General features: G+C 42.5%; 2 protein-coding genes across 2 annotated transcripts; one reads left to right on the top strand and one right to left on the bottom strand.

Annotated features, from left to right (window-relative positions):
• Positions 1 to 22,100: 22,100 nt before the first annotated feature.
• Positions 22,101 to 36,811, top strand: LOC139833844 (uncharacterized). The gene is made up of 5 exons (XM_071824199.1): positions 22,101 to 22,140; positions 34,628 to 34,852; positions 34,923 to 34,978; positions 36,466 to 36,634; positions 36,705 to 36,811. Exons 1-5 carry the CDS (start codon positions 22,101 to 22,103, stop codon positions 36,809 to 36,811), a joined length of 597 nt encoding a protein of 198 aa, XP_071680300.1.
• Positions 36,812 to 38,621: 1,810 nt separating this feature from the next.
• Positions 38,622 to 41,332, bottom strand: LOC127315574 (uncharacterized). Its single transcript, XM_071824198.1, has 5 exons — positions 41,308 to 41,332; positions 40,580 to 40,804; positions 40,455 to 40,510; positions 38,799 to 38,967; positions 38,622 to 38,728 (listed from the first exon to the last, which is right to left on the bottom strand). Exons 1-5 carry the CDS (start codon positions 41,330 to 41,332, stop codon positions 38,622 to 38,624), a joined length of 582 nt encoding a protein of 193 aa, XP_071680299.1.
• Between the last annotated feature and the right edge of the window lie 19,616 nt (positions 41,333 to 60,948).

Below are 60,948 nucleotides of genomic sequence, written 5' to 3'. Positions count from 1 at the left end.
ATTCATTTTATATGCATAGAAGAGCTAAACAACATCTCTTTCTTCCTCCACTTGATCTACTTGCTGTAGCACTTTTGTTTTGCAAAGTTCTTTAGTTAATTAGAGATTTCAAAATCTTTTTCTGCCCAGTAATAATAAATTTAACACCCAGAAATGTGCATTTTTCAAAGTTTTCAAAAATTCACAAAAATTATACCATTGGTCCTATTTTTCGACGAGGCACCTGGGAACACCTGGGGATGACCAGTGGGGCACCCCAGGGTGGCACCCCACAGGCCGGCGCGGCCAGCAAGGGGGGCGCGCCACCCTGGCGTGTGGGCCCCTCCTTGCCCCACTACATCATCTCTTCCTCCCACTTTCTTCTCTCTCCCGAAAAAACTCGCACCAGGTTCCTCTCACTCGCGTTTTTGCTCAAGAGCTCCAGATTTCTTGATCTCTTTGCTCGGCCCAGATTTCTGTCTGAAATTTGGCACATTTGCTCTCCGGTATGTGACTCCTCCGATTATCCAAGTAGAATTTTGTTTGGTTGAGTATATCTTGAATATTTTGCTGCTGTAGGTAACATGTTTAGTGAGCTTGCATGCTTGTTCTAAGTGGTAGAAACTAGTTTTGATGCATGATTAGTACTCTAGCAAGTTTCTATGGTAGTTTCCCTCAATTATATGTCACCAAATCAAATTTTATATTGTTTGTTGAAAAATTTCAGAAAATGGAAGGGAGTAGGCACCAACTCAACCAACAAGAATTGGAGGTGCAACAGGTCATGAGAGTTCACCGCAAAGAACGAGTATACCCCGCTTACTACCCGTGCGTGGATTTTATGAGAAGTGCAGGAATCTTGCAAGATGTTCAAAGTCTAATCTCTCGTGCATGGTTGGATGATTTTGTTGTTGGTGAACCATGCCAATATGCAAAATTGACTATGTCTGTAGTGCAGGATTTTGAATTCATTTGGTCGCGATTTAATCCCATGGTTCGGTACAAAATTTATAATAAAACTGTCAACCTGCCATTTAATGATTTTTGTGCAGCAATTAGAGTGCCGCAATGGGGATCATGCGAGAAGATAAGGGGATCGCCGCAAGAGTTCTTGGACCTCTTCAAGATGATTTGTCATGGAAGAAGCTTCTCAGAGGATGGTGGTAAAATCAGTAGCATTCAACTCCCAGCTATTCGCTACTTTGCTTATTTCATCACCAAGTGCGTTCTAGCTAGAAAGAATGGAAGTAAATTATCTATCCAGGATTTAGCTTTTCTAGCTGCTGCATTGCAAGGTAATAAGACCTATAATTTGGGTGCTTTGATAGCTTCTAGACTTGCCACTAACCGTGAGAAGGGCGGAATTTGTGGAGGTCTCATCGCCTCTCGTTTATTAGCTATGCATGGTGTAGAACCTCACCATCTTGATATTCAGCTTTCCGTAGAAAAACTTGATATAGTCTCCATGATTAAACATGAATTTGTTTCTGATTCGTCTAACTTGAGTAACCTGTTTTACAAGATAACATTTTATAAGAAAACTTGGAGAACAACTAAGAAAACTGAAAAACTAGTAGGATTGCCTGCACCTGTTCTGTTTAACTTTGATTCCAGGAAGAATTGGTCAGTCACAGAAGGTGAACTGAATGCATACTTGGAGGGAGATGACCATCAGGCAAGAGGCGGCACAGAGGAGGCCGAGGAACACCTAGACTCGTCATCCGATGCAGCGAGCTCTTCGCATCAACATTACGGTCATACGGAGCCTCCACGCTATTCCTCTGCACAAGGACTTTATTATGATCACGCCATGTACGACTCGCCGGCATGGAACCCTGACCCTCGCTGGGGTTGATCTCCACTTAGGCCAAAAGCCTAAGCTTGGGGGGAGGTATACCGGCATCACTCATTCTTTGCATATTATGGTTGCTGGATACTTGTACACACTTGTTTAGTTTCTTTAAGTGGTTTTCTAATAAGAGGGAGATGATATTTGGGGAAGTGCTGCCAGAAAACAGATTCTGGGCTGTTACTAAAAAAGTTCGTGTGCACAGCCAGAACGTTATTTTGAGTTGCAAATTTTTGTTCAGGTTCCCCAGGTTGTTATCTAACTTTCATTAGTTGAACACTTTTCGAACTGAGCAATGGAAGATTTTTGTAAAAATCGATTTATGTACTGCTGTCAGGTTTTGGCAGATTTCTGCCATCCTGCTTTTCTGTGTTTCTTCTAGTTTTCATTCTCTTGTTTTTGCTTTGTTTCTTTCCTAAAACACAAAAAGACCAAAAATATTTCTGTTGTTTCTCTTCGCCATTTGTTTATCTTGGTTTCTTATTCCCATTTTGCTTTATTTGCTATCGTTGGTTTGCTATAAGGAAATCCAAAAAGATTTTGCTTTGTTTGCTTGTTTCCTTTTGTTCTTATTTCCAAATTCGAAAACACCAAAAATATTTGCTGTTCTTCTTTGGTTTTGTAAAGTTCATTATGAGTTCAATGGTCTTGGGTGGCTGGAGCGTGGTTTTCATTCCATATTATTCAAGCTACACAAGTGAAAAAGCAATAATGACGATCTACGACAATCTGATTGTGGTGAGAGGCTGGTATGAACTCTATTTGTTTTCATTTTTTTACATATACTCATCCATGTGAGCATGCTTAGTTGGTTCATGTGAGGTATATGTCATTTAAGAAAGTTTAGTAGTTCATGTTCTCTCATGATTAGTTCCAATTTATTAATATGAGTAGCATGTCATAAATATTTGCTTGCATTGTTTTATTCATAGATAGGTATGATATTGTGGTATCCTCCTCTGAATAATTCATTTGAATCAACTTGGCACATGCTCACGCATGCATATGACTGAACAAAAGTCAATTAACCCTCGATGATTTACTTCACCTCAGAGTTCTTGTATCACTTTTATGCCTCCATTAATTTATTTTGCCGCAAGCATGATTATGACAGTTACTGCTCTCTTGATTGTCGCTTCCCAGTCTATTGCTAGCCTTCACTTGTACTGAGCGGGAACGCTGCTCGTGCTTCCAAACCCCTGAAAACCAAGTTATTCCAGAGTGTCCACCATAAATACCTATGCATGGCATTTCAAACCATTCCAAGTAAATTCTCGTGTGCTACCCTTAAAACCTTCAAAATGCTTCTCAATTTATGTTTATGTTTTATAGCTCATGAGGAAGTATGTGGTGTTTATCTTTCAATCTTGTCATTTACTCCGGACGGACTTTCACAATGGACTAGTGGCACATCCGCTTATCCAATAATTTTGCAAAAAGAGCTGGCAACGGGGTTCCCAGCCCCAATTAATTAACTTTCATAAATTTACAAATAGACACTCCTTGATGGTATGTGATTGTTGGTCGGCACCCGAGGATTAGGTTAGCCATGGCTTGAGAAAGCAAAGGTGGGGAGGAGTGTCATCTAAATAAAACTAAAATAAAAAGGCACTCCTTCATGGTATGAGATTGTTGGCAGGCACCCGAGGATTCGGTTAGCCATGGTTTGTGAAAGCAAGGTTGGAAGGAGTGCCACCCAAAAATAAATTTCATGGGAGCCGCTCTTGAAAGTCTGGTTGATGAGGTAGTTAGAGTACCCATTACCATTCGTTGACAACAACAAACACCTCTCAAAATAATTTTACTCCTGTTTTACAAATGAAAAGCTCTAGCACATGTTAATCCCTGCTTCCCTCTGCGAAGGGTCAATCTTTTACTTTTATGTTGAGTCTCCATCCTTTCTTTGAGTACTTTCTTGAGAGCACAGCTGTCATTCTTAGTATAATATGCTTGTCCCAAAATGTGATTAATTGTGGTATAACTTTGATGCTTTTATCTTTGATAATATTTACTTCCAGTCTTCTCATGAACCTCAAAGGTGCCCAAGCATTTATGTTTTGATGTACAATTATGGGCAAGCGAGATACCACTTTATCATATCATTCTATGAACATTGCAATCCTGCTGATAGACATGATTCATGATGCTCATTATTAGTTTGTTGGTACCTTTTCCATGATTGACATAGCTATTAGATGATTTTATTTGCATATATCTTATTATGAACTGCTTAAGTACTTGCCATATCATGAGAATATTTACATCATATGAACAAAGGTGTTCGTGAAAGTTCTTTTATCGTACTCAGTTGTCAACTGAATTGCTTGAGGACAAGCAATAAGCTAAGCTTGGGGGGAGTTGATACGTCCAAAACGTATCTACTTTCCCGAACACTTTTGGTATTGTTTTGCCTGTAATTTGTGTATTTTGGATGCAACTAACACGGACTAACGCTGTTTTCAGCAGAACTGCTCTGGTGTCTCGTTTTTGTGCAGAAATCTAACTTTTAGGAAAATCCTCGGAATTTATGCGGAAGGTCCTATTTTCCCAGAATATTGGCGGAGCCAGAAGGGCAAGCCAGGTGGGGTCCCGAGGGCCCCACACGTTAGGCCGGCGCGGCCCAGGAGGGGGGCGCGCGGCCCTAGTGTGTGGCGGCCTCGGCTGGCCCCCGACGCCCTCCTTTGGACTACTTAACGCCTTCGGCCTAAAAACGCACGGGAGTTAGTCGGAATTGCCAGAAACCATCCAGTACGCCGCCACCGTCGCGAAACTCCGTCTCGGAACCAGAAACTCCGTTCTGGCACTCCACCGGGACGGGGAATTGGAGGAGATCATCGCCATCATCACCACCGACGCCTCTCCATCGACCAGCCATGTTTCCCCCATCCATGTGTGAGTAATTCCCCCGCCGTAGGACGAAGGGGATGGTAGGGATTGGATGAGATTGGTCATGTAATTGTCATAAGATTGTTAGGGCATGGTGCCTAGTATCCGTAGATGTTACTTTTATGATATTGTTGCAACTTGTTATGCTTAATGCTTGTCACTAGGGCCCGAGTGCCATGATCTCAGATCTGAACATGTTATTGATTCATGAAGATATTCGTTGTTTATGATCTTACCTGCAAGTTGTATACACATGTTGCTGTCCGGAACCCGAGGCCCCAAAGTGACAGAAATTGGGACAACCGGAGGGGAAGGCGGTGATGTGAGGATCACATGTGTTCACGGAGTATTAATGCTTTGCTCCGGTACTCTATTAAAAGGAGTACCTTAATATCCAGTAGATTCCCTAGAGGCCCGGCTGCCACCGGCTGGTAGGACAAAAGATGTTGTGCAAGTTTCTCATTGCGAGCACGTACGACTATATATGGAACACATGCCTATTGATTGATTAGTACTTGGATACCGTTTTATTATTATCTGCAAATGCCCTGCTTTGATTGTTACATGAGTTTCTCTCATCCATGCAACGCCCGTTCATCCATCCCTGTGCCTACAGTATTTTAATCCTGTTGTTTACTATAATCACTACTGCTGTCTTTGTTACTCTGCTGCTGTTATTTCACTACTGCTACTGCTATAAAACTGTTACTACTGATAAACTCTTGCGAGCAAGTCTGTTTCCAGGTGTAGCTGAATTGACAACTCCGCTGTTAAGGCTTTCAAGTATTCTTTGTCTCCCCTTGTGTCGAATCAATAAATTGGATTTTACTTCCCTCGAAGACTGTTGCGATCCCCTATACTTGTGGGTCATCACACAACAACTGGCATGACCGTTGTTCTCCTAACAACATGCGTGAAGGGCTAGATAGGCCGCCTCCATTTGTGTTTTTCATCGGTAGGAGATGATTATCATGTCCATCTGCGACTAGAGCCCGAGCGCCACCCAGCAAAACGAATGCTCGGATTGTTCCATCCCTAATGGAAGTCTCCAAATTTAATATCGATGGAACAATTCCAAAGAAGGTCACAACAGTTGTCATCGGTGTCGTTTGAGTGAAACTAGTGAGTGACCACATGGTAGTTAAAAATGGGGCACTTAACTATACCAAAAATATATACATTTTTATTTATTTAAACTTATGTTTCTAACATTTCATATCTCAATACTATTATTTCGCAAGCATTTGTAGAGTTAATAAGAATAGCTCTGCAATAATGATGAGTGATCATATATATAAAATAATTTTTAAAGCAACTTTTAAATGCAAAAATGTTTTAGTCCATATGTAGTTATTAGAAATGCCCATGTCAGGTTTTCATCTATTTTAGAGTGTTTTTGGTTTTAAGAAAAAATATTATAGTAAACCTTATCTGTTATTAACTGAAAAACCCAGCTAACGTAAGAACATAAAAAATGGGAAGGCAAACATCCAAAAAAAATTGAACTAAAAATGGACAAAATGCAAAAGTAAGCGAAAATAAAGACACCGTAAAATAATAAAATGATGAAAAGAGAGATTCACCAACCCTGAACTGGCAAACTCGGTTACACACTTACAGTATACTAGAAAAATTGGCCTTACCCTGGTCAGCTCCACTACCATTTCACAAAGGACAAGACGAGAAGCGAACGCGGCCGCCCTAATAGATAAATAAGAAGGAAAAAATAAGAAGAAAAAGAGAGAGTGCCCCTATTTTCCACTCGTGCCCACTGGTCATCAGAAATTCCCAAACACAACTAGCGCAGCTACACACAGCTTTTGCATCCGCAGCCTTGCTAGTCTCGCCATGTCTCCCACTCACACCGGCCATGTGTGTCCCTATGCCGCCCCTCCCAATCTGCGGCAGCACTCCCATCCTCCACCTCCTCCTTCCTCGTTTATGTTAAAGACCTTCTCTCTCCTCTCTTCTCCCTTCCCCATGCCCGTTTTCTCTCACACTAACCAGTGCCATGTCACTAAAGATTGTTTCCACCTCCGACCAAAATCCGCCCACCATCCTGTGAATGACTGCTCCGATTGCCCATTCCCAGCCATATCCTCTAGAGGTTCAATCCCTCTTCTCGTTTCCCTCCTCTGTGTATGTTTGTTCCCATTTTATATGTTTGCTTTCGTGGGTACTTCTGGTAGTATAACCATAGGAATTTAGATACTTTTCCCACAAGTTCATTGAAGAAAATAACATGTGGAGACGGAGACATGTCAAATCGAGTGCTACGAGGGTCAAATCACCCAAATATATATTAAGCTTTCAACTTAAAACAGGCATAACCTGCCAACACTGGTACTTCTCCCACAAGTCTTATGAAGAAGAAAAGACATAGGCTAATCGTGTACCTGCTCAATACTGTCAAAGCTCAGTGAATGCTAATAAATTTTATGATCAGAAGATCTGGCTAAAGCTTGTTTTCTCCAGTGATCGATGGGCTACACACTATGAAGGAAAAACACCTAAATTACTAGAGGAAAAACGTACTTGTTTCATACAGATCAAACGGTAGCGCACCAACTTCATTTGAAGGATGGAAGAGCCTTAACTGGTCGCAAATCACCACTAGAGCAGAGAAAGATAATGTTAGAGGAAGGAATGTTGTGATGCAAGTGAAGAAAACAACTCCCATAGAATGGAGCTTTATGAAGCAAAACCCATCTAGTGATGCTCGAGCTTTTCTAGCAAAAGTTCCTTGTTCGAATTGTGGAGGTGAGGATACGGCCATTTGTCCTAATGACTTCAATTTCGGTGGGTTCTATAGTGACTTATCCGTTTGCACAGCAGTCATGTTCCCTCCCAACCCCTACCCTGTCAATGGCATGTCATCCTCTCTCATTTCTGTTTTGCATCAGTATGTGATGATGATCCTTTCCATCTGCGACCAGAGCCTGACCGCCAGCCTGCAAAACGACTGCATGAGTTACTCATTCCAGCCCTTGTGGGAGTGTCCAAACTTAACATCGATGGAACAGTTCCAAAGAAGGTCCAACAAATGTCATCAGTATTCTTCTTAGCACAACTAGTGAGAGACCACTTGAATGGGACTTAAAAAAATGGAGCGCTTAAGTATACCAAATAAATACATATATTTATTTAAACTTATGTTTGTAACATTTCACATCTCAAGACAGTTATGTCGCCATCTTTCGTAATCATTTGTAGAGTTAATAAGAATAGCTCTACAATAATGACGAGTGATCATATATAGAAACTAACATTTAAAGCAACTCATAACTACAAAAATGTCTCAGTCCATTTGTAGTTATTTGATACGCCCATGTCAAGTTTCCATCAATTTTAGAGTGTTAGTGGCTTCAAGAAAAATATTATTGTTTTCCCTTTAATGTAAAGATAAATTTCAAATATCAATACAAAAACATCTATCGATGAAAAGAAAAATATAGAACACTTTTTGCACAAAAAGTAAGATCAAAATAATATCCTTTATTAATTGAAAAACACATTTTACCTAAGAACAAAAAAATTAATTCAAAGACAAATATAAAAATAACTAAAACGCAACTCGGAAAAGCAAAATAAAATGAAATTAAATATATAATAAAATAATAAAATGATGAAAAGATGAAAAGATAAATCCACCAACCCTGAATGGGCCGACGCAGTTACACACTTGAACTAGATCTAAAAATTTGGCCCTACCGGCTGGCTCCACTACCATTTTACGAAGGACAAACAGAGGAGAGAATGCTGCCACCCTAATTAATAAATAAGAAGGGAAAATGGAAAAAAGAACTAGAGAGTGCCCCTAATTTCAATTCGTGCTTGCTAGTCACTGCGAATTCTAAGACACAACGAGCGCAACTACACAGAGCTTTTGCATCTGGAACCTCATTCTTCTCGCCGCATCTCCCTCTCACGCTGACCATCTGTTCCTACGACACTCCGCTGCCAGAACTCTCCGGTTGCTGCTCCCCCATCCGCGGTGGCGCTCTCGTCCTCCTACTGTCTCTCCCTTCCTCGATGATGGTAAAGACTTTATCCTCCCTTCTTCCTTCGGATCTGTCCATTTTTCTCACACTAAACAACCCCATGTCACTAACAATCCTTTCCACCTCGACCAAAATCCGTCCGCCATCCCGCGAATGACTTCTCCGATCGCCCAGTCCCATCCAGATCCTCCTCTAGTTAGAGCCTGATAATCCTCTGTAACATCCCAAATTTTCAAATCAATGAAAGAGAAGAAGTTCAATACCCAAATTTTGGAACCAACAAAAACTTTTATTTGCTTATAGTACCATGCATAGGATTTGTGCATTTTGTGTGAGAGTGCCCTGATGATTACTTGTGTGCTTAAGCACTACAATCTAAAACCCTCTTTTGATCAAGAGAAGATCATCAAGCAAAGTCAATAAAAATAAAAGGAATCAAATAGAAAATTCACAAAACCCCCACATATGGTTTATGCCATTTTTGCAAATCTTTAACCTAGACCATTTTGGCTTGCACCATTAGTTGAATTATGTTACTAAACACTTATTAGCACTTTTGGAATCAAAGAAACTCAAATCAAATCAAATTTGAGATCAAATAGTGCTCACATGCACTAATGGTCAAATCTGCCAATTCTAGTCTGATCACTACTTTGAGCCCCTGTAGTTTGAGATTTTCAAACCAAACAATTCCAATTCTTTGCACCTCATCCAATTACACATCAAGGTGAACAAATTTGGTAAAGACCACCACTGCAAATTCATCTTGGATCAAAAACTATGCTCAAGCAAATTTGGGACTTTTTAACAATTTCAACATCACTCCCACTTTGAAAATTTGCAATTCTTTTTATTTAAAATTCCACCACCACCAATGTGTGAGGTGGATCATCTGAAGCAAGTCCAATCCATCCCTCTCACAATTTTCAAATTTTGTTGCACCATTCAAATTTGACAAAAACTTGGGATTTCAAATCCAATTCGAATCAAAAACACTATTCTAAATAGTGTTTGGCCCAAACCCTCTCACCACTTGTCTCTACCCTATCCCCTGGTTCCCTCTCCACCTCAGCTATGCATAGCAACCCTAGGAGGAGAGCTGGCCATGGCCAAACTCTAGCCATGCCGGCCATACCGTGCTCCCCCTCTCTCCTCTCTTCCCCAGCTCTGGCCCCCTTGCCAAATGGCACCACCTCACCCCACTGCACCTGCCTACCCTAGCCCTGGTCGAGGAAAAACCCTGCAAGCCCCAGACACGAGCGCGCCCATGGCGCCCAGACCATGCCGAGGACGTCGTGTGCACGCCCACGGACACGCCATGGCCACGCGCCGCATCGACGCTCTGCACCACCTCTGGCCCCCCTCTCTATTCCTTGAGCATCGCTGTGACACCGCGACGCCGCCAGACACTCGCACGACACCGACCCGCGCCCGCCGTTGCCGGAGAAGTCGACCGAAGCCCGCCGTCGCCGCGCAGCACCCGCGACCACCAGACCAAATTGGGCACCGCCTAACCTATCTGTCGCCACCCAGAGGACCGCCAGGATGCGCTGCACAGGACACTGCCCACGCCTAGCTCGCTAGCTCGCCGGAGAACCCGCGCCGTGGTCGACATTGTCGCCGCGCCTCAGCACTCTCCCTCGCCTATAAAAGGAGGCCTCCACCCGACGAATTCTTCACACCATCGCCTTCACCTCACCTCCCTTGACCTCCTCCGCTACTCCTCTGCCTCGATTAGTCGCCGTAGCCACCCAATTGCAACCTCACTGCCGTGCGCCGCCGCGGAAGCTCGCCGACGATTCCGGCCACCATTGGAGACGTCGCCGGTACCAGGGAGTTCGCCGTCGTCCACCACTTCGTCGAGCACACTGCCCACCCTCGCTGGAGCCACGGTGAGCCCTCCGACCCTCTAGCTCCGCCGCGCCAGGGAGCTTCTCTCGCCGGTGACGACGACGAACCCGAGCCGTTGGATCTTGATCTAATCCAACGCCTCTCAGCCCCCGTACCGCTTCGCCTTTTAAATAGAGACTGACGGGTGGCCCCCACCTCGTCAGGCAGCCCATGCGTGGTGGGCTGGATTGCGCCGTTTAAATCGATTGGGCCCATTTAGTTTTCCCGCGTGGCCCAAATTGTTTGAATTTCGAATTTCTGTTTAAATCAAATTCAATGCTGGCCCTGTTTTCAAAATTGAATAGAATTAGTTTGGCTCAACCAAATTTGGTGAATTTTATATCTTTGGAAAGCTAGTAAAACGATCTACACAACTACACTAGTCTCACCTAGAGATTCTTTGTAGATTAAATCTGACAAAAAGAATAAATCAGGGACTTTTGCAACTTCAAACAAATATTAAAAATCAACCAAAAATGCTTTTGAGTTGATTTCAACTCTCATAGCTCACATTTCACTTGCACTAATTGTTTCTGAAAAAATATGGCAGGGTTACTTTGAGTGATCATGGCCTAGTTTAAATAAAGGACTGTATGGCTATTTTAGTCAAATGATATTGTCCAAAACTATTATGTATATTGTATGAGAGGCTTGCTCTCATTTAAATCTTGTCCCATGTACTTTCATATGAAGTTGTGACCCTGGTCTAATTACTCTCACATGGAATTACTTGGTGATATTAAATAATAAGTGGTATTGATAAATGGTATGAGGTATTCTACCTCATTTAAATTATTTTCCCCAAATGATGATGATGAATGGTTGACTTGGGTCAACATGGATTCATGCCTGATTTTTGGAGAAGCTTAAATCTTAATAAGATTCAATGAGAGGAAATTATTTCCTCCAAGAACTAAATAGAAACTCTAATCTACATAGTGTAATGAGAGGAAATTATTTTTCTTTTAAAAAGAAAACAAAGCCAACTCACATACTAGTAAGTGTGGAATGCTAGGATAGTTGTGTGAACCCATTGTGTGCTTAGTATAGCTCTTGAACCTTGTTTGGTGATTGTTACCTCGTATCCATTTTTAGACGCTAGTACGGAGGAGTACCAGGGGGAGGAGGTCTACTACCAGGAGGAGGAAGACCACTTTGACCAGTACGCCAACCAAGGCAAGCTAATATTCTTGCAAGTGCAAAGCTCTCTTGAGCAAGGCACCACCCCCCTTTATTATTTTGTTCAAGGATCCTATCCCAAGTTTATACCTTGCCAATATTTAATTTGTTTATTTAAAGCTTGCTTTTATAGTTAACTTTGCTCTAAGTATAGAGTAGAGCAAGAGTATCAAACTTAGCCTAAGAAGCTTATGAGTTAAGTAACACCCCTCATGACTAGTTGCTAGTGCTAACAAATAAAATTTGACTACTCTAGATGGGAACTTGTGAATTTGAAAACCTTGGAATGATGAAGTCATTCTATTGAAAGATTTTTGAAGGTGAATGTGACTGGTGAATGATATGGTGGACATTGATAAAACTGATGGTTGGTTTGAATGCAATACCTTTCCAATATTTGAGTACCCCCACAATACCTGATTATGGGTAGGGCTTAACTGGAAATTTATGCATCTTAGTATGAGTTCCCTCTAAACAAGCGTCATAGGGGTTATGCCGAGGCTGCCTCCGTTAAAAGTGAAATGATGTGAAATGACGTGAAATGAGGTGAATGTCCGGCCCAAGCCCTGTGCAGTTCCCAGGCTGATGGTTTGTCTTCACTGGGAGGCCAAGCTCATGGGGAGAGGTGCCTATACTAGGATATGTAAGTGAAAGGTTATGGTTGATAATCCGCGTACTGAGTTACGATTATTCAGGGTTATCCCTGACGGATGTAATCAAATGTTGTGGCACAAGTGTGCAACCTCTGCAGAGTGTAAATCTATTCGAATAGCCGCGTCCACGGTTATGGACGGTTGGAAAGGCCATACTGTTCCGTCATCAGATTAATTTTCAAAAAGGTGACATGTGAAGGGTGACTTGTGACTTGAACTTGAAAGATGAATGGTGACTTTGACTTGAATTACAACAGAGTTGTGGGAATGACACTAATGTTCCCACTTGAGTTAGTTAGCAGTTGAAGAGTCTTTTACTAAATGTTTATGAACTGAAATTGGCTTTATGCAAATAAACCTAGAGCTTAGCACCCCTTGAATAAAATTGATAAGTACTTACATTAGTATTAGTTTGCGAGTACTTTAAAAGTACTCACGGCTGTGTCCCTGGCTATTCAAATGACCAGACTACGAAGAGGAGTAGCAGTATCAAGATGATGGACAGCAGGACGTCTACGACAACTAGGACTACTCCTAACGTCAAGCGTTGGCCTGTGGACTAGATAGTCCGCTACTACTTCGCTTCCGCTATTTGTGATGTTCGTTGATCAATAGATCAACTATTGTTGTAATATTGGATCATGTGATCTACTTTTGTAAGACGATTATGGGTTGTAATGAATGATGACTTATGATATTCAACTGTTATGTCTCGCAACAACAATCTTCCTGGGATTGCGATGTATGGCATAATAGGCATCTGGACTTAACAATCCGGGTGTTGACAAGTTGGTATCAGAGCCATTGTTTGACCTTAGGAGACCCTAGTTAGAGTGGACGTCTGAAAAACTTAGTTTCAAAACCAAGGAAGTGAATATTTATGAAAAACTTATTCACACTCTTACCTTTGAGATCCTTTTCAAAAGAGAAACTCGGGCTATACTTTTCTTGAAATTATACATAAAATTTGACACACTAGCACTTCTCTAACTTACTCATCCAATTCTCTTTCAGATGGCATTGCCCCACAACACAAGTTTTACCGGTTGGGGAATGGTGGGAGCATGATCTTCGAAAAGGACTTAGACGCTTTGTCTGAGTATCTCGGATGCTCGCACCTGGAGTTCCTTGGAACTCAAATGGACGACCAGCCCGGAAGGGAACTGGAGTGGGTTATCACTGCAGATCTAAGAGGCAAGAGGGAACCTCCTATTTCTATGAGGATCCATTTCTCTGTCATGGAAAGCAACTGGCTAGATGGACTAGCTAGAGCCATGCAGGAAGCACTTGCCCGTCCGTGTGGGCAGCATGTGACTGAGCTTTATGGGACTCGCTTTGCTCACTTGGCAAGGCATGACTCCATCGGAGGACCCAGGGCACTGTCACCCCACCCGGAGCTGAAGAATCACGTGGAGCACCTGAACATTATGCTGCATGAGACCCAGAAGGAGCTGGACAACTGTCGCGTTTACGCCAACCAGACTCACGCCCACCTAGCGCAACAGACCGATACCATCAGGATCCTTGCCCATGAGCGCAAGACACTCCGCCAGCAGCGTGCCAATAAGGACGCTACCATTGCGCGCCTTCGCGCAAAGATAGTATCCTTGGAGGCAACTGTCAAGGCCCAAGAGGACCAGCTGATGGAGCTAGCAGAAGAAGGTGAAGACATTCAAGGAGGAGCAGCCTTCCTGAGAGATGATGAGGATTGCGAGGAAGATGAGAACATTGAGATGGAAGACTAGGAGTTTCTGGAAGCCGGAGAGGATGACTACATCCCGATAGATGTGGATGATGAGTAGTAGTTTCACTTGATCACTTGAGTAGGTGTGAGTTTGTATCAGGATCCCCTTGTATCGTAGAGCGAATGAATGGTTCTTAAAACCAACGGTGTGTTAGCTTTGTAATGTGTGATGTTTGGTATGAATGAAAAAGTGTTGTTGGTTGTACCCCCTCAACACTACTCAAGTTTTGAAACTTTTTGAACTTTAAACCAAACAAACCATAGAAATTTCCCTCTTATCTTATCATCTACCTCAATGATCAGATGGCCCCACCAACCCGCAGCGCCAACCAAGACGCAATGATGCAAATGATCCAGATGATGATGGCAGACCGCGAAGCCGAGAGAGCTGAACGACAAGCCAACATTGCCGCACTGCAGCAGATAGCTCAGAACAATCAAGGCCATGGAAACCATGATCACCCAGGATCGAAGCTGAAGAATTTTCAGAATACCAACCCTCCAATGTTTAGCAAGACAGAAGAGCCCCTAGATGTTGATGACTGGCTCCAGACAATGGAGAACAACCTTGAAGTTGCGGGAGTCGAAGCTGCAGAGAAAGTACTGTTCGCCACCCACTACCTGTTAGGACCTGCAAGAGCCTGGTGGACAAGCGCCCGCGAAATGAATGCCGGACAAATGATGACCTGGGAAGACTTCAAGCTGAAGTTTAGCAAGTATCACGTGCCCCAAGGACTGATTAAGAAGATGAGAGACGAGTTCCGCAAACTCAAGCAAGGAAGGATGTCGGTGGTGGAATACCGCGACAGGTTTCTTACTCTGTCAAGGTACGCCCCCGATGAGACCGACACCAATGAGAAGAGGAAGGAAAGATTTCTGAACGGACGGCACGACGAGATGCAGACTGTACTGGTCAACATTCCCTTTGCCGACCTTGAAGCCCTGGTGGACTCAGCCCTCCAGATGGAAGGAAAATTGCACCAAGCCAACGAGAACCGCAAGCGCCGTATGATGCCCCAGAATGGACCCAACAGTGCCCAGAAGTACTGCAATAATTCATCTGGAGGATTTGCCCCAAGATACAACAAGCCCCCTGCTCAGACCTACCGTCCAAACTACCCCACCAACAACCATGGAGGACCCCCGAAGCCCGGAGGCAACCACAACAACAACAACAGCAACCACAACAACAACAACAACCCCAATGGCAACAATAACAACCCCAATACTGCCCCCAGGACTAGAAGCAACGTTGTTCCCGTCAACCCCAAGGACAAGTCAACCATAACTTGTTATGAATGTGGAATTGTGGGACACTACTCCAATGAGTGCCCCAAAAGGTTAGCCAAGATTGCCGCCAACACCACTGCACCTGCCCAGCAACAACGCCGCTTTGCAGCAAAAAGGAACCCGAACAACCGCAACGGCCGTCTCTTCCACATGAATGCCACTGAAGCCCAGGAAGCACCCCAGACCATGCAGAGTATGTTTTCCTGTTAATCCAATTGCCCAATCTCTCTTAGGAACCTAACTTCTCTTAAAATCTTAGGACGAGATTTGTTTAAGGGGGAAGGGTTTGTAACATACCAAATTTTCAAATCAATGAAAGAGAAGAAGTTCAATACCCAAATTTTGGAACCAACAAAAACTTTTATTTGCATATAGTACCATGCATAGGATTTGTGCATTTTGTGTGAGAGTGCCCTGATGATTACTTGTGTGCTTAAGCACTACAATCTAAAACCCTCTTTTGATCAAGAGAAGATCATCAAGCAAAGTCAATAAAAATAAAAGGAATCAAATAGAAAATTCACAAAACCCCCACATATGGTTTATGCCATTTTTGCAAATCTTTAACCTAGACCATTTTGGCTTGCACCATTAGTTGAATTATGTTACTAAACACTTATTAGCACTTTTGGAATCAAAGAAACTCAAATCAAATCAAATTTGAGATCAAATAGTGCTCACATGCACTAATGGTCAAATCTGCCAATTCTAGTCTAATCACTACTTTGAGCCCCTGTAGTTTGAGATTTTCAAAACAAACAATTCCAATTCTTTGCACCTCATCCAAGTACACATCAAGGTGAACAACTTTGGTAAAGACCACCACTGCAAATTCATCTTGGATCAAAAACTATGCTCAAGCAAAGTTGGGACTTTTTAACAATTTCAACATCACTCCCACTTTGAAAATTTGCAATTCTTTTTATTTTAAAATACCACCACCACCAATGTGTGAGGTGGATCATCTGAAGCAAGTCCAATCCATCCCTCTCACAATTTTCAAATTTTTTTGCACCATTCAAATTTGACAAAAACTTGGGATTTCAAATCCAATTCAAATAAAAAACACTATTCTAAATAGTGTTTGGCCCAAACCCTCTCACCACTTGTCTCTACCCTGTCCCCTGGTTCCCTCTCCACCTCAGCTATGCATAGCAACCCTAGGAGGAGAGCTGGCCATGGCCAAACTCTAGCCACGCCGGCCATACCGTGCTCCCCCTCTCTCCTCTCTTCCCCAGCTCTGGCCCCTGCCAAATGGCACCACCTCACCCCACTGCACCTGCCTACCCTAGCCCTGGTCGAGGAAAAACCCTGCAAGCCCCAGACACAAGCGCGCCCATGGCGCCCAGACCATGCCGAGGACGTCGTGTGCACGCCCACGGACACGCCACGGCCACGCGCCGCCTCGACGCTCTGCACCACCTCTGGCCCCCCTCTCTATTCCTTGAGCATCGCCGTGACACCGCGACGCCGCCAGACACTCGCACGACACCGACCCGCGCCCGCCGTTGCCGGAGAAGGCGACCGAAGCCGGCCGTCGCCGCGCAGCACCCGCGACCACCAGACCAAATTGGGCACCGCCTAGCCTATCTGTCGCCACCCAGAGGACCGCCAGGATGCGCTTCACAGGACACTGCCCACGCCTAGCTCGCTAGCTCGCCGGAGAACCCGCGTCGTGGTTGACATTGCCGCCGCGCCTCAACACTCTCCCTCGCCTATAAAAGGAGGCCTCCACCCGACGAATTCTTCACACCATCGCCTTCACCTCACCTCCCTTGACCTCCTCCGCTACTCCTCTGCCTCGATTAGTCGCCGTAGCCACCCAATTGCAACCTCACTGTCGTGCACCGCCGCGGAAGCTCGTCGACGATTCCGGCCACCATTGGAGACGCCGCCGGTACCAGGGAGTTCGCTGTCGTCCACCACTTCGTCGAGCACACTGCCCACCCTCGCTGGAGCCACGGTGAGCCCTCCGACCCCCTAGCTCCGCCGCGCCAGGGAGCTTCTCTCGCCGGCGACGACGACGAACCCGAGCCATTGGATCTTGATCTAATCCAACGCCTCTCAGCCCCCGTACCGCTTCGCCTGTTAAGTAGAGACTGACGGTTGGCCCCCACCTCGTCAGGCAGCCCATGCGTGGTGGGCTGGATTGCGCCGTTTAAATCGATTGGGCCCGTTTAGTTTTCCCGCGTGGCCCAAATTGTTTGAATTTCGAATTTCTGTTTAAATCAAATTCAATACTGGCCCTGTTTTCAAAATTGAATAGAATTAGTTTGGCTCAACCAAATTTGGTGAATTTTATATCTTTGGAAAGCTAGTAAAACGATCTACACAACTACACTGGTCTCACCTTGAGATTCCTTGTAGATTAAATCTGACAAAAAGAATAAGGTAGGGACTTTTGCAACTTCAAACAAATATTAAAAATCAACCAAAAATGCTTTTGAGTTGATTTCAACTCTCATAGCTCACATTTCACTTGCACTAATTGTTTCTGCAAAAATATGGCATGGTTACTTTGAGTGATCATGGCCTAGTTTAAATAAAGGACTGTATGGCTATTTTAGTCAAATGATATTGTCCAAAACTATTGTGTAAATTGTATGAGAGGCTTGCTCTCATTTAAATCTTGTCCCAAGTACTTTCATATGAAGTTGTGACCTTGGTCTAATTACTCTCACATGGAATTACTTGGTGATATTAAATAATAAGTGGTATTGATAAATGGTATGAGGTATTCTACCTCATTTAAATTATTTTCCCCAAATGATGATGATGAATGGTTGACTTGGGTCAACATGGATTCATGCCTGATTTTTGGAGAAGCTTAAATCTTAATAAGATTCAATGAGAGGAAATTATTTCCTCCAAGAACTAAATAGAAACTCTAATCTACATAGTGTAATGAGAGGAAATTATTTTTCTCTTAAAAAGAAAACAAAGACAACTCACATACTAGTAAGTGTGGAATGCTAGGATAGTTGTGTGAACCCATTGTGTGCTTAGTATAGCTCTTGAACCTTGTTTGGTGATTGTTACCTGGTATCCGTTTTTAGACGCTAGTACGGAGGAGTACCAGGAGGAGGAGGTCTACTACCAGGAGGAGGAAGACCACTTTAACCAGTACACCAACCAAGGCAAGCTAATATTCTTGCAAGTGCAAAGCTCTCTTGAGCAAGGCACCACCCCCCTTTATTATTTTGTTCAAGGATCCTATCCCATGTTTATACCTTGCCAATACTTACTTTGTTTATTTAAAGTTTGCTTTTATAGTTAACTTTGGTCTAAGTATAGAGTAGATCGAGCAAGAGTATCAAACTTAGCCTAAGAAGCTTATGAGTTAAGTAGCACCCCTCATGACTAGTTGCTAGTGCTAACAAATAAAATTTGACTACTCTAGATGGGAACTTGTGAATTTGAAAACATTGGAATGATGAAGTCATTCTATTGAAAGATTTTTAAAGGTGAATGTGACTGGTGAATGATATGGTGGACTTTGATAAAACTGATGGTTGGTTTGAATGCGATACCTTTCCAATATTTGAGTACCCCTACAATACCTGATTATGGGTAGGGCTTAACTGGAAATTTATGCATCTTAGTATGGGTTCCCTCTAAACAAGCGTCAAGGGGTTATGCCGAGGTTGCCTCCGTTAAAAGTGAAATGATGTGAAATTACGTGAAATGAGGTGAATGTTCGGCCCAAGCCCTGTGCAGTTCCCAGGCTGACGGTTTGTCTTCACTGGGAGGCCAAGCTCATGGGGAGAGGTGCCTATACTAGGATATGTAAGTGACAGGTTATGGTTGATGATCCGCGTACTGAGTTACGATTATTCAGGGTTATCCCTGACGGATGTAATCAAATGTTGTGGCACAAGTGTGCAACCTCTGCAGAGTGTAAATCTATTTGAATAGCCGCGTCCATGGTTATGGACGGTTGGAAAGGCCATACTGTTCCGTCATCAGATTAATTTTCAAAAAGGTGACATGTGAAGGGTGACTTGTGACTTGAACTTGAAAGATGAATGGTGACTTTGACTTGAATTACAACAGAGTTGTGGGAATGACACTAATGTTCCCACTTGAGTTAGTTAGCAGTTGAAGAGTCTTTTACTAAATGTTTATGAACTGAAATTGGCTTTATGCAAATAAACATAGAGCTTAGCACCCCTTGAATAAAATTGATAAGTACTTACATTAGTATTAGTTTGCGAGTACTTTAAAAGTACTCACGGCTGTGTCCCTGGCTATTCAAATGGCCAGACTACGAAGAGGAGCAGCAGTATCAAGATGATGGACAGCAGGACGTCTACGACAACTAGGACTACTCCTGACGTCAAGCATTGGCCTGTGGACTAGATAGTCCGCCACTACTTCGCTTCCGCTATTTGTGATGTTCGTTGATCAATAGATCAACTATTGTTGTAATATTGGATCATGTGATCTACTTTTGTAAGACGATTATGGGTTGTAATGAATGATGACTTATGATATTCAACTGTTATGTCTCGCAACAACAATCTTCCTGGGATTGCGATGTATGGCATAATAGGCATCTGGACTTAAAAATCAGGGTGTTGACATCCTCTGTTTCACGAAATCACCGTAGTACAATTCGATAAGTATTTGAGTGTCGAACCCACAAGGAGCTGAAGGTAAATTATATGTTCTCTAAGGCCCTATATCCAACTTATGTGCCATTCATGCAAAGCAATGTACTAGAGTGTGTAAAGTTCTTTTTACTACTAACTAGAAAATTGTAAAGCGCTGAAAGTAAATGAAGGAAGTAAACTATTTCAAGTAAAAACTATAAAGGTAAAAGGAAGCAAAGTAAAAATAAGTAACTTAAGGGAGCAATTGTTTAGGAAATTTGTTATTCATTTTTTGGTTGTCACAATTATCAAAGCACATGGATAGTATTTTTATTGTTTCCTATAGACATGAGTCATAGATAGGTGGAGCCATAAACATGAGCAAATACACACCTAGTGATTCACCCCAAAGCCGTATCTGACGAGGGATCACCTCTCCAATGCCTACTGGTTGTAGACTTGGGTTTCGGGAAAGAGCAAAGATGGAGATTCCGGGAGCAGATTGGTCACACGATATACCTAGCTTCGGGTCCCCTCGGTGGAGGATCCCTACGTGCTGCTAGCTATCTAGTATATGATCATAAGTATCTTTACAGGGCGCCGCCGTAGGCGGAACTATGTTATCTTTCTTGTCTATATTGATCTCCCTCCTATATGGGTGTCCTGGCTGGCTATATATGCACCCAACTTAGGGTTTTACAAGATTCCTAGTCGACTGCTTCTTCGGGTTATATTCTTGGCCCTTCTTCAGATTGGGCGGAGCCAGGTATGGTAATAATGGGTACTGCTGGCAGTGCAGTTGTTGTGGGAGTTGGCAATCTCTGTGGTGTAGCTTTTCTTCAGTTCCCCGGCAAGGACGTCAGAAAATCTTGATGGTGCTCCGGTGATGGCGCCAGACAATCTTGTTGGCAGTTGTTGTGGAAACGGTTGGGAAACCCCAAGAGGAAGGTGTGATGAGAACAGCAGCAAGTTTTCACTCAGTACAAACCAATGTTTAATCGACCAGTAGGAGAAAAGCATGAATTATGAAGGTGTTGCTAGCTGACTAGTGGCAGGGCGCACTACCGGCGTCAGCAACAACGTGGAACCTGCACACAACACAACCAAAGTAATTAGCCCCAACTTGTTGTGAGGTTGTCAATCTCACCGGTTTGCTGAACACAAAGGATTAGACATATCGAGTGGAACGAGATGCTTGCAGAAAGTAAACAGAACAGGTTTGCAGTAGATGAATTTATCAGTGTAAAGGAAACAGGATCGGGGTCCACAGTTTACTAGAGGTGTCTCTCCATAAAGATAAATAACATGTTGGGTGAACAAATTACGGGCTGGGCAATTGATAGAATATCGACCATACATGACAACATCATTACTACGAGCTTTGATTGGGCATTAGAACATAATACATAGACCGTAATTCAACTGCGTCTATGACTAATAATCCACCTTCCGGTTATCGTCCGAACCCCTTTCAGTATTAAGTTGCAAGCAACAGATTATCGCATTAAGCAATATGTGTAAAGTAAACAATAGAATTATCCTTGGATAAAATATTGTTGTTTTCTCCCTAGTAGCAACAACACATCTACAATCTTAGAAGTTATTGTCACTCTCCCAGAAAACTAGAGGCATGAGCCTACTATCGAGCATAAATACCCCCTCTTGGATTCACAAGTGTCCACTTGGCCAGAGTTTCTACTAGCAACAGAGAGAATGCAAGATCACAAATAACATATGACATGAATAGATTATCAATCTCAACATAGTATACAATATTCATCAGATCCCAGCAAACACAACATGTAGGATTACATAAAGATGATCTTGATCATGTAGGGTAGCTCACAAGATCTATACATGAGGCACAAAGTGGAGCAGACAACCATCTAGCTACTGCTATGGATCCATAGTCTAGGGATGAACTACTCACGCATCACTTCGGAGGTAGGCATGGCGATGTAGATGCCTCCGGTGATGATTTCCCCCTCCGGCAGGGTGCCGAGAAGAGCTTTAGAACCCCCCGAGATGGATTCTGCGATGGCGGCCGCGATGGAACTTTTCGTCGATGAAGGCTCAGGTATCCAGGGTTTTCCCGAGAAGATGTATAAATAGGCGGAGGATTTAGATCGGCGGGGTGCCTGGGGGGCCCACGCCTCCCCTTGGTGTGGGCCTAGGCCAAGCCGCGCCAAGGGCCGCCCTGTGGCGCCTCTTCGACCCCCCTCTAGACTTCGTCTTCGTTTCGGTAAAATATTGACTTTGGTTTTTGTTTCGTCCAATTCCGAGAATATTTATTGTACAACTTTTATAAAATGCAAAAACAGCAGAAAACAGGGAACTGTCACTGTGGCATCTTGTTAATAGGTTAGTGCCGGAAATCATGTAAAAGTGTAACAAAGTGTAACGAAGTGTAAGCAAATCATATATGAATTGGTGTAAAACAAGCATGGAGCATCAAAAATTATAGATACGTTTGAGATGTATCAAGCATCCCCAAGCTTAAATCCTGCTCGTCCTCGAGTTGGTAAGTGATAACAAAGTAATTTTTGAGGTGACATGAAGCCAACACAATCTTGATCAAGCATGTAAAGCATTGTGAGCTGGGATCTAAGTACTCTAACATAGGCATGATAGATATAATTCAATAGAACTTAGCAACTATGGTATAACATGAAGAGTAACTCAAACAAATGATCATGAATAATAGTGCATTGAAAGCAATTGTGTGTTTATGAGCATAGAGTAAACATAACAAAGTGGTACTCAACATGTCCTTTATGGAATAGCAAAACATAAATGCTAGGACACCTTCAAAGTTCAGAGGGTGACTAGATACAAGTAATTTAAGAACAAGCAATAGCACAATCATGAATCAATCAATAACAATTTTCGGACTATGCACATTGCACTAAGAATGACAACTATGCTCTCTTAATTGGTGCATAAAGTAGAAGATGAAGACTCAACATAAAAGTAAAATAAAGACTCTTTGCAGAGTAAGCAATATAAACAAGTTTTATACACCTTTCAAAAAGTATGATACTTATTAGCTTTGAACTCTCATTTCCCCTATCATAAGCATCTTGAATGGTTAAGATTAATGTGAGTCAAAAATGAGCTATATGCTTGCAAATCACAAGTTGAAAATCTCATGCCCCTTGAATGTGAGTACCTAAACCTCATGCTACTCAACGTAGTCCCAAATAAGTTCTTGTCATTGTAAGTATACATGTATCATTGAGAACCGCCAACAGGGTACCTCTTGCCCGATGATATGGAGGTACTCTTGTAGGAGCAATCCCATGCCAAAATTACAAGACAAACAGATAGTGAGCATCTCAGATTTTTTTATATTTACTATGGGTATAGCTTTTTTATTACAAATGCTTCATAGAATGCTCACTATAGCTTAGCTGTAAATTTCCACCATGAATGATGCATGGCTTAGATTAGCGGCCCAGACGTTTCTCTAACTCATATACAAACTCCATGGACTTATAAGTTTCCATTTTTATTTCACACCGCTAGGCATCCATAAAAAAAGAACATGAACTCAACTAGATATAAGTGCAATGTCGAAAGTGTTCCACATGAAAGCATGGTTCTACTAACTCCCAACTCGTAATTTGTAAACATAAAAACTTCATAAGATAGGAACAATGATCAAATTTATTAAGTACAAGAAAAATGTGCCATCAAGTTCGTGAGAGCTTTACTGACTAATTTTCTCATGCCAAAATTTAATTTGAAGATAAATAAAAGAATGATGATATACTTGGAATAGCAATAATGCTACTAGGTAGATATGGTGGAAACAATTGGCAAACTTTTTTCATGGTAGTTGGATGCACGAGTAGAGATCATACTCAACACAGGCGAAGGCTAGCAAAAGGCTGAGAGCGACCAACTAAGAGAGCAATAATGACCATAATCATGCACAGCGACAAAACATTATCAATCAAAGCATAAATTGATATTACAAGTCAAAAACTAAATGATCATAGAGGCTTTAGTTGACTGGTTATAGTCATAACAAGGTGTAAGCATGCGCCATGTCAACCCAATAAATCATCAAACGAGAATACCACAATATTATGCTTTGTATGATGGAAACAACACATGATTCTTTCAATGACACATTATGCGCTCTCAGCCATTTGAAACAAGTCATGCTACAACAACAAATACTAAGCATATGAAAAGAATAACATACAACATGACGTGCCAAAGTCTATGTCACAGTCTAGACAAGCTTCCTTTTGCATCACTATGGTCATGAAATATTTAGTCGTATCCAATACCAATCAACATATTTGAAATAACTCTCAGAGATGAAATACATTATGGACCAGAGAGATAATCATACACAAATAAATAATACTAACGAGCTCTGATCAAAATTCAAGTGAAAGAACAAGAGCTAGACGCAGTACCCGAAAACTAGAATACTCGCAAAACAATAACAGCGAAAACTAGAGCGTTCTATGCAATTAAAAAGGAGCAGGTCTTTCTCCAAAACAAATGTGCCGGGATCCAACATATGCTACAGCAAACAAAAAAAACAAAACAAAACAAAAAAAAGATGCTCCAAGAACAACACATCACGTATGAAGCAATAAAAATATAGCGCATAGAGAGATGACATGTTGCTTTGTTGATGAAGAGGGGATGCCTTGGGCATCCCCAAGCTTTAACGCTTGTACCTCTTGAATATGTATTGGGGTGCATGGGCATCCCCAAGCTTGAGCTTTTTTCCATTCTTCATCTCATGACATCATTCTTCTTTTCCTACACTTGAAAACTTTCTTCATATAAAACTTCACACAATTCTCTATTAGCAACATTAGTACAATCAAAATAAACAAATTCACTTGGGTTCAGTACTAACATATATCAAACATCTATTAAAGTATTAGCTACTGTAGCAACATTTTAAAAAGCTCTTTGATCAAAAGAACTCAAAAAGAAAGAGATTTAAGAGGCAAATGCAAATAGTGCAGAAATCTATCAAAACAAAATAGCAGGTAAAAATTGATTTTTTAGAAAATCCTCTATTGCTTATCTCAGAAATTGGTCCACTAACGAAAGTTAGATAACAATCTAGGGCATATGCATAAACAATGACAGCTCAAAATTCCGCTCTGGCTATTTTTACGAATTTTTATGGTAACATCACAGAATCTGTTTTCAGGACAACTACTTTCCCAAATCTTATTTTCTTCCTATTAGAGGTTATTCTTGGCACAAAAACGAAATAAAAATGATAAGGAGAGATTAATACTGGGATAATAACTTCCAAGAATTTTAAAAAATAAAAATTACAGAAAATAAACATGAGTTATCTCCCAAGAGTGCTTTTCTTTAACGCCTTTCAGCTAGGCGCAGAAAAAGTGCGAGCATCAAGTATTATCAAGTGAAGAAGGATCAACATCATAATTTGTTCTAATAATGGAGTCATAAGATGACTTCTTTCTCTTTCTAGAGAAGTGTTCCATACCTTTCTTGAGTGGAATTGAGATTTAATAATCCCATCTCTCATGTCAATAGAAGCACCAACAGTTCTAAGAAACGGTCTTCCCGAAATAATTGGACAAGAAGCATTGCATTCAATATCCAAAACAACAAAATCAATGGGGAAAAGGTTATTGTTAACCATAATAAGAATATTATCAACTTTCGCCAAAGGTTTCTTTGTAGCAATATCAACAAGATGAACATCAAAATAACATTTTTCCAACGATGGAAATTCAAGCATATCATAGATTTTTCTAGGCATAACAGAAATACTTGCACCAAGATCACATGAAGCATTGCAATCAAAAACATCTATTTTCATCTTAATGATGGGCTCTAATCCATCTTCTAACTTTTTAGGAATAGAGGCTTCGCGTTTTAATTTCTCCTCTCTAATTTGCATAAGAGCATTTGTAATGTGCTTTGTAAAAGCCATATTTATAGCACTAGCATTAGAACTTCTAGCAAGATTTTGTAAGAACTTAATTATTTAAGAGATATTTAAATCATCAAAATCATACTCATTTTTTTCCAAGGTAAAAGGAATCTTGTCTCCCATACTTCGAAAAATTACAGCACACCTATCAGGAGCAGTTTCAGTGGTTCTAGGCAATTTTGTAGAAGGAGCAGGGGCTTTTCCTACGCCAATTACTTTACCATTAATAGTAGGAGAGTGGCTAGCATTTGAAACTTCATTATTTCTGGTGGTGATGATGGTACAAACTTTAGTCAAATTATTATTTCTAGCAATTTCATCTTCTCTTTCCCACCTAGCATGCAATTTCGCCAACATCCTAACATTTTCATAAATTCTAACTTGAATGGCATTCAAAGTTTTAATTTATTTAACATCATGAGGCAACACTTTTAATTTAAGAAAATTAACATCATGAGCAAGGCTATCAAATTTAGAAGCAAGAATATCAATTTTGCCAAGCTTTTCCTCAACAGTTTTATTGAAAGCAGTTTGTTTACTAATAAAATCCTTAAGCATGACTTCAAGATCAGAGGGTGCACTTTTATTATTTCTGTAGGAATTACCATAAGAATTTCCATAAGCATTACCATTATTAGAAGGATATGGCCTATAATTGTTGCTACCAAAATTATTCGTATAAGCATTTTTGTTGAAATTGTTATTTTTAATGAAATTCACATCAACATGCTCTTCTTGAGCAACCAAAGAAGCTAATGGAATATTATTAGGATCAACAAGTGCTTTACCATTAACAAGCATCGACATAATAGTATCAATTTTATCACTCAAAGAGGAGGATTCTTCGACAGAATTTACCTTCTTACCTTGTGGAGCTCTCTCGGTGTGCCATTCAGAATAATTTATCATCAGATCATAAAGGGAATTTAGTTGCGGTCCCTAAAGTAATGGACATAAAGGTACCTCTAGCAGCTGAATCCAGGAGATTTCTTGAAGAAAAAATTATTCATGCATAAAAAGTTTTGATGATCATCCAAGTAGTCAGTCCATGAGTGGGACAATTCTTTACCAAAGATTTCATTCTATCCCAAGCCTGAGCAACATGTTCATTATCAAATTTTCTAAATTTCATTACGTCGCTTCTCAAAGATATAATCTTAGCAGGAGGATAATATTTTCCAATAAAAACATCTTTGCATTTAACCCAAGAATCAATACTATTTCTAGGCAAAGATAGCAACCAATGTTTAGCTCTACCTCTCAAAGAGAAAGGAAACAATTTCATTTTTATAAATTCAACATCTATATCCTTATATGTTTGCATCTCACAAAGTTCAACAAAATTGTTAAGGTGAGAAGCGGCATCTTCAGTGCTAACACCAGAAAATAGCTCTTTCATAACAAGATTTAATAAAGTAGGTTTAATTTCATAGAAGGCTGCTTTGGGAGCAGGTGGAGCAATAGGTGTACAAATAAAATCATTGTTGTTGGTGCTAGAAAAGTCACACAACTTAGTATTTTCAGCGGAACTCATTTTAGCAAAATTAAAACTAAGCAACATAAATAACAGCAATAATAGTAACTAATTTTAATTTGTTTTTGATATAATAAAGCAAACAAAACAATGTAAAGTAAACTAAGCAAATTATAACAAAGTAAAGATATTGGAGATGAGAGACTCCCGTTGCAGAAATCCTTTTTCTCCCCGGCAACGGCGCTAGAAAATCTTTGCTGGCAGTGCAGTTGTCGTGGGAGTTGGCAATCTCTTTGGTGTGCTTTTCTTCGGTTCCCGGGCAACGGCGCCAGAAAATCTTGATGGTGCTCCGGTGATGGAGCCAGACAATCTTGTTTGCAGTTGTTGTGGAAGCGGTTGGGAAACCCCGAGAGGAAGGTGTGATGAGCACAGCTTCAAGTTTTCCCTCAGTATGAAACCAAGGTTTAATCGACGAGTAGGAGAAAGGCGTGACTTCTGAAGGTGTTGCTAGCTGACTAGTGGCAGAGCGCACTACCGACGTCAGCAACAACGTGGAACCTGCATACAACACAACCAAAGTACTTTGCCCCAACTTGCAGTGAGGTTGTGAATCTCACCGGTTTGCTGAACACAAATGATTAGACTTATCGAGTGGAACGAGATGTTTGCAGAAAGTAAACAGAACATGATTGCAGTAGATGAATTTATCAGTGTAAAAGAAACATGTCCTGGGTCCACAGTTTACTAGAGGTGTATCTCCATAAAGATAAATGGCATGTTGGGTGAACAAATTGCAGCTGAGCAATTGACAGAATATCGACCATACATGATAAGATGATTACTATGAGATTTGATTGGGCATTACAACATAATACATAGACCGTAATCCAACTGCGTCTATGACTAATAATCCACCTTTCGGTTATCGTCCGAACCCCTTTCAGCATTAAGTTGCAAGCAACAGATTATCGCATTACTCAATGTATGTAAAGTAAATAATAGAATTACCCTTGGATAAAACATTGTTGTTTTCTCCCTAGTAGCAACATCACATCTACAATCTTAGAAGTTATTGTCACTCTTCCAGAAAGCTAGAGGCATGAACCTACTATCGAGCATAAATACCCCCTCTTGGAGTCACAAGTGTCCACTTGGCCAAAGTTTTTACTAGCAATGGAGAGCATGCAAGATCACAAATAATATATGACATGAATATGTAATCATCTCAACATAGTACACAATATTCATCGGATCCCAGCAAACACAACATGTAGGATTGCATAAAGATGATCTTGATCATGTAGGGCAGCTCACAAGATCTATACATGAGGCACAAAGTGGAGAAGACAACAATCTAGCTACTGCTATGGACCCATAGTCCAGGGATGAACTACTCATGCATCACTTTGGAGGCGGGCATGGCGATGTAGATGCCTCCGGCGATGATTTCCCCCTCCGGCAGGGTGCCGGAAAGAGCTTCAGAACCCCCCGAGATGGGTTCTGCGATGGCGGCCGCGATGGAACTTTTCGTGGATGGTGGCTCGGGTATCCAGGGTTTCCCGAGAAGATGTATAAATAGGCGGAGGATTTAGGTCAGTAGGGTGCCTGGGGGGCCCACACCTCTCCTTGGTGCGGGTCCAGGCTAGGCCGCGCCAAGGGTGGGTCTGGCCGCCCTGTGGCGCCTCTTCGACCACCCTTTGTACTTCGTCTTCGTTTCGGTAAAATATTGACTTCGGCTTTTGTTTTCGTCCAATTCCGAGAATATTTCCCGTACAACTTTTCTGAGATACAAAAACAGCAGAAAACAGGGAACTGGCACTGTGGCATCTTTTTAATAGGTTAGTGCCGGAAATCATGTGAAAGTGCAACGAAGTGTAAGCAAATCATATATGAATTGGTTGTAAAACAAGCATGGAGCATCAAAAATTATAGATACGTTTGAGACGTATCAGGTACCCGAAAGGTATGCCCATGATTGTAGCCCCCGAGTGTCTACGGAAGTCGAAGACTTGCGTAGAGACTCCAATAATAATCATCTCCGAAGTCAAAGAAATACAGGGTGAGGCCATTGGTCCGGAAATACATCAGGTCAATGTCGTAGATCATGTGCAGCGTAGACGTTGTCGACGATTTTCGAAGTTATTTTTCTATCAGGTGCGTGACCAGTGCTCCCGATCTTTACTATTATATTGAAGTTGGGGATGATGTGCACTTTTACATCAAACATTGGAGAAATCAGCACCCTCAGATTACAATTAGAAAGACCCCTCAAACGCTAAACCAACGTGCACCGTTCGATGGAGTTACCTTTCCTCGCTCGTTCGCAACAAATCAAATCAAATCAGCAGTCCTTGCCTTGTTATTGTCATTCCTTTCTCCCCAGGATCTAATTAATTAGGATCAGCGTGATTCCGGGGAGCCCATCCCCGTTTCGATCTTTCTCCTTTCCACTCGCCTTGGCTCCCATCTCATCCGGCACCCTGACGGTCGTGTCCGGCGCAGCAGCGACGACCATGGGCACTCCAAAACGGTGCGGTGGGTGCTGGGCTCCTGCAGGGGTGGTGCGCCACGCACACGCAGGCATCCGGAAAACGCGGCTGCGCCTCAATTCGTGTATTGCAGGGTTTGGGGCATCTCGGCCGCCGGTGACGCGACATCGTACACAAGGTCATGAACAAGCGAGGTCGCAGTTGTCCGAGGTTGGCGGCAGGCGGAGGCCGATATGCAGTGCATCGCTTCTTACATCTGCTCACTTCCGTCCTATCTATCTCTCCGATTTTTTGTCAATATAAGATGCAGGTTCATGACCAGCGTTCAGGACGGGAGAACTCCATGCATCCCGACTCGTATTAGGTGACCACCAATTTGATTTTTGTGGGCGGTTCATCAGACTTCCAATTAGTCTGAGTCTTTGCTTGTAACTGACTGTATATGTTCATATACGTTTGCTATTTTGTTCTAAATTGCCAAGATAGTAAGATATCGGATACGATTAACTGATTATTATATATAAGATGACATGATACTGTTTTTCTCGGGAAGAGATTTGCATAGTATATGTCTTCCTATGTTTTTTTACATGCTTGCAGCAACATTAATTTTTTGGAATTAGATTCAGCAGTTGTCGCTTGCTTTGCAGGAGTTGTCGTAGCTCTGTGATTTAATAATCTCGTGTGCAATTGTTTTAGAGAAAGCAGGGGAGAGATGGTTGAGAATATAAATCGGAATCATCGAATGGATCAAATAATCTGAAGCATTGGTGAAGTTATAATTTCTCCTAAACCTTACATTTATTTATCTTTCTACGCAGCATGCCTCAGTTTTTTTTAGTTCATCTCAAAGAAAGCAAAACGGGCGCCTCCATCATATTACTCATAGCATGCGTCGCACATCGTAAGGAGATGCCGAGTTTTTGTGCTATTTGTTTTGTTTCTTTGATGGGGTTTGAGCTGTAAGCATCCCTGAATCACCAGGAAAGTTATAGTGAAAATCAGGAAGAGTTGAGCTGACTGAATTAGTTGCTCTATTGAATAGAAAAAAAAAGTTAACATTATATTTTTACCTTTTTAGGTTGATTGCTTTTTATTTTGTTATTATTCGCAAAATTACATTGTGTTCTCTTGCATTATGCATGTCATATATTTATTCTAAATTAAGACACTTCACCTGCATCTAGGAAATATCTTTCTTTGGACTGGAAATTTGTAAATCATCTTGATACGGAGGGTTGTTTTGGCTGTAGAAAAAGATGGCTCTTTGCAAAATATGTTCGTGTGACAACGTTATATTTCTAAACATCTAAAAGCCATGGTTGCTGGTGTAGGAAACCTGCAGCAAGTCACTGATGCCCTACATTCTGAAGCTTTTACATTGCTTGATGGAATCAACACAACAATTCAAATGAGATGCTTACTCTTTCGTCAGAGATAACAAATTTCAGATGTCTGAGGATTTTTACTCTTCTTTGTGTTTCTTTTCCATTTGGGGCTGTGATTCAGTTGTGCACCTTTAGTGGCGCATAGTGCTAATTGTTGTTGTCCAGAGATGTTATATAATGAAATATGATGTGTTCCTTACCCCCAAAAAAAAAACGGAAGATTCACTAAGCACGTTGTGGCTGGCATTCAATTTTAGCTACAGTAAGGGATTCATCTTAATTAGAAGATTTATTTATCATTTGCACAAGGACGTGTTTTTAGTGAGTTGAAAGATAACCAACTCTTGTGTTTTTTTGAAGAATTTGGAAACTGTTTTCGAAACAATGAAAAATATTCCGTTTATATCATGTCAAACACGTGAATAGCAACAGTTGGAGAAAAAACAATTTTCCTTTACTAATAAGATGTATGCAAGATATCATGGCTAATTGATGGAGAAATAATTTATCCAAAGAGAATAAAGTCTTCCGAATCATTAGATCACAGTAATAGAAAGGAATCAAGAGGTCAACTAAGGAGACCCAAAGAGCGGTAAATTTTTCTTCGGATGGTCCGTAGAAAGTTTAGATTTGATTGACTATGTCTTAACTTATTTGTGTAATGCCTGTAACTAGGTGATCTAGCTACAGGTTTGCATAATACATGTGCAAGTTTGTTGTTTCTTAGCCGTAATAATCCCCTACCATATCTCATAGATTTAGCATTTTCCCGATATCAAAGTTCTCTCTGATTATTGCAGAAATTCATGGTGACACTCTTGCTATGATAGTGGTGTCCTTGAAATAGCAAAGAAAACCCCAAGGTAGTAGACTTTACCGTATTGATTCTCATTGGAAGTATTGGAGATCTCATAGATGGACATGTTGTAGAAATCATTACATCTTTTCTTCCCCTGATTGAAAAACAATATGTCACCCTATGTGTGTGTGCACACATTTTACCTCTTTGTTCGCCCTCAGGTCCGCAGCAGCCATGGACCGATTGGTTACCTCAATTTCAGGGTTCTTGCTTGTTTTTATGCTGGGAAGCTATAAAACCTTTGTGATGTACAATTGCATGATTTAATTAAGCGATCACCATCTTCAGGGTGTTAGATATGATTTTACATGATTATTTTGTGTAGATCAAGAGAGAGATAATTCATAATGAAGCTCGCAAGTCATCCTAATGTGTGGTTAGGATAGACGAGGTACTGTATCTACTTCTTTCTGGTTGATGTTGGAATTACTAATATTTCCTATTTGGTGTCTTTCTAAGTACCAGTTGAATCACCGAAGAGCATTCTGTTATGTGTTTTTGTGCAGGTTTTGGCTAGCCGAAGAAGATAGTTATAATATGGAATTCATCATGGCGATGAAATATTTGGTAAGCTTATGGCGAAATATTTGAAAAGTTATTGTGTTCCCATATGTAGGACACAATGTATAGTTGTTTGGGACTATTGTTATTATTGTTCTTGATGACGAAGTCAATATCAAGTTTTCTCTAATGCACATACCCAAATACATGGTGTACAATCCAAGCTAGGAACAGGTATGCATACATGTACCTCATATACATTTGAAAGTTGTATTCAAGTATGAAATCTCTATTTTTCAGTATTTTTTGCAATCTTTTGTAAATCTTTATTTATCCTTTAGGCGTCAAAGTTGGAAATTAACTTTGCTTATCAAACTTCAGAATATGTTGACCTTTCTGCACCTTACTTTGAATTTTAGAGGTTCATATTCATGTGCTTATTTTCTAAAAGGAAAAGCATTCACTCGGTTGCATGAGTAAGTATTTATCTCTTAATTTCGGCTAATATATGTTGGTTCTAAAGGTGATGCCATCTTTTAGATTTAACGGAAGGTTTCGTCTACAATGATCTTGAGTTTCATTATCAAGGTACCATTTTTATTGTCTAATTTAAAATATGTCGCTTGTTAGGTATTATTATTATTATTATTATTATTATTATTATTATTATTATTATTATTATTGTTATAGTTACTTAGTCGAGATCAGATTAAGTATACATTACATGGTTAGTACTCTCATAGCTGGTCTTTTCGGACTTTTCGACAGGAAATCCTGACCAAACAAAATAGATGATGCTCTTACCATGCTTTTGCGTAGACTGTCTAGAAACTTCAACACATGTTACTAGCAGATTCCATGTCATGTAGAAGAGATAGCATCATTTTAATTGGTATTTGGTAATGAACACAATGAGTTCAACAATAGGAGGGCAGTAATAGTCCACATCATCTCAAATGTTTCCATTAAACTTTAGGTAAGCCTTCCTATTAGTCCTTGTTCATTTTGGTAAAGCTGCACAATTGTTGGATCTACTGTCTTTGGCCATGTAGGTGCTATGAATATTAGATGATGTCGGTTCTTTTTCTCTCGATGTAAGGCCATGTATTATGTATGCGCTTAATTTTGTTTTCTTTCTCTCTAATATGGTATGGGATCTGAAATATTAACAAGTTGTAAAACAAAAGGAGACCAAGCAACAACACAAGCAATCTGCTTCATTTAGTTCGTGAAGCCTATATCTATTCCTGACGCGGATGTGGCAACTTTGGAGGCACCATTGTTGCGGAGGTAGGGTTGCTTCAAGTTTAGACGGACAATTAGGAGTGAGCCAAAGTGCAATTGACCGACACTCAAGCCCTCTAGGGGATTTTGGGAAATGAAGCCCTCTAGGGGATTTTGGGGTACACGGGGGATCCCCAGTTTTCAGATCTGATATCCAGAAAATCCCAAATATGAATGGAAAATCTAAATGTACAGAGATGCATACACATATTAGCTCTCTTCCTACTATATGTTGTGTAAGGGAAGTTAGTTTGAGCAAGCAAGCATAATATCAAACTCATCCATATACTTAGTCATGAACCATCTTTCTATTATTAAAGAGGGACCGAAGTCATTTGCTTCTGCAATTAAATGTTTCCAAGTTACTATATGACTAAGTGATGAAAATTTTATATTAAGCAATTGCTGTCACAAGTACTTTCTGAAACTGAGAAAAGGACAATCTATCAAAGATATACAGATTATGATTTCTATTCAAAAATCATAATCTGTATATCAAAGATATACACCATTTAAGGAACTTTTAGAGTGAATTACACTTCACCATGTATTTGTAAGGATTGACATGTTGCATTAGATTTTTAATTTTTTAGTATCCAATATTCCATTTTGTGTTGGACAGTGTCAGCAGAGCCGGTGCAAAAGCGTGGACCTGGACGTCCACGCAAATATCCCAAAGTGCTGGCCTCTGGACACCCACAGGAACATCCCGTAGCTGAAGAAGTGCTGCTGCATCCCGTAGCTGGAGAAGAGCTGCAGAAGCCCAAAGCTGAAGCAGTGCTGAAGAGGCCGCGTGGACGTCCGCCAAAGGTGCGCGACGCCGAAGCTAGTGTAGTACAGATGTCAGGTATGGGTTTCATGTTTAAACATCACCTGCAATATAAAGGAAGACTGCTTCTTACTCATTTTTTTTATAGCCAGCACTGCTATGGTAGTTTCACCTCTGGGACAACACAAAGTAAAGGAGACCGAGGTAATTATCAATACTACGCATCAGCTCATCGTTTGTTGTTTTAATAACTAGCACAGTGGCCCGCGCATATTGCGCAGTTGAGTCTTTCTCATGTTTTGAGTTATATAAGGCGGGTATGCAATTTTTTATTGATGTTTCTTTTTAATTTCCCATATTTATCACATCTTCTTTTGTTTTTGATGCATATGTAAATACGGATTCCACAAACTACCCTTTAATTGTGCTCCGTCAAAGCAGGTTTAAGTATGCCCATTAATTTCACAAATAAAGGTCTCGTTTATGTGAAACAAAATTATGGTAATGTATTTAAATTCAGAATAAATTTCAAATGGCACATTAATCATATATAATTGGGCAAATACCTTGTCATTTTTAAATCTGGGAACATGTTGGTGTCGTATAGTCTAGGACAGAGAAAGTTGTAGTTTCTATGTTTCCAATGTATTTAAGTACATGTAGCATGATAACCCGCTCTTCCATTTCCCATTATTTCGTAATATTTTGTACATAGGCAAAACAAACCTTGCAATTTAAGGTTATGTCAGTAGTTGTCTTCTCTTTACTTGCATGGCCGTTGTTGACAGCAAAACAATAATCTCCCATAAGCTAATGATTTGAAGATCGGATGAACATTGCTGATGTGATTATTTTTGTATCAAGATGCAAGGCACCATCTATCAAATCATCATGTGCGGAGAGACAGACTCATGTAAATATCTTGACCACAGAAGCCTGTCCCTTGGAACATTAGGATATAAATAATGTGTTAGTTTTCCCCACTTCGCATAAACCTTAAAGTACCGTTATACATGATTAGAGAGTGTACCAATAAATATATGGTCATGAGGATCCAAACGAAGATATCAGCAATTTATTGCTCTAGAACAGCAGAGTTAGCATCTCTAAAGCAAGTACTCACCTATCCGATAGAGTAATTCTTATTACATTGTCCTGTAAAAGGGAATGAACGCCAAGATTTATAATTAAGTATAAAACATATCAGTGGTATCCCAGTGATTTGTAGTGCAGACATCGGGATAAAGATGAGAATTAATGTGAATTGAGATAGTTCAGAATATAGTGAAATCTGCTTTGTATCATATCCTAGTGGGTAATCTGAGAGCCCTGTAAAAAAATACAGAGATTCCTTCTTTCAACGTAACAAAAATCCATGCTGCCCATGGATTGGAGTTCTCTTTTTGACTGGACAATACAAAAAAACGTTGGAGTTCTCTTTTTGACTGGACAATACAAAGAAACGATATGGTAGGTAGGACTATCCTTTCATTTGTTTGGTGCAATACCCATTCAAAAAAGTATAAATAATATGCAGAACATGCGTACCTGATTTCAGAGGATTTCCCAAGCTTCTTCTAACATTCATACTCGCATGCTCATGCATATAATAGATATAATAGATGGCGTTATTTTGTTGCACCATTTTTTGTTTATTAATTTAGTTTGTGCTGGCCTCTGGACACCCACAGGAACATCCCGTAGCTGAAGAAGTGCTGCTGCATCCCGTAGCTGGAGAAGAGCTGCAGAAGCGTCCACGTGGACGTCCGCCGAAGCCCAAAGCTGAAGCAGTGCTGAAGAGGCCGCGTGGACGTCCGCCAAAGGTGCGCGACGCCGAAGCTAGTGTAGTACAGATGTCAGGTATGGGTTTCATGTTTAAACATCACCTGCAATATAAAGGAAGACTGCTTCTTACTCATTTTTTTTATAGCCAGCACTGCTATGGTAGTTTCACCTCTGGGACAACACAAAGTAAAGGAGACCGAGGTAATTATCAATACTACGCATCAGCTCATCGTTTGTTGTTTTAATAACTAGCACAGTGGCCCGCGCATATTGAACTGTGCTAGTTATTAAAACAACAAACGATGAGCTGATGCGTAGTATTGATAATTACCTCGGTCTCCTTTACTTTGTGTTGTCCCAGAGGTGAAACTACCATAGCAGTGCTGGCTATAAAAAAAATGAGTAAGAAGCAGTCTTCCTTTATATTGCAGGTGATGTTTAAACATGAAACCCATACTTGACATCTGTACTACACTAGCTTCGGCGTCGCGCACCTTTGGCGGACGTCCACGCGGCCTTTTCAGCACTGCTTCAGCTTTGGGCTTCGGCGGACGTCCACGTGGACGCTTCTGCAGCTCTTCTCCAGCTACGGGATGCAGCAGCACTTCTTCAGCTACGGGATGTTCCTGTGGGTGTCCAGAGGCCAGCACAAACTAAATTAATAAACAAAAAATGGTGCAACAAAATAACGCCATCTATTATATCTATTATATGCATGAGCATGCGAGTATGAATGTTAGAAGAAGCTTGGGAAATCCTCTGAAATCAGGTACGCATGTTCTGCATATTATTTATACTTTTTTGAATGGGTATTGCACCAAACAAATGAAAGGATAGTCCTACCTACCATATCGTTTCTTTGTATTGTCCAGTCAAAAAGAGAACTCCAACGTTTCTTTGTATTGTCCAGTCAAAAAGAGAACTCCAATCCATGGGCAGCATGGATTTTTGTTACGTTGAAAGAAGGAATCTCTGTATTTTTTTACAGGGCTCTCAGATTACCCACTAGGATATGATACAAAGCAGATTTCACTATATTCTGAACTATCTCAATTCACATTAATTCTCATCTTTATCCCGATGTCTGCACTACAAATCACTGGGATACCACTGATATGTTTTATACTTAATTATAAATCTTGGCGTTCATTCCCTTTTACAGGACAATGTAATAAGAATTACTCTATCGGATAGGTGAGTACTTGCTTTAGAGATGCTAACTCTGCTGTTCTAGAGCAATAAATTGCTGATATCTTCGTTTGGATCCTCATGACCATATATTTATTGGTACACTCTCTAATCATGTATAACGGTACTTTAAGGTTTATGCGAAGTGGGGAAAACTAACACATTATTTATATCCTAATGTTCCAAGGGACAGGCTTCTGTGGTCAAGATATTTACATGAGTCTGTCTCTCCGCACATGATGATTTGATAGATGGTGCCTTGCATCTTGATACAAAAATAATCACATCAGCAATGTTCATCCGATCTTCAAATCATTAGCTTATGGGAGATTATTGTTTTGCTGTCAACAACGGCCATGCAAGTAAAGAGAAGACAACTACTGACATAACCTTAAATTGCAAGGTTTGTTTTGCCTATGTACAAAATATTACGAAATAATGGGAAATGGAAGAGCGGGTTATCATGCTACATGTACTTAAATACATTGGAAACATAGAAACTACAACTTTCTCTGTCCTAGACTATACGACACCAACATGTTCCCAGATTTAAAAATGACAAGGTATTTGCCCAATTATATATGATTAATGTGCCATTTGAAATTTATTCTGAATTTAAATACATTACCATAATTTTGTTTCACATAAACGAGACCTTTATTTGTGAAATTAATGGGCATACTTAAACCTGCTTTGACGGAGCACAATTAAAGGGTAGTTTGTGGAATCCGTATTTACATATGCATCAAAAACAAAAGAAGATGTGATAAATATGGGAAATTAAAAAGAAACATCAATAAAAAATTGCATACCCGCCTTATATAACTCAAAACATGAGAAAGACTCAACTGCGCAATATGCGCGGGCCACTGTGCTAGTTATTAAAACAACAAACGATGAGCTGATGCGTAGTATTGATAATTACCTCGGTCTCCTTTACTTTGTGTTGTCCCAGAGGTGAAACTACCATAGCAGTGCTGGCTATAAAAAAAATGAGTAAGAAGCTGTCTTCCTTTATATTGCAGGTGATGTTTAAACATGAAACCCATACCTGACATCTGTACTACACTAGCTTCGGCGTCGCGCACCTTTGGCGGACGTCCACGCGGCCTCTTCAGCACTGCTTCAGCTTTGGGCTTCGGCGGACGTCCACGTGGACGCTTCTGCAGCTCTTCTCCAGCTACGGGATGCAGCAGCACTTCTTCAGCTACGGGATGTTCCTGTGGGTGTCCAGAGGCCAGCACAAACTAAATTAATAAACAAAAAATGGTGCAACAAAATAACGCCATCTATTATATCTATTATATGCATGAGCATGCGAGTATGAATGTTAGAAGAAGCTTGGGAAATCCTCTGAAATCAGGTACGCATGTTCTGCATATTATTTATACTTTTTTGAATGGGTATTGCACCAAACAAATGAAAGGATAGTCCTACCTACCATATCGTTTCTTTGTATTGTCCAGTCAAAAAGAGAACTCCAACGTTTCTTTGTATTGTCCAGTCAAAAAGAGAACTCCAATCCATGGGCAGCATGGATTTTTGTTACGTTGAAAGAAGGAATCTCTGTATTTTTTTACAGGGCTCTCAGATTACCCACTAGGATATGATACAAAGCAGATTTCACTATATTCTGAACTATCTCAATTCACATTAATTCTCATCTTTATCCCGATGTCTGCACTACAAATCACTGGGATACCACTGATATGTTTTATACTTAATTATAAATCTTGGCGTTCATTCCCTTTTACAGGACAATGTAATAAGAATTACTCTATCGGATAGGTGAGTACTTGCTTTAGAGATGCTAACTCTGCTGTTCTAGAGCAATAAATTGCTGATATCTTCGTTTGGATCCTCATGACCATATATTTATTGGTACACTCTCTAATCATGTATAACGGTACTTTAAGGTTTATGCGAAGTGGGGAAAACTAACACATTATTTATATCCTAATGTTCCAAGGGACAGGCTTCTGTGGTCAAGATATTTACATGAGTCTGTCTCTCCGCACATGATGATTTGATAGATGGTGCCTTGCATCTTGATACAAAAATAATCACATCAGCAATGTTCATCCGATCTTCAAATCATTAGCTTATGGGAGATTATTGTTTTGCTGTCAACAACGGCCATGCAAGTAAAGAGAAGACAACTACTGACATAACCTTAAATTGCAAGGTTTGTTTTGCCTATGTACAAAATATTACGAAATAATGGGAAATGGAAGAGCGGGTTATCATGCTACATGTACTTAAATACATTGGAAACATAGAAACTACAACTTTCTCTGTCCTAGACTATACGACACCAACATGTTCCCAGATTTAAAAATGACAAGGTATTTGCCCAATTATATATGATTAATGTGCCATTTGAAATTTATTCTGAATTTAAATACATTACCATAATTTTGTTTCACATAAACGAGACCTTTATTTGTGAAATTAATGGGCATACTTAAACCTGCTTTGACGGAGCACAATTAAAGGGTAGTTTGTGGAATCCGTATTTACATATGCATCAAAAACAAAAGAAGATGTGATAAATATGGGAAATTAAAAAGAAACATCAATAAAAAATTGCATACCCGCCTTATATAACTCAAAACATGAGAAAGACTCAACTGCGCAATATGCGCGGGCCACTGTGCTAGTTATTAAAACAACAAACGATGAGATGATGCGTAGTATTGATAATTACCTCGGTCTCCTTTACTTTGTGTTGTCCCAGAGGTGAAACTACCATAGCAGTGCTGGCTATAAAAAAATGAGTAAGAAGCAGTCTTCCTTTATATTGCAGGTGATGTTTAAACATGAAACCCATACCTGACATCTGTACTACACTAGCTTCGGCGTCGCGCACCTTTGGCGGACGTCCACGCGGCCTCTTCAGCACTGCTTCAGCTTTGGGCTTCTGCAGCTCTTCTCCAGCTACGGGATGCAGCAGCACTTCTTCAGCTACGGGATGTTCCTGTGGGTGTCCAGAGGCCAGCACTTTGGGATATTTGCGTGGACGTCCAGGTCCACGCTTTTGCACCGGCTCTGCTGACACTGTCCAACACAAAATGGAATATTGGATACTAAAAAATTAAAAATCTAATGCAACATGTCAATCCTTACAAATACATGGTGAAGTGTAATTCACTCTAAAAGTTCCTTAAATGGTGTATATCTTTGATATACAGATTATGATTTTTGAATAGAAATCATAATCTGTATATCTTTGATAGATTGTCCTTTTCTCAGTTTCAGAAAGTACTTGTGACAGCAATTGCTTAATATAAAATTTTCATCACTTAGTCATATAGTAACTTGGAAACATTTAATTGCAGAAGCAAATGACTTCGGTCCCTCTTTAATAATAGAAAGATGGTTCATGACTAAGTATATGGATGAGTTTGATATTATGCTTGCTTGCTCAAACTAACTTCCCTTACACAACATATAGTAGGAAGAGAGCTAATATGTGTATGCATCTCTGTACATTTAGATTTTCCATTCATATTTGGGATTTTCTGGATATCAGATCTGAAAACTGGGGATCCCCCGTGTACCCCAAAATCCCCTAGAGGGCTTCATTTCCCGAAAAACATTTTAAATTGAATCTATTAAAACAGCAAAGTACAATAATTAATAATTATTATTTTCAGAATAATATGTGGCTGTCTCTTTCTATCAATGTGAATATTCATGTGTATTACTTTCACATGTGCGTCAAGAAATAAATTTAAGGGAGCCGTAGCAACGCACGGGCACTCAACTAGTGTGAGTAGTCCCCGAGTCTATGGGCAGTGTTTGCTCCTAATCATAGACTCAAGTTGTACTACTCGATGAAGAACTTGACTATATTCCTAGGCACAACCCCCTTTTTATCGACTCCTGCAGGACTTGATGAAATCCATTTGCTCCGGATGGGAGTAGGCTCCACTTGAGTCGCAGAGTCGAGTGGAGTCGACAAACCTTGATTTATTTACCATGAAGATATTGGATCGCAGAATCGGGTTGAATTTCCGAACCCGGACTTTTCTTCTTGATTTTTCGACTTCCAGGCCATTGCTATTTTTATTCGACATCTATATTGTACGGGGATATTGGTACATGAGGTTGGTTCATCTGACGGATCAGGTGCCCGTTAACTGCTCTTGTGGCAAATCCGTATAAACCTACTTCAAGTTCGAGTCCCCGGACTCGAACCTAGGATAGTGGCGTAATTCAGGACGTGCCGCTTTAGGACTTATCGAAAACTGAATTCCAGCTAAATTATCGGGTACCCAACGCGTCAGCTGGGATTTTCTTCACATCTTTTGTTGTGGATAAAGTGTGAGAGCGCATTCGGATGCGATACCATGCCACACATGACGGATCCCGGGGTCTTACCTTTGTGACCCTTTTATAAGTCACGGTATTCAGAGTTTTTACCGCGGTGAATGCGCTCTGAGAATATATTGTCGAGTGCCTTTGTTCGACTGATGGAACGGCCCATTTTTTGGGTTCTTCTATATTTTCGTCGAGTACGCCGCCGGCGCTCTTTCTGAGAATAAATGACGAGTTTGTAGACTCTAAGATTTATCCATCTCTATTTTGTCATCTTCTTTGAAGAATTCTTTCGGTGACTTAGTTTAAGCAATTTTTTCATCAAGTATTCGATTGAAATAAATGACGAGTCTGTGGAATTGAAGATTGATCCATCTCTATTTTGTCACCACCTTTCTTTGAATAAAATTATTTGGCGCAGCCCCCGAGTGTCGGGTGCGGTGAAAATAAATAATAACTAACTCTGAAAGATAAACACTTAGTTTTTTTATCGGCCGCGGCGGAGCCGATGTGAAAGCAAATCGTGCGGCGTACAGTGGATGTAGTCGCCTGGAGCCTGGCCGAAAGTAGCCGATGAAGAGGACGCAGTCGATATGATGGATCCTCGACGGACGAGCCCCCGAGCGTGGCGAGTGCGCGATGTCGAGTCCGCGACAGGTGAGTAGTCAGAGCTTATTCCAATCTACAGTTGTATTAACGTGCAAAAATCTGTGCGTAAATAATAACACAAGTCAAAAAAATATTTGGCTAAATAAATTTTGCAAATAGTAATTATAGAAAATATAGCACCTAATATTTTTGTGTCGGACAAAATTAGACATGTGATTGAGTCGGATTTATTTAGCTGCATCGCGGTGGCCGAGTTATTTCGCCCATCGTGTTGTTATGCTGTTCTGCTGCTGAGGTTTGCGAACCATCGCGTATCCGCTTGTGACCGTGGTGAAGCAGCGCGGTGATCCACGAGCTACCGTCCAAGATTTTCCTTTGAATGGATCAGTAATCAATGAGAAGAAGAAGGATTTGTCCAGTGCACATGTATACGTGAGCTTTTTTCCTCTGGACTTGAACCGCGGTAACCGCTGCTTGCGTTGTATATGTTAGAACAAAGCGCATTAAATTGATGAATAGTACCTGTTTTTTGTTTCATCTAGAAAATCATGATCACACATGCCTGGTGACGAAAGTTACGACAACTTTTGTTCATTTTCGACTTCCCTTAGAAGAACTCGCATCAGGCCAGCATTGTATAGTATCACTCAATAACCATATAAGGTGAAGCTATTTAGGATGAAGCCATCCACAATCATATAATATGAATCCACTGAAGATTTACGCGAGTGGGGATGAAGCCGTTTAAAGATTACGTTATTAAAGATGAAGTATTGAAGATGAATCCGCCGGAAGTGCATCGGTTTAATATTATATAATATAAATCAATTGATAACCATAGAATATGAATCCACTGATAACCATAAAATATGAATCCACTGACCCGAAAGTGCATCAGGTCAGCATTTATACAACCATAGAAGATAAATCCATTGAAAATCATAGAAGAAACCACTGATCCGGAAGTGCATCGGGTCCGTATTATATAAGAATGAATCCCCTGATCCAGAAATGCACCGGATAGTATTATATAAGAGGAACCCAGTAACGACCATATAGATGAATCCACTAACCCAAAAGTACATCGGGTAGTATTATATAACCATAGAAGATAAAATCCACTAATAACCATTAGAAAATGAATCCACTGACCCGGAAGTGCATCAGGTCAGTATTATATAACCATAGAAAATAAATTTACTAATAAATTGATTTCTATCCGTTGTTGTAGTGCCTCATCGCATAAATTCCAATATCATAATTGCAGTCAACATAAATGATCATGCCGAACCAAAAAAATACTCGTGTAGCAGAAAAATTCCCTCATACGAAGATGGATTCCAGCAAGTGATTAGCATCAAAACAATTTATCATTGAAGGAATAAAAATGCTCATACACTTCATAGTCAGGTCATTTAATCGATTAGGTTATTGCATATAGTGATTAAATAATACGTAGAAAGAAGAAGTTACCGATTGGTCCTTGAATTCACGATCATTGTTGAAGTTCGATCCGGGAATGCAGCCAATGTAATGGATCGCGACGTTAGATGAAGTCAACGAAGTCGTGTCGGTGAAGTCACGCGGTGTGGTCGACGTTGCAGACGTAGTCGATGAAGAGGACGCAGTCGATGTGGCGGATCCTCAACGGGTGAGCACCCAAGTGTGTTGAGTCTGCGATATCGAGTCCGCGACAGGCGAGCTCCCAAGCGTGGTAAGTGCACGATGTCGAGTGCGCGACGGCGGACATGTGATATCGAACGGTGTCGACACAACAAAGTACTCGAAGCTTATTCTTGATCTGCAGTTATATTATGGCGCAAAAAACTACACGCAAATAATAGTACGAGCTGAAAATTATTTGGCGAAATAAATTTTACGTAATTGAAAGTATAGCACCTGGTCCTTGTATCGGATGGCGAATTTGCGACCGTGAGGCCCTGAGTCTGGCCTATGGTCGAGACTTGAAGTGTATCGATATGCAGTTGACTTTTCCTTGTCTCTTTCTTACTTTTGCTTGTATCTTTATGACTCAATTTCCAGACACTGTATGCACATAAAAACAAGGAAAAAAATTAGTAGTCAAGATAACCAAACGAGGGAGAGATGATATTGCTTGTTTCCGGTATTAACATAGCAAAGGTAGGTCTTGATTTACATGCTGGTGCGCGTGCGGAGCTACTTCTTCTAGGCAAACCAATCTGGTACCGTGGTGGTTTGCGGCGCGGTGCAACGCACCCGCGACGCAGCCGCCCTGCTTTGCTGATGTAGATCAAACGTGTCCCCGTTGTTTTGTTGGCGTAGATCGGATGAGTTGGAGCATACTTGCTAATCCACGCGACAACAGATGAGATGTTGTCGAAGCACTGAAATTTTCTGGATTTGCGATGAAATCGCTGCTTGATATTGACGGAGTTGGATCTGCCGAAGACGAACTTGAAGGATGTTGATGATGAACTCGACGGATCCCGCTCGGATGATGAAATCCATCCGCCGCGCTTCCCACGGACGACGCTAATTGACAAGGCACCGCCTCGCCAATGCCTACAGATTGTAGACTTGGGTTTCGGGAAAGAGCGACGATGGAGATTACGGGAGTGAGATTAGGCACACGATATACATAGCTTCGGGTCCCCTCGGTGGAGGATCCCTACGTGTTGCTAGCTATCTAGTATATGATCACAAGTATCTTTACAGGGGGCGCCGTAGAGGGCCGCCGTAGGCGGAACTTTGTTGTCTATCTTGTCTATATTGCTCTCCCTCCTATATGGTGTCCTGGCTAGCTTTATATATGCAGCCAACTTAGGGTTTTACAAGAGTCCTAGTCAACTACTTCTTCGGATTATCTTCTTGGGCCTTCTCCATATTGGGCCGAGCCGGGTTTGGTAATAATGGGTACCCGAAAGGTATGCCCATGACAGTATCCGAGGAAACAAGGGACTTATTAAGACATAAAGTTCAACCACCGCTATAAGTTTCAACGTCCCATTATTATATCTCCCATTAATTAACCATGAATTAATATAGCATGCATATTTAAAACTTGGCACACGGTTTTTGTCATCGTGGTGAATAGACAGATGCCATAGGATGGCTTAAGTTGGAGACGAATGTGCGCTAGAGGATTCGGGGGAGGGTTTTGGTAACACAAGGGTGCATTTCGGATGGGATTCCGGTATCTTATTGATGAACTTGGCCTTGGCCAGAGGTTGAAGAAGAACAGTACAAGCTCTGCTTCTAGCTGGTGAATCGTCTAATGATCAGTCCTCCCCTGCAGGGGTGTGCTCCCTCTCCTTATATACGGAAGAGGGTGACTTACAAGGGAAGAAACCCTAGACTAGACAAACTACTTTACAAAGCCTCTTTGGCCTCAGATGACACCGGTATGTCTTTAATCAAGGAACGATGACATGCTCCGGTAGCTTTTACGTCATCTCCTGCTTTGGCACAAGGGCTTCGTTTAAAGCTGAACTACTTCGCTCATCCTTGTCCTCTAGTCCTTGAGAGAATCTTTGACCAGAATGCCGACATGCTACAGTGCGGTCTGTACCGGCATTCCGGTATCATCTTGAGTTTAACATATTCCGGTATACCCCTCCTGGGATACCGGTACACTTACACTTTGCCATAAACTTGACTTTGTCATCCGCATTAATCTTTAAACCGGTACCTCAATAGCCTAAACAAGGCAAGGTTGCCATGCCTTTGGCAAACCGGGGGTCATCCCCCCAACATTAGTCCCCGAAGCTGGTATAGTCTGGCGGATCCAATCCGACGGACCATGCCAGGTTCCCATCTTGCACGTACCGGTTTAACTCTTCCGGTAACTGATGGCGTGTAATACACACGTTCGTTGGGAACCCCAAGAGGAAGGTATGATGCGCACAGCAGCAAGTTTTCCCTCAGTAAGAAACCAAGGTTTATCGAACCAGTAGGAGCCAAGAAGCACGTTGAAGGTTGTTGGTGGCGGAGTGTAGTGCGGCGCAACACCAGGGATTCCGGTGCCAACGTGGAACCTGCACAACACAACCAAAGTACTTTGCCCCAACGAAACAGTGAGGTTGTCAATCTCACCGGCTTGCTGTAACAAAGGATTAGATGTATAGTGTGGATGATGATTGTTTGCGAAGAACAGTAAAACAAGTATTGCAGTAAATTGTATTCAATGTAAAAGAATAGGACCGGGGTCCACAGTTCACTAGAGGTGTCTCTCCCATAAGATAAATAGCATGTTGGGTGAACAAATTACAGTCGGGCAATTGACAAATAGAGAGGGCATGACCATGCACATACATGATATGATGAGTATAGTGAGATTTAATTGGGCATTACGACAAAGTACATAGACCGCTATCCAGCATGCATCTATGCCTAAAAAGTCCACCTTCAGGTTATCATCCGAACCCCTTCCAGTATTAAGTTGCAAACAACAGACAATTGCATTAAGTATGGTGCGTAATGTAATCAATAACTACATCCTCGGACATAGCATCAATGTTTTATCCCTAGTGGCAACAGCACATCCACAACCTTAGAACTTTCTGTCACTGTCCCAGATTTAATGGAGGCATGAACCCACTATCGAGCATAAATACTCCCTCTTGGAGTTAAGAGTAAAAACTTGGCCAGAGCCTCTACTAATAACGGAGAGCATGCAAGATCATAAACAACACATAGGTAATAGATTGATAATCAACATAACATAGTATTCTCTATCCATCGGATCCCGACAAACACAACATATAGCATTACAGATAGATGATCTTGATCATGTTAGGCAGCTCACAAGATCCGACAATGAAGCACATAAGGAGAAGACGACCATCTAGCTACTGCTATGGACCCATAGTCCAGGGGTGAACTACTCACTCATCACTCCGGAGGCGATCATGGCGGTGAAGAGTCCTCCGAGAGATGATTCCCCTATCTGGCAGGGTGCCGGAGGCGATCTCCTGAATCCCCCGAGATGGGATTGGTAGCGGCGGCGTCTCAGTAAGGTTTTCCATATCGTGGCTCTCGGTACTGGGGGTTTCACGACGAAGACTATATGTAGGCGGAAGGGCAGGTCAGGGGGCCACACGAGGGCCCCACACAACAGGCCGGCGCGGCCAAGGCTTGGGCCGCGCCGCCCTAGTGTGGCGGCCCCTCGTGGCCCCACTTCGTAAGTCCTCCGGTCTTCTGGAAGCTTCGTGGAAAAATAGGCCCCTGGGCGTTGATTTCGTCCAATTCCGAGAATATTTCCTTACTAGGATTTCTGAAACCAAAAACAGCAGAAAACAGCAACTGGCTCTTCGGCATCTCGTTAATAGGTTAGTGCCGGAAAATGCATAAATATGACATAAAGTATGCATAAAACATGTAGATATCATCAATAATGTGGCATGGAACATAAGAAATTATCGATACGTCGGAGACATATCAGTAACCAGCTAAAAACCTTCCGGCGTTTCTACCTAAACCATCTCGTCATACCGATCTTTTCCGGTAGCTTCGCCATTAAACCCTCCTCGACGAAGTCGAGAATATGTTGGAAACAGTGCCTGTCAGAGACATGCGCTTTGTTTCTGACGCTCCAGTGTCAGGGTTCACTTCCCTTCGACTCCCGCGCCCTCCTTAAATGTGCCACACCGGATCCTTGATGCCGTTCCGGATCCCTGTGGCCTTCATGTGGCACCTTGTTTTTACGCTTGTAGCTCTGCGCCACGTGGCGGACCACGGGAAAAGCGAAACGGGCCAGACCGCACCGCGGCCCATTAACCCTTTGCTATAAATGGGCGCGACGGTTCCTCGTCGTCTCCCTCACTTCGTCCTCAACTTCCGCCAGTTCGTGCCTTCCGCCCCTTGAGCTCGCAGCACCTCCGTCCGTCGTCGAGCCCTTGCTCTCCGGCGAACCTTCGCTAAGGAGCTCCGCAGAGCTTGTTCGCCCTCTCCCGTCGAGATCCACCGAAGCTCTTCGCTTTCATCGCTCAGAGCATCGCCACGGCTTCCTCTTCTTCTTCGCCATTCGCCGCCATCAACCGCCTACTCTCCGAACTCCGGCGGGCCGTCGACTCCGTCGTCCTCAGGTTGGTTTTGCGGACAATGTACCCCTTTCCCTCTTTGCTACATTGTTCTTGGGCCGGTAGAGTATTTACTTCCTCTTTTACTTTGTTTTTTCTCTTACTCGTAGATCTTTGCGAGGGACTAGATTTGGGGAAAACAGTTTGTAGCTAGGTTTCGAACTTAGGCAATATGTCTTCAGAGACCTCTCTTCCGGAGCTTTCCGCTAGCACCCACCATAGCGAGAGCCCCGCCAGGCTGCCGATGGGCTCGAGGAGAACCTCGCCCCAACTGAAGAAGATACAGGTAGCTCTGCTCAAGCTCCCGGTGACCAAGGAAGAGGGGCCGGCAGCTCGAGCCAGGGTGCCGGCATAGATCTGAACTCTTATACGCGCGGGGCCTGGATGGGCTCCGATGTGACCCAAGCAGAGATTGACTGGCTATACCGGTCCCGGAGAATACCGGAAGAGGTGTTCTGCCGGATCCTTGGAAATGAGCGAGAACCTGTGCCTCGCCCAGGTGAATACATGGTCTTTGCCGCTCATTTTGAGCGCGGCTTAGGCCTTCCGGCGTCGGATTTCTTCCGGCGCTTTCTTGATTTTTACGAACTTCAGCCCCATCACCTTCCGGGCAACTCCATCTTCTATCTTTCTTCCTTCACTGCTTTTATGGAGGGATACACCGGTATCACTCCTTCCGTAGATAACTTCTCCTTTTTCTATTATCTTCGGAAGAATTCTATCCAAGATAAGAATCTTCCGCATCCCAAGCCGTTCGTTCGGTCCGGGGGTTGCATCCTTTCTCCCCGCCAAGGGAGCTGCTTCTATAAACTCTCCGATCTGGAATCTGTCCGGACCTGGCAGAGATCCTTTTTCTATGTCCGGAACGGTGGCCCGGAAGACTTCATCAACCTTCCGGAATATGTTCCCGGGCCCCCCTCCATGAAGAATTGGCTTCACAACCCCAAGGACGACAAGGAGTCCAAGCGGGTGGCCCTTTTTGTTGAGACGAACAAGGAGGAGACCAACCTTTGCGCGGAAGACCTCGTCAGGGTTTTTCTCTCGCACCGGGTGCTGCCCCTTCAGCGACGCGCGCATAAGATCAGCCAGATGTCGGGCCCGAAGGACCCGACAAGAATTACCACCCACTCGCTGAGTGCCACTGACTTGGTCCTTAAGGCCAAGCAGATCTACCAGAACCCGCTGAGTCCCAACGGAAAGTATGGGCTGATCCCTTACAGCCGCAACAACTCTCCTCCGCCCCGAGTAAGATCTCGGGATCTCCGGAAAACCTTTTACCGGTGCAGTTGTGAATCTTTTGTTCTAACTTGTTCTTTTGTATTTCAGAACTTCCGCCGGATCGCCAGGGAGGAGCCGCCCTCTTAGGCCCCCAACCGACGTTTCCATGAAGACTGTGACGCTGACCCCTACGTGAAGGGGAGGCACAAGATGGGTCCCACGCATGTCAGGCGCACCGGTAACTTCTCAATTCCTCATCCGGCACATCATTCCGACAGTGACGATGAGGTTGTTATCCTCGAGGTATATTGTCCATCTCTTTTTTCCTTATAAAGTTGCTTCTCTGTAGCTCCTCCTTCAGCCGGTGAAACTCCTCAGGTCATCGAGCACGATGCTGCTCTGACGGCCGAGGTTGGCCAGGAATTCCTGGACAACCTGGCCTCTCGAGGGCGGAAAAACAAGGCTCCGGCCCATGAGGTTGGCCCCAGCGAAGCTCCACCCACCAAACGTAAGAAGAAGGGGAGCGCTGGGCCTTACGCAGGGAGGAAGTGGAGGCACGAGATGCCGGTCGCTACCGGGTAAGAATCCAGACTTTCTTATCTTTTGTCTTCCGGTTGAGTTCTTCACTGCTCATTGCTTTTTTCTAACTTCCATATGTTTTCTTTCTCAGGGCGCCCCTGACCCTCACCAGGAGTGCGCCAGGCATGCCGCCGGAAGCTCCTGCTAGCACTGCCAGGACTTCCCCTCTTCGTCAAGCAAGTTCGGTACCTTCGGGTGCCGGAAATCTCCAGCCTCCCCTAGGGGAGGAAACACAAGTGTGGGGCACGCGGCCCCGGAACCTTCATACCCCCGCGCGGAGGAGGATTTCACATCCCCTCCAGACATTGAAGACACCGGCGCCAGCAACATGGGCGCCGGTAACGAAGATAGTGAGCGGGCGGAACCTCCGGTTCCTCCCACTCCTCCAAAGAAGAAGAAGAAAGCTGCTGCTTCCCCCTCGAAGGCTGCGCTGGAACCTTCCGCGCCAGCAACCTCCTTACCGACGAAGGACGCGCCGTCACCTCCTCCGGCACCTCCTAGCGGCAAAGCTACCGCAGCTCCCGAGCCACCTCGCCCAGAAGGCACAACGCTCACCGCTCAGCAACTTGTTGCAGCGGTTACCGCGGCAACTGCGCCCCCTTCCGGCTCGTAGTCGTTGGTGCTGCATGCCGGACGCGCTGCAGTTGTTGCCGGCGAAAAGGCTTCAGCTCAGCTGGGCCGGATCGTATAGCTCAGCCGCGGCGAGGCTGATCTGGGCCCTCTGCGCGAGTACGCGGAGAAGTGGAACCAGGCGGACCTGTCCGCCGCCACCCGCGGCCTCGGCAAGGACAAGCTGCCGCTTGTGGATAACTCCGGCCCGCGGAGCATGGCTCAACATCTTAGCCGGCTCAAGCGTGCCGTGAAGGAGTTCGACACGGCCTGGCACGACGCCAGCGCTAACGTGGTGGTAAGCTCCACACTCAAACTTTAACCTTTTTTCTTCTTCAACAATGTCGGTTTTCAAACTCCGAACTTATAGATATATCCTCATAGTCCCCGAGTTTTGGGTTGAGCACGCAGTACTTAGCGTGAAACTTTCTTGAAACAAAAAACGGCATAGCTAATCCCCGAGTTTCGGGTTAACCACAAAGTACTTAGCGCGAAACTGCAAAAAACCGGCATAGCTAGTCCTCGAGTTTTGGGTTAAGCACAAAGTACTTAGCGCGAAACTGCAAAAAACCGGCATAGCTTAACCGCAACTTTTAACTTGTACAGGGCACCCTCGACCTCCGGAAGCAGCTATTCGTGGAGCTGCTGTGGGAGCACCAGCACCTCTCCGAGGCCTTCGCCATCCTCGATCTCACCCACGGCAAATGCCAAGCTTAGTTTCTCCTCGCCGGCATACTTTGTACCAGTTTTCTTTTGGCAATCTTTATTCATAAGTTCTTTGTGCAGCCGCTCTTCCGGAAGCCTCACTTGAGGACCTTACCGGCCAGCTCTCCACCCTCAAGGGTAAGTCTTGTTCATTTTTCCTCTTTTCGTTTGAGCACTTTGGCTTCTTGTATTAAACTTTTGCTCTTCTGGATCGCAGCGGAGAAGGAGCAGCTCGCTCTCAAGCACCAGAAGGCTCTGGACGCTCAGCGGAACATCGCCGCTGAGCTGGAAGAGAAGCTCATCCAATCTGAACTCCGGCACACGCAGGAGCTCAAGGAGGCCAAGGCTGCCGGTGAGGCTGATACGTCTCAAACGTATCCATAATTTCTTATGTTTCATGCTAGTTTTATGACAATACTCACATGTTTTATACACACTTTACATCATTATTATGCATTTTCGGGCACTAACCTATTAACGAGATGCCGAAGAGCCAGTTGTTGTTTTCTGCTGTTTTTGGTTTCAGAAATCCTACAAAGGAAATATTCTCGGAATTGGAAGAAATCAACGCCCAGGGTCTTATTTTTCCACGGAGCTTCCAGAAGACCGAAGAGCATACGAAGTGGGGCCACGAGGGACCGTAACCATAGGGCGGCACGGCCTGCATGGGGCCCGCGCCGGCCTATGGTGTGGGGCCCCTGCGCCGCCCCCGACTCTGCCCTTCCGCCTACTTAAACTCTCCGTCGCGAAAACCCTATTACCGAGAGCCACGATACGGAAAAAGTTCCAGAGACGCCGCCGCCGCCAATCCCATCTCGGGGGATTCAGGAGATCGCCTCCGGCACCCTGCCGGAGAGGGGAATCATCACCGGAGGGCTCTACATCACCATGCCCGCCTCCGGACTGATGTGTGAGTAGTTTATCCTTGGACTATGGGTCCATAGCAGTAGCTAGATGGTTGTCTTCTCCTCTTGTGCTATCATGTTTAGATCTTGTGAGCTGCCTATCATGATCAAGATCATCTATTTGTAATGCTACATGTTGTGTTTGTTGGGATCCGATGAATATTGAATACTATGTCTAGTTGATTATCAATCTATCATATATGTGTTGTTTATGTTCTTGCATGCTCTCCGTTGCTAGTAGAGGCTCTGGCCAAGTTGATACTTGTGACTCCAAGAGGGAGTATTTATGCTCGATAGTGGGTTCATGCCTCCATTGAATGCAGACGATGTGAGAAAGTTCTAAGGTTGTGGATGTGTTGTTGCCACTAGGGATAAAACATCAATGCTTTGTCTAAGAATATTTGTGTTGATTACATTACGCACCATACTTAATGCAATTGTCTGTTGTTTGCAACTTAATACTGGAAGGGGTGCGGACCCCGGTCCATTGTTTTACATCTGAAATACAATCTACTGCAATCATTGTTCTCTACTGTTCTTTACAAGCAAACATCATTCTCCACACCATACGTTTAATCCTTTGTTTACAGCAAGCCGGTGAGATTGACAACCTCACTGTTAAGTTGGGGCAAAGTATTTTGATTGTGTTGTGCAGGTTCCACGTTGGCGCCGGAATCCCTGGTGTTGCGCCGCACTACACTCCTCCGCCAACAACCTTCACGTGGCCTTCATCTCCTACTGGTTCGATAACCTTGGTTTCATACTGAGGGAAAACTTGCTGCTATACGCATCACACCTTCCTCTTGGGGTTCCCAACGGACGTGTGCTTCACGCGTTATCAAGCTCTTTTTCTGGCGCCGTTGCCGGGGACCTGAAGAAAAGTTACACCACAAAGATTTCTATCTCCCACGTCAACTGCACGCCAGCAGCTCTTTTTCTGGCGCCGTTGCCGAGGAGATCAAGACACGCTGCAAAGGGAGTCTCTCACATCCAATCTCTTTACTTTGTTATTGTCTTGCTTTAATTTATTTTATTTTCTGCTTTGTTTGCTTTCTCTATAATCAAAAACATAAAAAATTAGTTACTTGCATTACTTTATTTACTGTCTTGTTTACTTCCTATATCGAAAAAAATATACAAAAAAATTAGTTACTTGCATTTACTTTATTTACCTTTTGTTTATTTCATCATGTTTCATCCTAAGTTCACTCTGAAAGATATACCGGTAGGGCAAGGGTCTATCATTGGAAGAGATAATATAGAAAAAAAATTCACTCATGTTAGTATGGTTGAAGATTTTGAAGATAGATCCTTGGTAAAAGTCGTCCCTACTTATGAAAGTGCTACTGCCTCTTTAGTACACATGTTGGAAACTAGATTCGTTAATCTTAATTCTATAATTCAACATATGTTTCTTACACTCTCTGATATGGAAAGGGGAGAAAAGAGGGATTTTGTTTAGGAGGTCCTTCTTAGAGAATTTGGTGATATAGCTAAAGAAGCTAGAAAAGTTTTTATTAAGCATAAGAGGCTTGGCTTTTATACCGATTTTGCAAAAACACTTGAAAAAATGGACATGGATAGATTAAAGTACACTAATAATGTCAATGGTGAGGGGGAGATTAAAGTACCAATACCTCATAAACTCATGGGAATGCATGAAGCTCTAGAAAATAACTATGCTTGGGTTGTTCCTGAAAATTTGTTTGATGAGGATAGTAAGCCTAGGAGCAACGAAAGAGGAGTTACTTACATAGACAAGATACAATGCATAGTTGAGAAAACTCCCAACGCCCCTGGTAAGAATGTTGATGCTTCATCTCTTGATAATACTTGATTCACACTTTCTGCGCCTAGCTGAAAGGCGTTAAAGAAAAGCGCTTATGGGAGACAACCCATTATTTTACTTCTGCACTTTTGTTTTATATTTGAGTCTTGGAAGTTGTTACTACTGTATCAACCTCTCCTTATCTTTATTTTATTGCATTGCTGTGCCAAGTAAAGTCTTTGATAGTAGGGTTGATACTAGATTTGGATTACTGCGCAGAAACAGATTTATTACTGTCACGAAATTGAGCAGCCCCGTCCGTAGGTAACTCAGAAAAATCTTCCAATTTACGTGCGTGATCCTCAGATATGTACGCAACTTTCTTTCAATTTGAGCTTTTTCATCTGAGCCTGTTAAGTGCCCTTGAAAAATTCGTCTTTATGAACTGTTCTGTTTTGACAGATTCTGCCTTTTATTTCACATTGCCTCTTTTGTTATGTTGAATGGATTTCTTTGTTCCATTAACTTTCAGTAGCTTTGTGCAATGTTCAGAAGTGTTAAGAATGATTATGTAACCTCTGAATATGTGAATTTTTGATTATGCACTAACCCTCTAATGAGTTTGTTTTGAGTTTGGTGTGGAGGAAGTTTTCAAGGATCAAGAGAGGAGGATGATACAATATGATCAAGGAGAGTGAAAAGTCTAAGCTTGGGGATGCCCCCGTGGTTCATCCCTGTATATTTCAAGAAGACTCAAGCATTTAAGCTTGGGGATGCCCAAGGCATCCCCTTCTTCATCGACAACTTATCAGGTCACCTCTAGTGAAACTATATTTTTATTCCGTCACATCTTATGTGCTTTACTTGGAGCGTCTGTTTGCTTTTGTTTTTGTTTTTGTTTGAATAAACTCGGATCGTAGCATTCTTTGTGTGGGAGAAAGACACGCTCCGCTGTTTCATATGAACACTGGTGTTCTTAGCTTTACTTTTAATGTTCATGGCGAAGGTTGAAACTGCTTCGTTCATTGTTATATGGTTGGAAACAGAAAATGCTTCATGTGGTAAATGGTATATTGTCTTGAATAATTTGATACTTGGCAATTGTTGTGCTCAAATAGATCATGTTTAAGCTCTTGCATCATGTACTTTGCACCTATTAATGAAGAACTACTGTAGAGCTTGTTGAAATTTGGTTTGCATGATTGGTCTCTCTAAGTCTAGATATTTTCTGGTGAAGTGTTTGAACAACAAGGAAGACAGTGTAGAGTCTTATAATGATTGCAATATGTTCTTATGTAAGTTTTGCTGTACCGGTTCATACTTGTGTTTGCTTCAAACAACCTTGCTAGCCAAAGCCTTGTACTGAGAGGAATTACTTCTCGTGCATCCAAATCCTTGAGCCAAAACCCATGCCATTTGTGTCCACCATACCTACCTACTATGTGGTATTTCTCTGCCATTCCAAAGTAAATTACTTGAGTGCTACCTTTAAAATTTCGTTCTTCGTCTTTGCAATACATAGCTCATGGGAAAATAGCCTTAAAAACTATTGTGGTATTGAATATGTTGCTATGTATCTTATTTCTTATAAGTTGCTTGTTGAGCGGTAACCATGTTTCTGGGGACGCCATCAACTATTACACCTTTGTTGAATTGCTATGCATATTCGTCTTGTCTGAAGTAAGGGCGATTTATCATGATCAAATGGTTTGAGTGTGCATATTGTTAGAGAAGAACATTGGGCCGCTAACTAAAGCCATGAATCATGATGGAAGTTTCAGTTTGGACACTAATCCTCAATCTCTTATGAGAATATTATCCGTTGTTGAATGCTTATGCATTAAAAGAGGAGTCCATTATCTGTTTTCTATGTTGTCCCGGTATGGATGTCCTTAGTTGAGATCTATCAAAAATGAGAAATCAAATGCGATCTATCTCCTTGGACCTTTGTACAGGCGGCATAGAGGTACCCCTTTGTGACACTTGGTTGAAACATATGTTATGCAATGATAATCCATGTAAATCCAAGCTAATTAGGACAAGGTGCGAGCACTATTGGTATTCTATGCATGAGGCATGCAACTTATAGGATGTCTTATGCATAACACATATGAATTATTACTACCGTTGACAAAATTGTTTCTATGTTTTCAAAATAAAAGCTCTAGCACAAAAATAGTAATCCATGCTTCCCTCTACGAAGGGCCATTCTTTTACTTTATGTTGAGTCAGTTTACCTACTTCTTTCTATCTTAGAAGCAAACACTTGTGTCAACTGTGTGCATTGATTCCTACATACTTGCTTATTTGCATTCATCATATTACTTTGTGTTGACAATTATCCATGAGATATACATGTTGAAGTTGAAAGCAACCGCTGAAACTTATATCTTCCTTTGTGTTGCTTCAAAACTTTCTACTAAGAATTTATTGCTTTATGAGTTAACTCCTATGCAAGTCTTATTGATGCTTGTCTTGAAAGTACTATTCATGAAAAGTCTTTGTTATATGATTCAGTTGTTTAATCATTGTCTTTACCATTGCTTCGAATCACTTCATTCACTTCATATGCTTTACAATAGTATTGATCAAGATTATGATAGCATATCACTTCAGAAATTATCCTTGTTATCGTTTACCTACTCGAGGGCGAGTAGGAACTAAGCTTGGGGATGCTTGATACGTCTCAAACGTAACCATAATTTCTTATGTTCCATGCTAGTTTTATGACAATATTCACATGTTTTATACACACGTTACATCATTATTATGCATTTTCGGGCACTAACCTATTAAAGAGATGCCGAAGAGCCAGTTGTTGTTTTCTGCTGTTTTTGGTTTCAGAAATCCTACAAAGGAAATATTCTCGGAATTGGAAGAAATCAACGCCCAGGGTCTTATTTTTCCACGGAGCTTCCAGAAGACCGAAGAGCATACGAAGTGGGGCCACGAGGGGCCGTAACCATAGGGCGGCGTGGCCTGCATGGGGCCCGCGCCGGCCTATGGTGTGGGGCCCCTGTGCCGCCCCCGACTCTGCCCTTCGCCTACTTAAACTCTCCGTCGCGAAAACCCTATTACCGAGAGCCACGATACGGAAAAAGTTCCAGAGACGCCGCCGCCGCCAATCCCATCTCGGGGGATTCAGGAGATCGCCTCCGGCACCCTGCCGGAGAGGGGAATCATCACCGGAGGGCTCTACATCACCATGCCCGCCTCCGGACTGATGTGTGAGTAGTTCATCCTTGGACTATGGGTCCATAGCAGTAACTAGATGGTTGTCTTCTCCTCTTGTGCTATCATGTTTAGATCTTGTGAGCTGCCTATCATGATCAAGATCATCTATTTGTAATGCTACATGTTGTGTTTGTTGGGATCCGATGAATATTGAATACTATGTCAAGTTGATTATCAATCTATCATATATGTGTTGTTTATGTTCTTGCATGCTCTCCGTTGCTAGTAGAGGCTCTGGCCAAGTTGATACTTGTGACTCCAAGAGGGAGTATTTATGCTCGATAGTGGGTTCATGCCTCCATTGAATCTGGGACAGTGACAGAAAGTTCTAAGGTTGTGGATGTGTTGTTGCCACTAGGGATAAAACATCAATGCTTTGTCTAGGGATATTTGTGTTGATTACATTACGCACCATACTTAATGCAATTGTCTGTTGTTTGCAACTAATACTGGAAGGGGTGCGGATGCTAACCCGAAGGTGGACTTTTTAGGCATAGATGCATGCTGGATAGCGGGTCTATGTACTTTGTCATAATGCCCTGATTAAATCTCATACTAATCATCATGATATGTATGCATCTCTATTTGTTAATTGCCCAACTGTAATTTGTTCACCCAACATGCTATTTATCTTATGGGAGAGACAGCACTAGTGAACTGTGGACCCCGGTCCATTTTTTTACATCTGAAATACAATCTACTGCAATCATTGTTCTCTACTGTTCTTTACAAGCAAACATCATTCTCCACACCATACGTTTAATTCTTTGTTTACAGTAAGCCGGTGAGATTGACAACCTCACTGTTAAGTTGGGGCAAAGTATTTTGATTGTGTTGTGCAGGTTCCACGTTGGCGCCGGAACCCCTGGTGTTGCGCCGCACTACACTCCGTCACCAACAACCTTCACGTGTTCCTTGACTCCTACTGGTTCGATAACCTTGGTTTCTTACTGAGGGAAAACTTGCTACTGTACGCATCACACCTTCCTCTTGGGGTTCCCAACGGACGTGTGCTTCACGCGTTATCAAGCTCTTTTTCTGGCGCCGTTGCCGGGGACCTGAAGAAAAGTTACACCACAAAGATTTCTATCTCCCACGTCAACTGCACGCCAGCAGAGGCCAAGCTCGATGAGGCCCTAAAGGACTTCAACGACGCTAGCGGGCAGCTGTAGCAGGAGCTGAAGGAGGAGACCAGGCTGTTGAAGGAGGCTGAGGACCGGAACGCCACCCTTGCGGCGGACCAGGCCGAGTTCAACCGGATGGTTATCCAAGCCGACGAGCTGGCGCTCAGTAAGTTATTTTTTCTTCTCTCTTGCTCATTAGCTTATATCTTCCGGCAGTGTGTCCTTATACCGGTTCCTTTTTTTTCTTTTCTCTTAGGGCTTTTCCCGGACTCCCAGCCACAGGCGCACAAGAAGGTAACGGAGCTGCGGGCTGAACATGGTACCAGCAGTCCGGATGCCCCGTGGAGCCCATATGAACATCTCATTGCGCTGCATGCCCGGGTCTCCCACATGAAGGCTATCGACCGGCACCTCGGTGACGTGCCGGAAGTGGCCTTGCAGGTCTTCAAGTTCATGTGGCCCGGGGAGGCTGTACCGGAGAACTTGACGCTTCTCGCCCAGCGCCTGAGGGACGCCGGTAAGAGGTTCAGCGAGTGGAAACGCTCGTCTGCCCGTGCCGGAGCTGATGCAGCGCTTCGCGTTGCCTGCTCCTGGTATGAGGAGCTGGACCTTGATGCCCTCCATACCTTGCGCGGCGGGGCGCCTACCGACACGGACCCTGCCAAGACCGCCAAACGCAAGGACCGCGCGTACCGGGTGGCTCAGTGCATCTCCACCAGCACCTTCATCCCTCCTCCCACTGACATGGCGGATGAAATGTCTGAGGACGAGGAAGAAGAAGGCGTCGGCGAGGATGAGGAGGAGGCCCCTGAAGATGATGCCCCTCCAGAACAAGCCCCGGAAGCGCTTGAAGCTGCCCCCGAGCCCCCTGTTGCTTAAAATATCTTAATGCCTGTGTGCCACACCTGCATGTCTCATGATAAAACAATTGTCGTAAAATTCCCCCGGTATGCCGGGTGCGCGATGTAATACCATACATTAAGACGTCCTTCTGGATGTGCTACCTTAATTATAACGGTATCTTATATGATATATCGGTAGCTTATTATGTTATGTTGGAGTGCAACTTTATCATCTTGCTCTTATTGTTTGCTTTGATCTTGCACAGTGAAGATTCCGGAATTGTTTCCGCATCCAATTTGATGCACACTTGGTTCTTTTGCTTTGGCTATGCCTACCTCTCTGGGTGTTTTGGCGTATGAGTCACAAAGTTCTTTTGCCAACCAAGCACTTTCTTGAACTTAGAAAGAATTTGAAATTTTCACAAAAAACTGGTACAACCGGGGTTAGTTAAAATTTCTTCGGATTGTTTGTTTTCAATTTCTCTTCTCGTTTTTCACGTGTTTGGATCCTTCCGATTTATCTTGCTTGCCATGAATCCGGGTTTTGGACAGCAGCAAAGTCGAAGACTCCGGTAGGTTTAGCACGTTACTAAACCGGAAAAGAAATTGTCCAACAATCAAACCGGTATACTGAAAAAATAAACACATTGCATGCAATTCCAGTAGAGGCAGTCCCCGAGTTTCATTCGAGGTGCCGACATCTTTTATTCATAGCAAATAAGGTACAAAAAGGAACGCCTTACATCATATCTTCAGGAATAGAAAGGGCGCGGCAAGGCTATGTTCCATGGGCGCTTGGTTTCCTCTCCGGACCTGTCCGTCTTTCCCTTCTTTGATTCCTGTGCGTCGATCAAGTAGTAGGCATCATTGTGCAGAGCCTTCCTCACAATGAATGGCCCTTCCCATGGAGGTGAAAGCTTGTGCCGTCCCTTAGTGCACTGCACCAGGCGTAACACCAAGTCCCCTTCCCGGAACACTCTCGGATTAACCTTGTAGCTATGATAGCGTCTGAGGTTTTGCTAGTATATGGCTGACCTTGCCAAAGCCATCTCTCTTTGTTCCTCCAGTAAATCGACATCATCCTCTCGGGCCTCTTTTACCTCTTCTTCGGTATAGAGCTGAACCCGTGGTGAGTCATGGATAATGTCGGTCGGTATTACCGCCTTTGCTCCATAAACCATGAAGAACGGTGTGTATCCGGTAGACCGGTTTGGTGTTGTTCTTATGCT

The sequence above is a fragment of the Lolium perenne genome, chromosome 7 (assembly GCF_019359855.2).
Source record: "Lolium perenne isolate Kyuss_39 chromosome 7, Kyuss_2.0, whole genome shotgun sequence".
Taxonomy (NCBI): domain Eukaryota; kingdom Viridiplantae; phylum Streptophyta; class Magnoliopsida; order Poales; family Poaceae; genus Lolium; species Lolium perenne.
Note: the sequence above shows the minus strand (reverse complement) of the source record. Positions and strands in the feature narration are given on the sequence as shown.

Coding starts and splice junctions, on each gene's coding strand:
- LOC139833844 (XM_071824199.1), top strand. CDS start 22,101: ATGGCGGCCGCGATGGAACTTTTCGTCGATGAAGGCTCAG. Junction 34,853..34,922: donor TAGTGTAGTACAGATGTCAG/GTATGGGTTTCA, acceptor TTTTTTTTATAG/CCAGCACTGCTATGGTAGTT. Junction 36,635..36,704: donor TAGTGTAGTACAGATGTCAG/GTATGGGTTTCA, acceptor TTTTTTTTATAG/CCAGCACTGCTATGGTAGTT.
- LOC127315574 (XM_071824198.1), bottom strand. CDS start 41,332: ATGAAGCCCTCTAGGGGATTTTGGG. Junction 38,968..40,454: donor ACAAAGTAAAGGAGACCGAG/GTAATTATCAAT, acceptor GGACACCCACAG/GAACATCCCGTAGCTGAAGA. Junction 38,729..38,798: donor TAGTGTAGTACAGATGTCAG/GTATGGGTTTCA, acceptor TTTTTTTTATAG/CCAGCACTGCTATGGTAGTT.